Raw genomic sequence first — 72,089 nt, 5'->3', positions numbered from 1 at the left:
CTAATCAAGCCTTTATGGTCAAATAGCTGCTAGAAAACCACTACTAAGGGAGAGCAACAAGTAGAAAAGATTTGTTTGGATCAAGAAACACAAGGAATGGACATCAGACCAGCGGAAATCTGTGGTTTGATCTGATGAGTCCAAATTTGAGATCTTTGGTTCCAACCAATGTGTCTTTGTGCGACACGGAAAAGGTGAAGGGATGGTCTCTTCATACATGGTTCCAACCGTGAAGCTTGGAGGAGGAGGTATGATGGTGTGGGGGGACTTTGCTGGTGACACTGTTGAGGATCTACTCAAAACTGAAGGCACACTGAACCAGGACACAGGACAATGACCCCAAACACACCTCCGGGCTGTGTAAGGGCTATTTGACCAAGAAGGAGAGTGCACCAGATGACCTGGCCTCCACAGTCACCTGACCTAAACCCAATGGAGATGGTTTGGGATGAGATGGACCGCAGAGTGAAGGCAAAGGTGCCAACAAGTGCTCAGCATCCCCTTCAAGACTGTTGGAAAACCATTTCAGGTGACGACCTCATGAAGCTCATCCAGAGAATGTCAAGAGTGTGTAAAGCAGTAATCAAAGCAAAGGGTGGCTATTTTGAGGACTCTAAAATATGAATCATATTTAGAGTTATTTCACACTTTTTTGTTTACTACATAATTCCATATGTGTTCATTCATAGTTTTGACGTCTTCAGTGAGCATCTACAATGTAAATTGTCATGAAAATAAAGAAAAACCATTAAATTAGAGGGTGTGTCCAAACCTTTGACTGGTACTGTATATATACAGTGTTATTCTTGTGACACTGCTGTCAGTCCTCTTTAGCACCCGGCGTCTCTTCTCCAGTGGTCTCTCCCAACCACAAGTAGGGTGTTTCTCTGTGGGCTTTTTGTCAACAAAATGAAACGAGCACACGTACAATGTTTTCTGTGGTTTTTTTTTTTTCAAATTGAGTTGTTTCAGCCACATCCTTCTGAGTTCCTCATCCCTCGGTAGGCGATGGAAACTGTACCGACAGTACTGTCTCAGACAACACAGATTCAGCTTCGCCTGGTTATTAGTTCAACCGCAAACATGATGATGATGCTGTAACTAGATATAAATAATTAATTCCTTCTTTATTTACCTCAGTGCCATGTGCCAATGATGTGGACAACAGCAACCACAGTTTAACTCCTACACTAATAGATTATTTTGTCGATGGCACTGCAGCATCGCTCTAAACTTAGTTGCTCCTCTGAAAAAGATGGTCATGAATCGGAGGAGGCTAGCTCCCTGTTATAATTGACAGTTGCGCTGTTCAAAACAGGCAGTCCGAAAGCCAGAAAGAATTTGGCATTCCACTAATTCTGAAGAAGCTCGCATAGCCTTTAAAGATAGTTTAACAACTTATAAAAAAGCTCTCAGTAGTATTAGAACAGCATATTATTCATCATTAATAGAAGAAAACAAGAACAACCCCAGCTTTCTTTTCAGTACTGTAGCCAGGCTGACAAAGAGCCACAGCTCTGTTGAGCCATCTATTCCTTTAGCCCTCAATAGTAATGACTTCATAAGCTTTTTTACTAATAAAATTGTTGGCATTAGAGAAAATATTCAAGGCATCCTTCCGACAGCTGTCAAAGATGTAAGTACAGTGACATTAGAAATTTCTGTAAGACCTTATCAGTATCTGGAATCCTTCTCCCCAGTGCCTGGGGTTTTGGCACAAGGGATTGTTACATCTAATCCTGTGTATTAATGAATCTTGAGCTCTCTTCAACAATTACAGCATCTAAACCATCAACTTGTCTTCTAGATCCAATCCCAACTAAAATGCTCAAAGAAGTTTTCTCCATTAATTAACACCTCCTTATTGAACCAGATAAATTTATCTTTATTAACAGGATATGTGCCTCAGTCTTTTAAGATTGCTGTAATTAAGCCCTTACTCAAGAAAGCCACTCTAGATCCAGATGTATTAGCAAACTATAGACCAATCTCCAACCTTCCTTTTATTTCCAAAATTCTAGAAAAAGTTGTTGCTAATCAGTTGTGTGACCACTTAAACAGGAATGGTCTGTTTGAAGAGTTTCAGTCAGGTTTTAGAGTTCATCACAGTACAGAAACAGCTCTGGTTAAAATTACCAATGATCTCCTCATGGCTTCAGACAGTGGACTTGTCTCTATACTTGTTCTGCTAGATCTTAGTGCTGCATTTGACACTACTGATCATAATATTTTACTACAGAGACTTGAAAGTGAGATCAAGATTAAAGGAACTGCATTAGACTGGTTTGAATCCTATCTGTCTGACAGATTCCAGTTTGTTCATGTCAACAATGATTCTTTTACTTATACAAAAGTAAGTTACGGAGTTCCTCAGGGTTTTGTGCTCGGACCATACTCTTCACGTTATACATGTTGCCATTAGGCAAGATTATTAGAAAACATGGCATAAACTTCCATTGCTATGCAGACGACACCCAGCTATATTTATCCATGAAACCAGATGAAACTAATCAGCTGGTTAAACTCCAAGCATGCCTTAAAGACATAAAGGCTTGGATGACCTGTAATTTCCTACTCTTAAACTCAGACAAAACAGAAGTTATTGTATTTGGTCCTAAGCATCTCAGAGATTCATTATCTAATCACGTAGTTTCTTTGGATGGCATTACCTTGGCCTCCAGTACTACTGTGAAAAACCTTGGTGTTATATTTGATGAGGATATGTCCTTTAAATTGCACATAAAGCAAGTAACAAGGACTGCCTTCTTTCATCTGCGTAATATCGTCAAAATTAGGAACATCCTGTCTCAGAGAGATGCTGAAAAACTAGTTCATGCATTTGTGTCGTCCAGACTGGATTACTGTAATTCATTACTGTCTGGCTGTCCAAATAGCCTCCAATTGATTCAAAATGCCGCGGCAAGAGCATTGACAGGAATTAGCAAGAGAGATCATATTACTCCAGTTCTAGCTTCTCTTCACTGGCTCCCTTTAAAATCTAGAATAGAATTTAAAATCCTCCTCCTTACAAACAAGGCCCTTAAAGGCCTAGCTCCATCATATCTTAAAGACCTCATTGTACCATATCATCCCAACAGATCACTTCGGTCTGAAAGTGCAGGCCTACTTGTGGTTCCTAGAATTTCAAAAAGTAGAATGGGAGGTAGAGCTTTCAGCTATCAGGCTCCTCTCCTGTGGAACCAGCTCCCAGTTTGGGTTCAGGAGGCAGACACCCTCTCTATTTTTAAGGTCAGGCTTAAGACTTTCCTTTTTGATCAAGCTTATAGTTAGGGCTGGACTGAACCATCCCTTAATTATGCTGCTATAGGCCTAGGCTGCTGGGGGACGATGCACCAAACACATATCCTCCTTCTTTCTTCTCTCTCCTCTCTCGCATCCTCCACTTTCTTTTCTCTGGCACAGAGCTCTTGCCCTCTAATTTCCTATCTACTACTAGTCATGCAATTCTGTGCTATTACTGTATAGAATGTTTACTGCTGTGTGTCCCTCCCCTCCCCTCCCCTCTCCTCCCCTCCTCCTTCTTCTTGTGAGTATCTCTGGCCTGGAGTTGTGCGTTTCCTGTGGAGCTCTATACTACATCTGTTGTCGTGGTCTCATCAACCTGCCCAGTCTGAATGGAATCCTGCAGTTTTCCACTCCTACCTGAATGAACAATTCTCCAACCTGCCTATGATTCCTCTTACATTTTCAAACTGTCATGTAACATCATCAGTTTGTATCATAAGATTCCACATGTACGCTTTAGTCAGATATGTGTATCTATGACAGATGTATGTTTATCTTGCTGTTCTCTTCTCTCTTTCAGACAATGACTGGATATTGCAGCCGTATGCTTTAACAGTTCAACATACAGGAGAACGACACTTTGCTGAAACATGTGCCCAGCATTTCACAGAAGTTGCAGAGAAATGGGATATTGCAAAAAAGCTGACAACAATTGGCACAGATAGTGCATGGAATATGGTAGTAGCAGCAAGACTTATGCCATAAGAACACATGCCGTGCATTGCGTACAGTATACAGAGGTCGATTACCACGTCAATCCGTGACAGTGGTTTGGAGGCTGTTCTGGCAAAATGCCGAAAACTGGTTGGACATTTTAAACACAGTCCAGCTAACACTGAAGAACTGCAACGCAAACAAGTGGAGAAGGGGCAGAAGGAGGAACCTCTAATCCAAGACGTTTCCACCAGATGGAACTCCACTCTGAGCATGATCACTCGGCTTCACAGAAACAAAGATGCTCTCAGAGCTGCACTTTTCCTCCGTCAGCAGAGGAGCACTCCAGCCATGCGGACCGATGCCGAATTGGAGAAAATCTAAAAGTTTGAAATTCTCCTTGAACCTTCAGGTAAGCTACTGAAAAAATAAAAATACAGTAACATTTATGTTGAATTTATGTGGTAGAAAATGCACAGGTGATTCATTATTGTCTCTTTAATCACTGGCAAGTAATTGCATTATTGCAACAAAAGTATGATGCTGTTGTAGTTTAAGCAGTTGTGGTATTTGAAGGAGTAGATAAAGTTGTGGTTCCTGTGTGGGGCTGTAGTAGACTGGACAGGTGTGGTGGTAGGAGAAACTGTTGTATTTGATAGTTGTTCATCTATGAATTATTAGCTTTTAATAATTGCACTATATTTTTCATGGCAGGTATGTGACTGATCTTTTGGGTGGAGAACAGTACATATCATGTTCTGTGGTCCTGCCTGCACTGTGCCATTTGATGCGAGTGATAAAATCTTCTGATGATGATCCAGCCTATCTGATCCGGTTTAAACAGTCCTTCACGACTGACCTTTCAAAGTGGAAAGACCCCAGACCCCAGCGCTCGACCCCAGATTTAAGATTTAAGATTTTATCTGTTGTCGTGGTCTCATCAGCCTGCCCAGTCTTCATGGAATCCTGCAGTTTTCCACTCCTACCTGAATGAACAATTCTCCAACCTGCCTATGATTCCTCTTACATTTTCAAACTATCATGTAACATCATCAGTTTGTATCATATGATTCCACATGTACGCTTTAGTCAGATATGTGTATCTATGACAGATGTATGTTTATCTTGCTGTTCTCCTCTCTCTTTCTTCTGTCTGTACCCGGCTGGCCTTAGGCAGATGGGTCCCTCCATATGAGCTGGTTTCTGCTCAAGGTTTCTTCCTGTTAAAAGGGAGTTTTTCCTTGCCACCGTCGCCTTCAGTCTTGCTCTGGGGGTTTCAGGCCGGGCTTTTGTAAAGCGTCTTGAGACGATTTGTATTGTTATTGACGCTATATAAATAAAATTGAATTGAACAGCGTAACATGTTCCCGAGCTGCGCAAGGACATTTTTAAATGCTGGGGCTTACAAAAGCTTGACACCTCTCGCACAGAAGTACCGTGCGACTGTTCTCACTGTCCGGACACATTGTGCAAAAGAAAAGAGCAGCACTGTCCACTGAAAATGTTACCAGACTGATCTGCCGTAGCGATTGGCTTAAATAAATAGGAGAAAAGTTAGCACTAAGAGTTCTGAATCTGATGTGTCTAATGACTGTAGTTTTTCCTTCATTTAACTGTCATTAGGCCCTGTTCTGTTTGTCGTTTGTTGTCTACAACCTTATTCAGTTTAAGACCACATTGTTGTGGCATTTTATGTGCTGTGTTTTTGAAATGGACAAGTGGGTCTACAATGCACTTTTTTATTTGAAAGAAGAAATAAAAGATAAAAGACGTTTTTTCTTTGTTTTATTTGATTCTAACTATATTTTTAATATAGAGATTAATTGCGAGTTAACTATGGGGAAAATACGATTAATCGCGATTAAAAAAATTAATCGTTTGACAGCCCTAATAGCAATGCAACATTGTTTAGTACATCTCTTGATACAGTTGCTACCATGAAGAAGAAAGTAATGTTTCAGAGGATAGCTTCCTTGTGTACTGTAATTCACAATTGTGCAATTCAAAGCAGGAAGTCTGAAAGCTGGGAAGAATTTGGCATTCCACTTATTCTGAAGAAGCTCTCATAGCATGGAAAGATTGTTTAACATATTATTAAAAAGCTCTTTGTAATGTTAGAATGCCATCTAAACCATCAACTTGTCTTTTAAACCCCCTCCCAACTAAAATGCTCAAGGAGGATTTTTCACTAATTAATACCTTCATATTAAACCAGATAAATGTAGTCTTTTAAGATTGCTGTACCTTTACTAAATTCTAGAAAAGGTTGTTGCTAATCAATTATGTGACCATTTAAATAGGAACAGTTTGAAGAGTTTCAGTCAAGTTTTAAAGGTTATCAGAGAAACAGCTTTGGTTAAATTTTTTTTGGCTAATGATCTCATAGCTTCAGACAATGGAGTTGTCTCTACACATCCTGTTAGATCTCAGTGCTGTATTTGATACTACTGATCATAAAATGTTATAACATTTTGAGACTCGTTCTCAACACTTGAAAGTGTGATCAAGATTAAAGGAATCATTTTGGACTGGTTTGAATCCTATCTGTCAGATAAATTTGAGTTTGTCCATGTCAATAATAATTGTTCTACTTATACGAAAGTAAATTATGGGGTTCCTCAGGGTTCTGTGCTAGAACTAATTCTCTTCACATTATACATGTGTCCCTTAGGCAACATCATTAGGAAACACTGCATAAATGTCCATTGCCTGCAAATGACACCCATGGAACCAGATGAAACTAATCAGCTGGTTAAACTCCAAGCATGCATGAAAGACATAAAGGCTTGGATGACCTGTAACTTCCTACTTCCTTGTTTCCTTTTCAACCTGTGTAATATCATCAAAATTACTACATCTTATCTCAAAATGATGCTGAAAAACTAGTTCATGCATTTTTGTACTATAATTCATTACTATCCAGCTTTCCAAATAGCTCTTTAAAAAGCCTCCAATTGATTGAAAGAACTGCAGCGAGAGCAGGGGATTTACTGCTTTTTTACAACCTGGACCTTATTTCTGGCATAAAACTTTGGTGTCATTTGGAATCGTTAAGAAAGAAATTAGTTCCAGCAGAGCGACGTGTATATCCATATAGTGAGAGTGACTGGGGCACCGGAATGCAGCCTCTAAATAACGCATTATCTGCAACGAAACTGGTTCATTTCACCAATATTTTGTTATGATACGCTAGTGCTATTCCCTGTTGAGTCCAGAGTTACCTGTTATCTATTTGCGGATGTGCAGCGGTTTGTTGTTTTTTGGCCAGCTGTTCCTCTCTCTGCCTCTGCATCCTCCTTTCAACGTGTTCCTCATCAGTATACTCTGGCTCAAAACAGTAAGGACGTCCATCATAAACAAAGTCGTCGTCCACAACCTTAGAATTGGAAAAATATTCAGCCATGTTGCAAAAAACTAGCAGTAGCAAATTACAGGTAAACAAGCCAAGCGATTCGGGTGAGCGGGGCAATCAGAGATTACATGGCCAGAAGTTATTAGATCAATCTACAGCCCCCTGGATGATGATAACTGGTAACTTCGGACTCAACGGGGAATAGCACTAGCGTATCATAACAAAATATTGGTGAAATGAACGAGTTTCACGGCAAATAATACGTTATTAAGAGGCTGTGTCTCAGTGCCCCAGTCACTCCCACTATATGGATATATGCAGCACTCCGCATGGATCTATATCTTGTAGCATATACTACACTTTTTAAATGTCTTGTTAGGGCACCACCTCCTTTTATCGTAGGAAGAACACAATGTAAGTCAATTTATCAGTCTCAATTAAATCATTTAAATATCTGACGTGAATCCTTTTCCACAATTTGTACCATTCATTCTCTGCCATAAAACAACATCACAAACAACTTCTTAAGTGTGAATAAATATTTATTTAATGAAGTGACAGCTATGAATAATTGAGGGACTAGTAGAATATATGCATATATGATATGATAAGACCTGAAATAACTAATTTGCGGAGCGATGGTGAGAGATTTATGGAAAACTAACAGGAATGGATTTGATATCTAATCTAATCAATCTTCTCTAAAAGAGGTTAGTAGGGAGTTTCAAAACAGTGACACCAACTCTTTATCTTAAGCGGTAGGGACGATGCAGCGTGATGAGGTGGTGACGAAACGGCGTAGATGCAGGTCTCTCTTGGACCGGTAGACGGGTACTTGTTGCTTGGTCTGCAACTCCAACACCCAGCATCGCTTGAGAGCGTTGTAGGTGTTCAATTGAAGGCAGTAGATGACACTTTGCAATGTTCGAAGAAGGAAGCCGGATCGTCACGTCTTCTCGGCTCGTTGCTATGGCGACAGCCTCTCGGTATCTTGATCCGTAGAAGAGATTGGGTCTTGTTCTGATATCCCAGCTGACAACTCTGGCTAATTTATAAACTAAGTTGATTTTCTTGATTAGTACTTCGGTTCGTAGAGTAGAAAAATTAACAAAGCTAGAAAAATATTTAAGTCATTACAAAAATTGTACGATGGGAAAAAGGTCCGACGAGAAACAAACAGAGCTTGGAAATTGCCGTGGAGCAATATCCAAGTTGTTCTTGAAACAAAGTTACTAAGTAAACGTGGCTAAATATGTAAAGAAGAAGACTAAAAGAGACAGAAGCGTAAATAAGTCTGGAACGAAGAGAAGAGCGAGCCAGAAAGTTAAAAGTAAAAGGTAAAAGTTTTATGTGTTAATTACTCAGGGCGTGTTTTGGATCGGGTTTCCAAATTCTTCGCGCGGAAAGAGTAGGGAACGCTTATATTTGTCTACGGATATCTTATTACCTGATCTTCTTACCCTGCTTTAATTTAATCATTCCATCACTCATTATGGCTTGTTTGCAATGTTCTTGCCTATGCGGCAACACTCAACATTACAAGATGCCATATCAGAATGACCACATCAAAATAACTCATAAACATCAGTAATTAATAAAATCAGGTTCTTCAGGATATCTTGCTAATAATAAAAGGTTGGGGTTTCTAAAATAACAATTTCAGTTATAGCTACTACTCATATAAGAACATATACACACTTTAATTTTAACAATGGTTTAAAAAGAAAGAAAATGTTTTAAAGAATTGCCGCTTGAGGGCACTGTTGATCCATCCTTACTGTGACAAATTATGTGAATTTGGGCTAGCTTTATCGTACAAGGATCAAAATCATCTCATTGTGATCCGTAGCACTTTCTGAAAAACAATATATAACTTATCAGGTTATTACAATTTCAATAGTCATATTATCAAACTTAGGTTCTTTTTACAGAGGAATGCACATCAGAGTCTTGCTCTGGGAGAGGGGTGTTTACGACCTGCTTATCTGTTTTCACTCCCCTGGTCACTCTAGGAGAGGGGGAGGAACAAGGTGTCCGGCCTGTTGGCATGTATGTGTCTCTGAAAAGGAAGAATTGGTGAATCACAGACTTAAAACATAATGAATGTAACATTAAGGCTTCTTGATTTTGTTCATATGAAGTATAAGAGGCAACTCCTCTCCTTCTTTGTAGTTCCTGATATCATATCGATGTTCTTTCAATTCAGGACTAATTAGATCAGAAACAAGAGTGTGAAATTCCACAGAAGTGTAAATCTGTCTTTTTGGCTCAGTTGACGTCCTCAGAATTCAGAGAGGCATCTTTGGGCCCCTTAGCGTCGGTCTGTCCAGCATCTGGACATGGCATCTTTATGGCTAAAGTGTAAAGGTTTGCACGTTAGAAGGGTTCTTCCACAGGCCAGTCTCTTAAATTTAATTTCCAGAGAGCGGGGAGGATACCGAGGACGACAGGATCTCCTACATTCTTCCGAACGACTCCAAATGACACCAAAGTTATATGGGTGAGTAAACGATCATATTTTATGCCAGAAATAAGGTCCAGGTTGTAAAAAAACGGCAATTTCCCTTTAATTGGAATTAGCAAGAATTTTACTCATATTACTCCAGTTTCAGCTAATCTTAAATGGCTACCTGTAGAATCCAGAATAGAATTAAAATCCTCCTCCTTACATACAAACCCTCAAAGGCCTACCTCAGGTGACTCTAAACCATCCCTTAGTCATGCTGCTATAGGTCTAGGCTGCTGGGTGGCTTCCCATAATGTACTGAGCACCTGTCCTCTACTTTCTGCTGTCTCGTACTGAGTACCTCTAATTTCTTATTTATCACACATTTGTCTGCTAATACTGTATTGCTTGGTATTAGATGTATGTCCCTTTCCCCATCATCTTTTTCCTCCCCTCCCCTCCTCCCCCAGGCGGCCTAATATTGTGTAGGTCTCCCTTGTGCCTCCAAAAAAGTTCTGACTCATCAGAGAATGGACATGGGCCTTTTGAGGGTGTCCTGTGGTGTCTGGATCAAGCTTGTTCCAGTGCATCCCACAGATATTTGATCAGTTTGGGATCTAGGGAATTTGCCAGCCAGGCCTGGTCTAGGTGGGTGGTATATGTCTACGTAACATCCACACGAGTCCAAAAGCAGAACATTGCATTGTCACAAGATGGTTATTGTTATTTACTTTACCTGTCAGTGGTCATAATGTTATGTCTGATCAGTGTATGTATGTATGTATGTATGTATGTATGTATGTATGAATGAATGAATGAATGATCTTGCTCATCCTGCTGCCCTCTTCTCCTTTTCTCCTCTCTCTTTTGCTGTCTCTGCCTGGCTGGCCTCAAGCAAATAGGTCCCTCCATACAAGCTGGGTTCTGCTCAAAGCTTCTTCCTGTTAAAATTAAGTTTTTCCTTGCCATTGTTAACTTAATGCTGCTCTAGGGATTTCAGGTTCTGTTAAGTGTATTGACACTATTTGTTGTGTTTGTTGTTGTTTTTGTTTCAAAATTGAACTGAATGGATAGTAATAATAGAAAAATTTAAAATTTATGATAAAGTTAATCTGAGTTAACTGACATGCATAGCAATTATGGAACACTTGAATCAGCTGGGCAAGATGATCAAGGGAAAAACATTTATTTGTTGATATTGAATATAAAAGAATAGACAGCTAGCATTTAAAATAGTCACTGTAGAAATGTTTAGTGGCTATGCAGAGTGTACAGTTACTGTTATGGGAATAAACAGGAGGACAGGCATATAATTGTCAGTGACAACAGTAGTTCTATTACAGGTGAGTTAGCTGGTATAATATATGAACACAAAAGGTATCATAAGCAGGTTGGAAAATTACGAATTCAGGCAGGAATGGATAACCATAAGCCATGAACGCTGGGCATGTTGATGGGGCCAGGACCACAGATGAGTAGTATGCAGCTCCACAAATCAGAAACACATACTGTAGCTCCAGTGGGACTCAGTGATGGTGACACTTATGCCCAAGTCTGAATGGTCCGAGTTGAAGCTGTTACATGTAAGTTAAATGTGACTAGTCGGTGTCAGGTGTGACTGTTCAGAGGTTCTGAAAAACCCTCTGCTCCTCTTCCCTGAGAAGAGCTTGCCACGATTCTCCATCAACTATGGATCAACTTGCCAGACGGAATCTGAGCACTGTGCCTGGTCTTCTGTCTCTAGTTTAGCCATGTTGTACTCAAGGAGACCATTACTTAGAACCAATAAATAAATAACATACAGGATCCTATTTATTCATTTATATATTGATTATTTTATTCATTAACTTAATGTTATGTATTTATTGTTAACCATTCTATGAAAATTGGCATATGGGATCTTTAATAATATCATGTTCAATACATTCCAATAAATTCTAATAAATGATCAGCAATATACCCAATAATGGCATTAATTTGAATTTAATGATCAACTGACTTGCATATTAACCATAGAGCAGAAACTCACAGATATGTATATCTCCATTCCATTTGTTTCACTGGGTTCTCTTTGTCTACTGATGTTTTGGGCAATTTTTATGCAGAAATGTAGAAAATTCTGGGCAGCACAGAAACTTTTACGAGGCACTGTATATATTTAAAATATCTATGTAGTGTATATTTGAAAAAGCCATTTGACAAAAGGATAATGTGAACACAAAATAAGATAAGATACATAAAAGGATAGAAAAAATAACCAGTATCAAATATCATGTTCGATTTCGTGTAAAATTTCCTGGCGATTGCAAAGTAAGTATGTCAATGTTACTTTATGTAATATTGTATCTGACTGACTGAGAGTTGGCACTTCTCTATGAGAGGAATGCAATTTGTATTCAGAAATAAATATATATTTTCAAGTAATTTGTCTTTAAAGTAACTACTAATAACTACTAACAATGACTACAATACAACTACAAAGTAAATTTACAATCACATTAGGTTATTCATAAGAAGGATAGCTGTAAAAGAAATACACTTTGTGATCCATGTTATGTAATTATAGCAATGCTTTAAACAGGGTTTGATGTCAGAGCATAATCATATTAAGGTAACATTACATTCAAATGTGTATGTCACTGGTTAGAGTTAGTCAGAGGTTGTTGGGAAGTTGTCATGGAAACCTGGGTATTGATGGTGATTTGCTGCCTGGTTTGACATCTAATCATCCCCATGATGGCTCTTCTGAACCTACAAAAAGAAAATCAAATAAGTATGTCCTTTAAAACACCATCAATACTACCAACAGCAAAACATATTACAGCATTAGAATAACACATATATTTTCTTACAAGTATATTCAACAAATTCATGTACACACACATTTACTGTTATAAAAGTATAATGAAGAGAAAACACTCACTTTTTGTTGGCAATCACATAAATGCAAGGGTTGTAAAAGGTGGAGGACTTGGCAAAGAGTGGAGCAATAATAGCCATGGGGGCAGGTATCGTCTTGGGGTCTCCAAACGATGCCCAGAGACACACCATGGAATATGGAGACCAGGCAACCAGGAACATGGCAATCATTACAATGGACATCTGCCAGCAGCAAACATAACAAACAGCAATTGTTAAAATGAAGGAAGAATACTGTATAACATATACTCTTAAGGAGAGAAGGCTCAGTCGATTCTCTGTTTTAGTTTTGCTAATCACTTTCTAGTTGGAAATAAATATATAGAGCTCTGGACGTCACGTGACTTTTTTTGTTGACGCCGCCATATTGGCAGGAAAACTCTCTGTGTTAAAATGAATGCCGCTGGTGCTAATTTCAAGGCGTCAGATTATATATCACGGACCCTTGTCGTGCCCCAGATGTGCTCTGTTCGAGCACTGTAAAAGAAGATACGGCATATGTTCCTGTCCTGCAGTAACTACCTTTTTTCTTTCATTCTACTTCGGAGTGTGAGGGAAATTCTTAAATGTCCCTTATTATTTTCATATTATATATGAAACCTAACATATGTGGATGCAACATTAGATTGTATGTAGGGCGGAAGCTTGTGGTATGGTCAGAAGCTCTGTCTTATGATAATCATGTGGTTGCAAGGTATGAATGGATATGCTGTGGTATGCTCCATTGTATAATATGTTGTGAGAATTAACATAAGGAACTCACTTTAAGGAGTTCATCCTGAGGGGGTATTTGAAGTACCTCTTCTGTGTATATGTGTTCTGGAAAAAGGTCACTGTATATCACACAATGATGGTTAAAGGGAAGGAGAAGTGTTATGTGTGTCATGAGATGTATGCTGAATTGTTAGTACAATGAGTGGTGTCAAGTCATATGTGATCTTATGATGTGACTACAGATAAGAACATTGTTTAGGCTAGTATAAAAGCTGAGGAGAGACTGCCTCTCTTCAGTCATCATCTGTTGCTGATGAGGGGCTCTTGCTTGCAAGCAATAAAGGTTTTCTAGAAAATAAATATTGTGTCATAACTTGGTATTTTGACCAACTCTCATCTGCACTAGTCAAGCGACTGATTTTCAGTTGCCACGACAGGAGAACCACTGAATGCATACAAGAGCCTGGAGGAATACAAATGAACGCAGTCAGGCTTCGTGATGCACATCCAGCTTTGGAGTTTGTCGGCTAAGAACAGTGTCTCTTCGTAACAGATACCCTGTCATAACAGCAGCATAATGTAACTAGCTATCACAGAAAAGAAATCTGTTGGACAAAGTGTTAAAAACATGCTAAATAAACAGGACATTACACTTGGAAAACGCTGGATTCTGTACCTGATATGATCGCTACACAAACGAAATTCATTTCTTGAGGGATCCCACCTTTATGTTTTCTCGTGCCACGTTCTTGCAAGTTTTATTGCAGTATTCCACATTTGCCGTCTTGCGGATCTTTGGGAATCCTATAAAACGATTTCCCATTTACTTGTCCCCGACTATTCTGGGATCCTGGGGCACAACAGCTGTCAACCATTTTTGGATATAACTGGTACCAGGAGAAGTAAATCGCTCGCAATTGTCAATAAGCAGGATCCGGTTCATTTAACCGGCCATCAAAAACAACTCAGGAATCATAGATCTAGACGTCTATTTCACCGGCTAAGTTGTTGTTGTCGTTGATGGAGTTCATGATGTAATGTCCAGGAAAAAAAGAGTCCTTAGGCGATTCTTTCGTTTTGTTCTTTTATTGCTTATTATTTACAAACTAGACTTGGGGGGGAAGGGGAAACAGGAATCTAAACAATCTATGGAGCACGCATTTCCATAGCTTTAAACACTGGGAACACCCCTCACCCTGAGTGCAAATACGTCACACAACAGATGAAGGTGACTTCCCTCATCGAAGCTACCAACAAATGGTGACCTAAGATAGACAGCGATCGAGTAATGTTTTGCCTGTTTTGAGTAATGCAGCATACGACGCAGCATTTTTTAGAGCTTGGACTCTAAAAATGTTGTTTGTTCTTTGTTGCTGTTGGCATTGGTGCACCTAAATGTGCAGTTGCTTTTGTTAAAGAGGGTTTTATAATGTTAAAGTATGTGAACATGTGTTTTCTCAGTTGTTATAGATCCACAATTCTCAAACTGGGGTCTATTTATGAATCATGAAAAAACAAAAAAGTATTTGTTCTCTATAATACAAACGTAATAAATATTACTTTATTTTTTTATGCATATATTTCCCACTTGGAAACAATGAAGCTGTGGGTGACAAATTCAGCGTAGGGTGCACTAAATTGCGGCCATTGTCGCTTGTGCCACAGTCAGTCCTCAGTCTCATGGGAATGAGCGCACATGACATAGTAGTGAGCATAATAGTGAGCAATCACAAAAAACAAAACCGCATTATGCAGCTCATGTGTTTACCACAAAATGGGCAAAACATGCAATGCAATGCAATTGCTGTCTATCTTGGGTCACCACGAACTCCATCAACAACAACAACAACTCGTATTGGCCGCTCCCGTAATCACTTCCTGTTCATCCGGAGTTGGTACATTCCCTTTCCGGTTGATGGTTGACGTTTGTAAATTTGTTTTGTGACTTGTAAAAGTTTCTTCGCCAGTTGTAAATTTGTTTCAGCATTTGTAGAAGTTTCGCGACTTGTTAATTTGTTTTCTGACATGTAAATTTGTTTCGCCACTTGTAAAGTGTTATGTCACTTGTTTATTTGTTTTGGGAATTGTAAAAGTCTCCTCCTCGAACCGTCACCTTAACGTGGTGGAGGAGTTTGAGTGTCCCTAAGAGCTATGCTGTCTGGGGCAATTTGCCCCAGATAGGGTCTCCCAAGGCAGACTGGTCCTAGGCGAAGGGCCAGACAAAGAACGGTTCAGGTGACCCTTTATGAAGAAGATGATGAAGAGTCCGTGTACCCAGCCTGGAGGGTTACAGGGGCCCCACTCTGGAGCCAGGCCTAGGGCTGGGGCTTGTGGGCGAACGCCTGGTGGTTGGGCCTTCGCCCTCGGGGTCTGGCCGGGTCACACCCGAACTGGAGACATGGGCTTGCCTCTCTGTAGGCCCACGACCCGCAGGAGGAGCATGAAGGGTCCGGTGCAATGTGGATTGGGCAGCAGACCAAAGTGGGGGCCTTGGGGGTCTGATCCTCGGTTATGGAAGCTGGCTTTTGGGACATGGAATGTCACCTCTCTGGCAGGGAAGGAGCCGGAGCTTGTAGAAGAGGTTGAGCGCTATCGACTAGATATAGACGGCCTCACCTCGAGACATAGCGTCGGGTCTGGAACCCAAGTCCTTGAGAGGGGTTGGACCCTCTTCTTTGCTGGAGTTGTTCCGGGTGAGAGGCGAAAGGCTGGGGTGGGTTTTTTGCTTGCCCCTGGACTCTCTGCCTGTATGTTGGGGTTCTCCCGGGTGGACAAAAGGGTTGTTTCAGTGCACCTTCGGGTCGGGCAAGAGGTCCTGACTGTTGTCTGTGCATATGCGCCAAACAGCATTTCAGACTACCCACCCTTTTTGGAGTCCCTAGGACGGACACTGGATGGCGCCCCAACTGGGGACTCCATTGTCCTACTGGGAGACGCTCATGTAGGCAATGACAGCATGACCTGGAGGGGCGTGATTGGGACTGCCTGATCTGAACCCGAGCGGTGTTCAGTTATTGGACTTCTGTGCGAGTCGGACTTTGTTCATAACTAACATCATGTTCAACGGCAGCTGTTGCAACTTGCGGCCGCAAGGTTGCTGGTGCTGGTCGCGGTGGTAATCCCCGAACCCGCTGGTGGACACCGGAGGTGAAGGGAGCCATCAGGCTGAAGAAGGAGGCCTACAAGACATGGCTGGTCTGTGGGTCTCCTGAAGCAGCTGACCGGTACCGGATGGTTAGGCGGTCCGCAGCGAGGGCAGTCGCTGAGGCAAACACTCGGGCGTGGGAGGAGTTCGGTGAGGCTATGGAAGAAGACTATCGATCAGCTCAGAAGAGGTTCTGGCAAACCGTTCGGCGCCTCAGGGGGGTAGGCGGCAACTCGCTCACACTGTTTTCAGAAGGGGCGGGGAGCTGCTGACGTCAACTGGGGATATCGTCGGGTGGTGGAAGAAATACTTTGAGGAGCTCCTCAATCCCACCAACGTGTATTCCATAGAGGAAACAGAGCCGGAGGGCCTGGGTTTGGATCGTCCAATCTCTGGGGCAGAAGTCGCCGAGGGAGTGAAACAACTCTGCGGCTACGAAGCTCCGGGAGCGGAGATCCGCCCTAGGTATCTCAAGGCTCTGGATGTTGTAGGGCTGTCCTGGCTGACATGCCTCTGCAACATTGTGTGGACATCAGGGGTAGTACCTCTGGAGTGGCAGACCAGGGTGGTGGTCCCCATCTTTAAAAAAGGGGACCAGAGGATGTGTTCCAACAATAGGGGGATCACACTCCTCAGCCTCCCCGGCAAGGTCTATCGGAGGATCGGAGGATCTCGTCCCTGCTTTTTGCGGATGACGTGGTCCTCTTAGCTTCATCAAACCTCCAGCTCTTGCTGGGGCAGTTTGCAGCCTAGTGTGAAGCGGCTGGGATGAAGATCAGTACTCTGTGCAAGTCTGAGGGCAAGGTGTGATGGCCCTAGGGCCTTTGCTGGTTTTGTGTTGTGTTTGTCTCTTTTTTGTCTTTCAGGGTACTGGTAGCTAGTTGGCCATTATGGGATTGGAGGCAGCTGGAGCCTCATGTACGAAGGTTGCGTGCTTACAAAAACCTTCCGTACGTACTCGCTCACGGAAAAGTTCAGATGTATCAAGAGTGAAATGTCCGCAAACTTTGTACGTGCCTTCGCCACCGCCGTGGCTGGCGTACGCTGGCTTCTACAGATGTCGATCCTTTGGCGACACTTAGAGGTGATGCCGGGAAACTGTCATAAATGTGAAAACTATTACTCCGACCAATCAGGAATGTGCTGGTCGACCCTGAGCAGAGCCATGCAAGCCGTGTGGGACGAAATTATCCGCATGTCAGCCAGGTATATCAAATTCCCATACAATGCATCTGAACAGGTCAACATTAAAGAGCAATTTGCAGCGAAAGACGGTTTTCTGAATGTAAGCGGAGCTATCGACTGCACACACAATGCTAAAAAAGCGCCATCGCATGAATTTGTAAATGTCATTAGGAAACATTTTCATTCGATCAATGTACAGATCATACATGATGCGCAAATGCAAGTAACCAATATTGTGGCAGTGTGCCAAAGAGTACATTTTTGCGCTCCTCCACTCCAGTTAGTAGCGTCTCCAATTCGCTTCCTGTGAAGTTCTTATTTTTTCCCGTCTTATTCATTCTTATGTTTTCGTTTTCTGATTGCGCAGAGAGTGGAATCTCAGGTGCAGGGTCAATTTAAATATAATTTGCATATTTAAAAGGGGCGTGGACAGGGAGGGGTCGGGTACGCTAGATTGGAATGTACAAAGGAAAAATGCTTCTAAATCTAAGTGTGCGCCACGTTTTAGAAGGAAATCCATGCAAGTCTTCATATATGAGGCTCCCGGCTTTCCATAAAAGCCTTGATTTTACCCAGCAAGGAAAGAAAGCACTGCAATATATTACCCCGACTTAGACATCTGACTTCAGTGTGGAGGAGGAGATCCCCACACTCTACAGAGCATTCCTCCAGGAACAGCTTGAAGCTCCGGTGTTGCTTTACCTTTGCTCGGATGAAGTTGATGATCTCAACAACAGGCACCATGACATGGTCAAATTCCATAACTTTTGCGCATATAGTCTGTTGATGAATGATCCAATGATAGTTCAGAAACGTAGGAAATGCAGTGCGCAATAAATCCTGAGTGATGACCCATCAGAATCAGAAACGATTTTATTGCCAAGCATGTTTGCTTTGGTGTTGGTATGCATAGAATAAAATAAAATAAAATAAAATAAAGAAAGTATATATAAAATACAAAAATACAAAAAATACAAAAATATATACACAGTGTATCTATCTATATATATATCTATATATCTCACCAGAACATTTACTGTGGGATGGTAGTGGGTTTGATGTGTTCATGGGGGGGGCTTGGCATTGTTCAGCAGACGCACTGCGGATGGGAAAAAATTGTTCGCCACGCGAGTGGTTCTACACTCGATGGATCGCAGCCGTCTGCCAGAGGGGAGTCTGTTAAATAATGTGTCCAGGGTGAGAGGAATCAGCCACAATCTTAGCTGCACGCTTCAGAGTCCTGGAAGCGTACAGCTCATTGAGAGACATCAGACTGCAGCCAATCACCTTCTCTGCAGAGCAAATGACACGCTGCAGTCTGCTCTTGTCCTTAGCAGAGGCTGCAGCATACCAGGTGGTGATGGAGTTGTTGAGGATGGACTCAATGATGGCAGTGTACAAGTGAACCATCATTGTCTTTGGCAGATTGAATTTCTTCAGCTGCCGCAGGAAGTACATCCTCTGCTGTGCTTTTTTAATTAGGGCGCTGATGTTCAACTCCCATTTGAGGTCCTGGGAGATGATGGTGCCCAGGAAACGGAAGGAGTCCACAGTGTTGACTGTAGAATCAGACAGGATGATGGGGATGAGTGGGGCTGTGTTCTTCCTGTAGTCCACAGTCATCTCCACTGTCTTGGAGGCGTTCAGCTCCAGGTTGTGGCGGCTGCACCAAGTCACCAAGCGGTCAGTCTCCATTCTGTAGGCGCTCTCATCTCCACCTGAGATGAGCCCGATGAGGGTGGTGTCATCCGCAAACTTCAGGAGCTTGACAGACTCGTGACTGGAGGTGCAGCTGTTGGTATACAGGGAGAAGAGCAGAGGAGAAAGGACACAGCCTTGAGGGGAACCCGTGCTGATGGTACGGGAGTCTGAGATGTCTTTTTCCAGCCTCACATGCTGCCTCCTGTCAGACAGGAAGTCTGTGATCCACCTGCAGATGGAGTCAGGCACGGTCAGCTGGGAGAGTTTGTCCTGTAATAGAGACGGAACGACCGTGTTGAAGGCCGAGCTGAAGTCCACAAACAGGACCCTGGCATATGATCTGGGGGAGTCCAGGTGCTGGAGGATGAGGTGGAGGGACAGGTTGACAGCGTCATCCACAGATCTGTTTGATCTGTAGGCGAACTGCAGGGGGTCCAGGAATGGGTCTGTTAAATCATTAAGCTGAGAAAGCACAAGGCGCTCAAAAGTCTTCATCACAACCGATGTCAGGGCAACAGGGCGGTAGTCATGGAGTCCAGTAGTCCTTGGGTTTTTGGGGACTGGGATGATGGTGGAGGCCTTGAAGGCCTTGGCATGTGACATGACTTCAGTGAGATGTTAAATATATCCGTGAACACTGAAGACAGTTGATCAGCACAGTGCTTCAAGGTGGATGGAGACACAGCGTCTGGTCCGTCTGTGAGGGAGCCTTGGCCATTGTTGTTGTCGGGGAGGATTTGATGTCCTCACAGCAGGTTTTCAGAGTTTAAGTTTCTGTCTATATGCTGGAATCAGGTGGATCACGACATGGTCTGATTCTCCCAGTGGCGCACGGGGGACAGCATGAAAGGCATCTTTGACTGTGGTGTAGCAGTGGTCCAAAGTTCTGTCGTCCCTGGTGGGACAGCTGATAAACTGTTTATATTTAGGGAGATCGTGGGAGAGATTTCCCTTGCTAAAGTCACCGAGGACAATAACTAAGGAGTCCGGGTTAGTTTTCTCCACGTGTAGAATCTGGTCGGCCAGCATGCGCTGTGCGTCATGGACGTTGGCTGCCGGCGGAATGTAAACACCGACCAGAATGAATGAAGAAAACTCGCGGGGGGAGTAAAAGGGTTTGCAGTTTATGAAAAGTGATTCCAAGTCCAGGGAACAGTACTGCTGGATCACTGTCACGTCGGTACACCAGCTACAGTTAATGTAAAAACACAGACCTCCACCTTTCGTCTTGCCGGCGAGCTCTGTGTGGCGATCCGCTCTGAAGAGTTGGAATCCTTCCAGCTGCAGCGCGGAGTCCGGTATTAATCCACTCAGCCAGGTCTCGGTGAAGCAAAGGACTGAAGATGTAGAAAGGTCTCTGTTTTTCCCCATCCGTAGCTGGAGTTCTTCTATCTTGTTGCACAGTGAGCGCACATTAGAGAGGAAAATGCCCAGCAGCGGAGTGCGATGTCCGCGCTGACGAAGGCGCACCAGTGCGCCAGCACGCTTTCCTCGCTCTCCGGCGTATTGCGTTGGCAAAGGTGAGCGCACCTTTGACCAATATGTCCAAAATATCACCAGATGGAGCAATAAAATCCGGGAATAAGTCCGATGGTGTTGCAGTTCTGATGTTTAGCAGGTCATCCCTTGTGTATGTGTTCCTCACACAACAAAAAACAGGATTAACAAGCAAAAAAGCAAAACAAAGTAGAGCGCACCAAAACACCGTGGCTACCCTTGTCGGCGCCATACTTGTCAGTACCATCATAGCATGTGCTCCATCAGTTGTCACAGACACCAGCTTTTCAACAGGGATATTTCTTTCTACAAAGTAGTCTTTCACTGCATTGTAAATATCAACTCCCCTGGTTGTAGTTTTCTCTTCTTTGGCGGAAAAGTCATCAAACACCATCTGAATGAAAACAGCTAGCAGCGCTGAATCACTGGAGTCAACAGACTGAATTGAAAACTATTTGCATCTGTTCATGTCCAATTCCAGCTGTTTTACCGCATCCGCAGACAGCGCAGACACTCTCCTTGCCACAGTTGTACATCGGCAATAGCAGACAAAATTTCTGTCTTACTTTTGTGGTCTCTGAATAACGTTTCATTGTCTCCTTTACAATCCCGCCATCAGTGAAGTGCTTTTTGCGTTTTGTTAAGATATGCGCCACTTTAAACGAGGCCTCTGCTGCTGCATTGGCCTTCTTTGTAGGTTTGGTGAACAGAGACTGTTGTCTTTGAAGTGTTGATTTCAGCTCCTTTATCTTCTCCTTTCTTAGACTGCTACCCTCAGGAAAGTCCTGTGAAAAGTTGCTGTGGACCTTGGTGAAATGGCTCTCCACATTACATCTTTTACCTACGGACATGCTTGCCCCGCAGATCGGACAAACCTGTACCTGCCGTGGCCATGGTTGATGTGCATCTCCCATCACCACTGACTGTCAAGCTTGACAGCAGCGCAACTGTGATTGACAACTGATTGGCAAATAATTTATGTAGAATTATGTAGATTCGCTAACCCTTTGGCGAGCTTCTGGTAGTTTGTGAGCGACGATCCAAACCAAAAGTAACCGACTACTAACTGTCACTGTAACTCATAACTCATAATCGGATTCCTGCTTGGGGGCAGCTCATGGCTTCACTCGTGCATCCCTGCTTTCTTGTGGTCTTGCGCACAGGCATGAGTTCTTCCTGTTGTTGACTATAATAATAATAATAATACATTTTATTTATAAGCACCTTTCAAGACTCACAAGGACACTGTACAAAAACATAAAGACACATAACAAGACAGAATATAAAAATGGAACAGTGCAATCACGGTGGATAAGCTCTCTGGAACAGGTGGGTTTTGGGTCTGGATTTAAAGAGAGGGAAAGAGTCAATGAGGAGGAGGATCTGAGGGAGCGGGGGGGGGGGGGGGGGGCAATATGGAGGAGATCCGAGAGATAAGGAGGGGCGAGGTTATGAACGGCCTTGAAGGTATGGAGAAGAATCTTGAAGTCGATGCGGAATTTGACTGGGAGCCAGTGGAGATGCTGAAGCACGGGGGTAATGCGGTGAAATGAAGGGGTTTTGGTGATGATGTGAGCGGCTACATTCTGGACCATTTGAAGCTTATGGAGGGATCTGTGGGGGAGGCCGAAAAGGAGAGAGTTGCAGTAGTCAAGGCGGGAGGTGACAAGGCTGTGAACAAGGCTGTAAGTGGTATGGGGGATGAGAGAGGGGCAGAGACAATTTATATTGCGTAGGTGGAAATATGCAGACCGGGTAATGTTATTGATGTGAGATTGAAATGATAGGGAGCTGTTGAGGATGACACCCAGACTCTTAACCTGGAGGGAGGGGGAAATTAAGGAATCGTCGATTGTGAGAGAAAAACTGTCAGCTTTGGAAAGTGTGGATTTGGTTCCCATGAGGAGGAGTTCTGTTTTATCACTGTTTAGTTTTAGAAAGTTTGAGGTGAACCAGGATTTTATTTCAGGACAGAGCCCTGGGGCACACCTGAAGTAACGGGAGAGGGCTGGGATCTGAAGGACTTGAGTTGGATGAACTGGGTACGGCATGAGAGATAGGAGTGAAACCAGTCGAGGGGGGTGTGGGAGATGCCAATGGAGGATAATCTGCTGAGGAGTATAGTGTGAGAGATGGTATCAAAGGCTGCAGTCAGATCAAGGAGGATGAGAATGGTGAGTAAACCGGAATCAGCTGCCATGAGGAGGTCATTTGTGATCTTTAGGAGAGCGGTTTCTGTGCTGTGGTGGGGGCGGAAACCAGACTGGAATTGTTCATACAGGCGGTTGTGAGATAGGTGGGAGTGAAGTTGAGTGGCGACAGTTTTTTCAAGGATTTTGGAAATAAAAGGTAGGTTGGAGATGGGGCGGAGGTTATTGTAGTCATTAGGATCTGAACCAGGTTTTTTCAGTATAGGGGTGACAGCAGCAACTTTGGAGAGTGGAGGAACAATTTCAGTGGTGAGTGAGGAGTGGATGATGGCAGTAATGAGGGGGAGCAGAGAGGAGAGGCAGGATTTGACCAGAGTTGTGGGGAGGGGATCTAGTTGACACGTGGATGGCTTGGATTTCCGGATGAGGTCTGTGATTTCGGAAGCGGACGGGAGTTTGAAACCGGGGAATAGCTGACAATGGGGGAAAAGTTCAGGGGAGGAGAGAAGTGAAGAGTTGGAGTTTAAATGACGGTGGATTTTGCGAATTTTCTCGTTGAAAAACAGCAACAGGGAGTTGCAGGTATTGGCTGAGTACATGTGGGTGGGTAGAGAGTCAGGGGGTTGGAGAATTTTGTTTAGCAGGGAGAATAGTGTCTTGGAGTTTCCTTCATTAGAGCAGATTAGACCAGAGTAGTAAACAGATTTGGTTTGAGAAATTGAGTCCTTGTAATGTAATATGTTATCTTTGTGCATTTCTTTATGAATAGTAAGACCAGTTTTTCTGTAGAGTTGCTCAAGTTGTCGACCTTTGGCTTTCATGGACCGGAGTTCAGGGGTAAACCAGGGAGCAGTTTGTGAGAAGGTAACAGACCGGGTTTTCACTGGGGCAAGACAGTTTAGAATGTTGTTTAGGCTATTGTTGTAATGAGTAACAAGATCATCAGCGGTGGAGAGACAGACTGGAGTTGAGACGCTGTCGATAGACGAGGAGAGGGCTTCCATATCGATGTCCTTGATATTTCGAAATGAGATGAGGCGTGGTGTCTTGGGGATGGAGAGACAGAGTGTAGCACTGAAGGAAATGAAGAAATGGTCGGTGATGTGGAGATCATCAGCTGTGCAATTGCAGGGGGTGAGACCAGAACAGCAGATTAAGTCCAGAGTATGACCTTTGGTATGGGTGGGAAAGTCAGCGAATTGATGAAAACCAAAGCCCTCGAGGCACGAAGAGAAGTCTCTGGTGAGAGGCAAATTACTGTCCATATGTATATTGAAGTCCCCCAACAGTATTACATTAGGAGAGAGAGAGAGGATAGATGGGTGAGAAGAGCAGCAAAATCATTTAAAAAGTCATTGTGTGGCTTAGGGGGATGGTAGACTGTGACGATGATGATGGGAATGGGTCCAGACAGTTTACACGCTAAGCTTTTAAATGAGCTGAAGGCAGGTATGGGCACAGGCTGGACTTTCCACGTCTTGCGGTGAATTATCGCGAGACCTCCTCCGGGACCTGAGCCACGGGGTTGACAGATGTAAACAAACCCAGGTGGAGTAGAGTCGTTCAGATGAGAAAAGTCGTTGGGTTGTTTCGGTCAAGCAGAGAAAGTATAACTTACGGTCAGTGAGGACATCCTGGATAAGATGTCCCTTGCTGTCCGGGTGGAGGTGAAGAGTTGCCGGCAGAGGCTCAAACAGGTGACAGCGGAGGCGAAGAAGCTCAGCGGCCGTGTATTGTAGCAAGCCAGACACGGGTTGATGGAGAAAGGACAGGAGAGCCCAGGCTAATGCAGACCAGATGCAGATCTTGGTAGGCCACATTATGCTCCACAACGGCCAGAAGAAGTCGTGAAGCCGGGTGGTGTGTCGGACAGGTGGTGGCGTGTCAAACAGGTAGCTACAGGCTAATGTTAGCCCGCTCACACACAAACACACAGGAGTAACAATCCGATCATAGTTAATCCAAAGGTAGTGGAAAGTTTAGCTTACACTTGAGTGAGATTGCACAGTCCATAGGGCCATAGAAACACATTAAAAGTTACCGGTGAGTAGCGGCACTCAGACCGGAAGTCCTATACTGCCGTATAGGCTTGGAGCCTATGTTGTGAGTAAATTAATAGCCTACTCTGCATTCACTCCACCATGAGACCATGAGAAAATAAAATAGTCTTTGTAGTGGTGACCCTGTCCTCATTTTTTGCACAGCCTAATTTTGAGCTTTAGGTTTAGGCTCATTTAAGCTACTTGATATGATTTTCGGGGGCCACGTTTACATGATCACAATGAACTGATAAATGGCAATAACAGGTAACTGTAATAATCTGTTCTTAGGTGTTTGCTATGCTTTATGTCTCTAGTGAATGTACTGGAAACACTTTCTTTTGCAAAAGGGCCATTTTGGGTCAAGTGACTCTAGTGACTCAAGTGACTCGCACAACCCGGCTCATATCAGTGAGTGACTTAGAATGATCCGGATCCCTCGAAAGATCCGGGGTTTTACACTACTATTGTCAACCGAATAGTCATTAGCAAAGCGCGCTTTCCTGCCAATATGGCGGCGTTGTGATTGCTGGTGCATGGTGACGTCAGCTACTGGAGCTCTATAGTATGTGTCAGTATATAAAATGGTACTAAACCTAAAATATTTACATTGGATCTGTTCAGCCACACTACATTTTGGAGGGTTTTTAAGGGTTACAAAAGACATACAAGTGTGAATAGCATATACAATCAAAATCAGATGCAACTGAAACACTGTATTGCATCTGCTGGATGTATCAGCCTTGCATTCTGGCTGAAAAAAAAACAAATGGAAAACTGGAAGCATTTTACAATCAGTTCATTTTGGAGCAAAAATACTGATCACTGGACTTAAAGCAAAAAGGCACTGTACAAAAGTCTAACTATTAAAAGATGGCTTACTTTTTACCTTAGTGACGTCCATCTGATCTGACCAGTCAATGTTCATGCTGTCCAGGCAGTTGCTGACTTTGTATCTCCTGACAGTAACTGATACATTGTAGTAGCAGTAAAACATGACAGATAGCGGAACCACAAAGTTCACAGCAATCACTGCCAAAGTGTAGGAAATGAAGGAGCTGTGGAGGAAAATAAGTTGTAATTATAGTGTCTCCTCAGACAAGAATATACTAATATACTAATATATGTTTTAGGCCTGGCTGCGTGTACTAGTCATCATCATGAATATATTTAGACATACAGGTCAGTGTTCTCAAATCAATAAACAAAAAATTGGATATTTTGGGCACACCACACAAGAAATGAAAGACCTAAGATCCAGTCTCGAGTCACTCACCACCAAATAGGCGAACTCCAAAGAGACAACACACAACTCCAAACCTCCGTAGAAGTGACTGTTGGCGATCTAAAAACCCCTTACAAAGAGAATATTCATACTATTCACTCCCACACAGAAGTTACTCGCGCATTGGCCACTTCTTAGTTAGTGATTCCATTATATCTCAAATGAATAACCCGGAAATCCAGATCGGGCCCCAGTCAGCTTTGAATTAATGCACAAAACTACCCCACCACCCACAAGTAGGTGGCGGTTCAACACATCACTCCTAGCAGACGAAGTCTTCAATAGTGCTCTTTCTAGAGAGTGGACATCCTTCATGGAATTGAATGACTCCCCAGAAACTTGTCCCTCACTGCTCTGGGAAACAGCAAAAGCTGTACTCAGGGGGTATAGTATCTCACATTCCACACAAAAGAAAAAAAGAGAACAAGAAAAATACCAAGAACTAGAACATAAACTTAAACTTCTCCAATCCCAACACTCCCATTCACCAAACGAGCAAAACCTGAAAGAAATACAGAACATCAAAAAGCATTTGATAAAGTCAACTGGACTTTCTTCCTTACCGCCATTAAAAAATTTGGTTTTGGGGAGTCGTTCACCCAATGGATTAAAACTCTCCACAACTCACCTTCAGCATCAGTAATAACAAATAATTATACATCACAACAAGACAACGATGTCCACTCTCTCTGCTACTATTCGCTATTTTCATTGAACCTCTTGCAGCTGCCATTCGTCAGGCCACAGACATTACAGGAATACAAACAAACCCTTCCCACTGCAAAATCAGTTTATACGCAGATGACATCCTATTATATCTAACAGACCCCTTAACTTCCCTTCCCAATGTTATAAATATTATATCCTCATTCTCCAGAATCTCTGATTATTCTATAAACTCGGCAAAATCTAAAATCCTTCCAATCTGTCAGGAAGGCTAGAATGCTGCGACTAGAAAGCTCCCCTTGACAGTAACCGGTAACATCAGGTATCTTGGCATCAACTTTTCCACCAAGCTGTCAGAGTTGTTCTCCCTGAATATCACACCACTACTAAAAAGTATAGAAGAAGACCACACTTGCTGGAACAATCTACCCATCTCACTAACTGGAAGAATAGCAGCAGTAAAAATGTCCATTTTGCCTCAAATAAACTACCTTTTTGCAATGACCCCAGTCCAACCAACATCTCAATGGTTTAATGCAACAGACTCTGTCATAAATAAATTCTACAAAAAAACATGAATCAAACCTTCCACGCTGCAGAAACCAAGAGACTATGGAGGACTGGCTGCCCCAATTTTTAAACTATATCACCTATCAAATCACCTACAGTATATATCCAAATGGTTACAATATCCACAACTATCACAGCAACCCTAGTTGGACATAGAACAATACGACTGTCAAGAAATATCAATATCAGATCTCCCCTTTCTTACACAATCAGTCAAAAAAGCACAACTGTTTCAAAAACCCATATATAGCAGTGACTCTGACAGCTTTGTGGAAATCCAACCAAATCTTAGGACATCCCATATCCCCCAATAAACTCACTCCACTGTGGCACAATCCGGATTTCCAAATTACAAACAAGCCCTTATGTTTTCAGTCATGGATAACAGCAGGAATAACACATTTGGAACATATATTTGATTACAACTCACTCATACCCCATGACATACTAAAACAACATTATAACATTGGCAGTAACAGTTTTTTTTTACAATATTCACAACTAAAATGCTCTCTAAAAGAAAATATTAATATAATAAACAACATTCTGCAAATACCCCCATTGCTAAATCAAATAAAACTACTATCCATCCTGCAAAAAAACATTTTCAAAAATATATGAACACCTAATACACACAGACAATAACCTCCCGGCAACCATAAAAGACTGGGAAAAGGATCTCCAAACTACCAACGATATTACAACCTGGATACGCATTTACAATAACACCTTCTAAATGTCACAAAACTCCAAATTACAACTTATTCAATATAAAATTTTGCACAGAGTACACTTTACCCAAAACATATACAAAATGGGAATGGTAGAAAATAACATCTGTTTACACTGTACAACAAACACTACAGACAATTACTTTCACACCATCTGGCTCTGCCCACCGACTCAGAAACTTTGGACAAATGTTATCAGTACACTTTCACTAGCCATAGGTCGCAGTATTCCAGCCTCCCCATCTATATGTCTGCTAGGAGACCTGTAGATGAACTGTCACTGAAATATGAACAACCAATATTGATCGCTTTAACAGTCACTAAAAAGACAATCCTCCTAAACTGGAAAGACAGAACAAAAATCAAAATATCTCAGTGACTCCTATTATCCAACCACATCTCAACAGAAAAACAAATAGCATTAAAAATCAATCGGATCGCCTCGTTTCATACATACTGGTCACAACTCAAAAATATATACTTAGGTGTCTCTAGTGCCCCGGTTCTTCCCAAAACCCCCGCCAGCACCCCTCATATGAATGACTGAGCCGTTTGTTGTTATTTTTGTTACTTTTTGTTTTGTTATTTATTTATTTTTTTTTTTTCATATTCTCTTCCCTGTTTAAACAAAATCTGTGTCAATAGATAAAGGTTCTGTTACTTATGTTTTATTTCTTAAAAACAAACACTATTCCACTACTATACTAAACTGTATAAAATTCTTATCATTGAAAATATTTTTTATGTTACTGTAAGTAAGCAAAATACAATGTAATATATATTTCTAATAATCTAATAATATTACTATACGGTTATGCCTATATCATTACATAACATCTAGGTAGCAATGATTTCTTGTCATCCCCTCCCCTCTTTGTTGGTATTGCAATTTTTTATTTATTTTTTTTATTTTCCACTCACCCACACAACACAACACACAACTGGCACAGTTTATGTTGTTCAGTGTTCTGCACTAACTGCTTTATCCTTGTCCTGTAAGTGTTTTGGTTGTTTATCTTTAACAAAAGTAAATAAATAAATAAAAGAATATATTTAGACAAGGTTTTTCAATCCGAATAGTCCAAAACATTTACCACAGCTCCAGCTTTTTGATGTTCTACATATGTATATTTTGTAGGGCAGGGATGGGCAACTGGCGGCCTGGGGGCTGCACATGGCCCGTGACCTCACTCGAAGTGGCCCTTCGATAAATTTTTGAAAATTATAAAAATGTGTCTTCTGTGGCACTGAATCAGTTGTAATGACACAGTTGACCACTAGATAGCGCCTCTAATGCAGACTCCGCCTCGTAAACGCTTCCACCGGCTCTTCTCTACCAGTGAAGAAGAGACGTTGCACCATGGCTAAGAGCGGAGGAGTAGAGAAAACTTGATCGAGAAATTGTGTGTGTGGTTCAGGTGAAATGAGAAAAATATTATCTGTTCACAGAATTTAAAAGCAAACCTATGTGTTAGTCTGCTTAGAGACGTTATCTGCCATGAAAGATTTCAATTTAAGTTGCCGCTACAACACTTGCACAAAGCTAAATACGAGAAGTATACTGAAGCTGCAAGGACTGCTATCGTAGTGGACCTTAAATCAAAAGTACGCAAACAACAGTGACTTTTTACCAGTGGCCACTGACTGCTGGTAGTGGTGAAGTAGAGTGAGTATACAGGGAAAATGTTAAACTCTTTCTTAGCGTAAAAATGCACAAATTAGTTCTTGCAATTAATGTTTGTCTCCTGTTTTGCAGCTTTCTGCCATTGAGATGAATGGTGATTTGTATGTTTTATTTTCATAAGCCCTGTGCGCTGAAAAAAAAAATAAGAAAATAAAAAAATAGATAACAGTAAGTGGTTATTTATTGTTTGCTTCAATAAACACACACATATATATAAAATGACAGTTTTCTCATATCTGGTTAAATGTGTGGTCCTATGTGGCCTTCTGGTAGTGTCTATGAAAAATTGTGGCCCCCTCCATCATTTAAGTTGCCCATCCCTGGTGTCGGGGAACTACTGAATTGCCTTACTCTAATTGCCTCAATATTTGTTCAGTCCGTCTCAAACATCAGTTGTCATGATGTTGCTATGACTTGCATAATAGACTGCTCTGTGACTCAAAACTTTTATTAATCACATTAACTGATAAAGAGCTTAAGCTAGGACATTCTTCACATTTGACCACAATCTGATGTAGTACATTAATTAAAACAGAGAAAGTAGCAAGAATGGACATTGCCCAAGATATTTTTGTTGCTGATGTTTACTTGTCTAATAATATTTTGTGGGGGAATTTGATGCACAAGTCAGGTCTGACATTATCCAAATCTGCATCCAAGCATAAATAAATTGCATATATTTCCACTGCTATGCAGATGACAGCTGTATTCATCCATGAAACCAGGTTAAACTAATCAGCTGGTTAAACTCATTAAATCATTGTATTTGACCCTGAAAACCTCAAGGATCTAATCACATAGTGGCATTACCTTGGCCTCCAGTTCTACTGTGAAAAACATGGTATATTTGACCAGGACATGTCCTTTAATTCCCACGTAAAGCAAGTAACCAGAACTGCCTTATTTCACATGGGTAATTTCGTCAAAATTAGGAACATCCTGTCTCAGAGTGATGCTAAAAAAATTAGTTCATGCATTTGTGTCTTCTAAACCAGATTACTGTCATTAGTGTCAGGTTGACCAAACAGCTCTCTAGAATGCCTCCAACTGATTCGAAATGCTGCAGCGGGAGCATTGAGGGGACCTAGCCAGAGACGTCATATTACTCAATTTTGCCTTCTCTTCTTTGGTTCCCTTTAAAATCTAAAATAGAATTTAAAATCCTACTCCTTACATACAAGATAAGCATAGCTCTATCGTATCTCAAAGACCTCAAAGTACCATATCATCCTAATACATAGTTTCAGAAAGTAGGATGGGAGGTAGAGCCTTCAGCTACCAGGCCCCTTTCTTGAGGAACCACTTCCCACTTGGGTTTAGAAGGCAGACATACATATGGTGGCCAAGAGGTGCAAACCAAGATTACAAAATGTGAAACACTTTTACAAAGCTTGAGACAAATTTACATTTTACAATACATTTTTACATATCATAAAACAAAATTACTTTGCCATTACAGATTTACAAGTCTCGAAATAAATTTACATTTCAGAAAACAAATCAACAAGACGCGAAACACTTTTACAAACGCTGAAACAAATTTACAAGTGGTGAAACACTTTTACAGTTCCCAAAACAAATTTACAAGTGGCGAAACACTTTTACAGTTCCCGAAACAAATTTACAAGTGGCGAAACACTTTTACAATTCCAGAAACAAATTTACAAACATCAACCATCAATGAAAGGGAATGTACCAACTCTGGGGTTGAACAGGAAGTGATAACGGGAGCAGCCAGTACGAATTGTTGTTGTCATTGATGGAGTTCGTGGTGACCCAGGATGGACAGCGATCGAGTGATGTTTTGCCCATTGGCAAAGTTGGTACATACCCTTTCCGGTTGATATTTGTAAATTTGTTTCAGCATTTGTAAAAGTGTTTCGCATCTTGTTAATTTTTTTTCTGAAATGTAAATTTGTTTCGGGGCTTGCAAATGTGTTATCGCAATGTAATTTTGTGTTATGATATGTAAAAATGTTTTCTAAAATGTTCTAAAATTTGTCTCAAAGTATTTCGCATTTTTTAATATTGGTTTGCACCTCTCGGCCACTGTGGACTACTACACGGGAGGTCGGGGTTTGAATCCTGGTCGGGGCATATATAATATATAATTGCTGCCTGTGAAGAGCAACTACAACTGCATCCAGTGAGGATCCTTTGGCAAGGTCCTTAATGTATCAGGCCTACCTCAGGAACATGACAGTACAGACAAGTGTCATACCGGCTCAGACGTCGCCCAGATCAACAAGGTCTGCGCCAAATGCTAGGGAACCAGGGCAACCTGATGAGAAATGGGCTACTGGAAAAAGACATAGATGGACAAGGGCGAAAAACATGGAACTGTTGGAATGCTATTATATGAGCAGCCCCAGAGAGAACTCTGGTCTGCTATTAGTGGACCTAAGAGCAGAGAGCAGAGGACCTTAGGACCTAAGAGGACCTAAGAGCAGACCACAGCAACTCAGAACAAGAACCAGTAAACATCTCAATGGCAGACATCCAAGAAAGAGTGTCAAAGATGAAGAGCTGGACAGCACCAGGCCCCGATATGATCCATGCCTGCTGGCTGAAGAAGCTAACGGCAATCCATGAACGCCTAGCAGCACAGATGACCTGGCTGCTAAGGGATGGGTCCCATCCAGAGTGGCTAACCCAGGGCAGGACGGTCCTAATCCTGAAGGACCCTCAGAAGGGACCCATTCCATCGAACTACTGCCAATAACTTGTCTCTCCACAACAGGGAAGGCCCTGTCAGGCATCATCGTGGCTAAGAAGAGTAAGCACGTAGTTTAATACATGAGCGGGGCCCAGAAGGGAATTGATATCAACACCAGAGGAGCCAAGCACCAGCACCCAAGACTGTAAGAGCAGACAAACCAACCTGGATCGGCTACAAGAAAGCTTACGACTCAATGCCCCACACGTGGATACTGGAATGTCTGGAACTGTATAAGATCAACAGGAACCTAAGGGCCTTCATCCAGAACTCGATGGGAATGTGGAAGACAATCCTAGAGGCCAACTCAAAGCCAATTGCACAAGTCAACATCAAATGCGGCATATACCAAGAAGATGCGCTATCACCACTGCTGTTCTGCATAGGCCTGAACCCCCTCAGTCAGATCATCACAAAGAGTGGATACGGGTACCAATTCCGAAGTGGAGCAACAATTAGCCACCTGCTCAACATGGATGACATCAAGCTGTACGCCAGGCATGAGCAAGAAATCGACTCACTGATCCACACCAACAGGATCTACAGCAATGACATAGGGATGTCATTTGGATTGGACAAGTGTGGCTGGATGGTCTCAAAGAGAGGCAAGATGATCAGAACTGAAGGGACTGACCTACCAGAAGGCAACATATGTAATATCCAAGACAGCTACAAGTACCTTGGTATCCCACAGGCTAATGGAAACCATGAGGAAGCTGCAAAAGAGTCAACTGAATGGCAGGAACAAGATCCAAGCCATTAACATGTACGCAATACCAGTCATCAGACACCCTGCTGCAGTGATTCCCAATCTGGGGTACGCGTACCCCTGGTGGTATGCAAAGTGACGCAGTGGGTACGCAAAAGAGTTGAACTCAGCCTGATTACATTTTGAAACTGAAAAAACGGATAACGGGTTGTTTTCTCATTTTCTGATTCTCCATCCAAAGGAAAAATCAAAAGACTGTTTTTCATGTGAGTCAATTATGTTAATAGCTAGATCAGGAGTGTCCATTACGTCGATTGCGATCGACAGTAGATTGCGAAGGTAGTGCGGGAAGATCGCGTGCCATTGAAAAAAATGTTCTAGATGTTGGTCTAAAACATTTATCTGTTGCACCTCCAAATCAAACAGCAAGACAAACATTCATCTTTATTTATTTTTACTCTATATTTGCAACATGCCCTCAGTTCAGCGGCACACATCCACAGCCACGCACAACTTCAACAACAACTCAAGACTAATGTCTTTCTTAAAGAGACAGTGCTATTTTTCTAAAAGTGCAGTGTACCAATTTTTCTTGATAAAAAATAAATACAAAGATGGATAGAGCTTTAAACACTGTAGCAACAAGTAATATGACACCAATTTTTTTGATTAAAAAATAAATTATGTCGTCAACAATTCTAATAACTTTCTGTCATTTGAGCTGTCAAGTCATCAGTCTGAGGTAAACTAGGTAGCCTGGCTAACCACCAAAAATGGATAAATGGCTAAAACGGATAGATTGCCCTTCCAGAGAGACCTCAACTGCTACCACCAGTCAGCCCACAAATGTAGAAATGTTTGGTAGATTTCTTTTTTCAAAAGTGAACTGCTGCTGCTCACTCAAAATGCTGGTAAATAAATCTATTTTGTGAGAAATAATTTACTTTAAGAGATTTTATTTGTATGTTATGCATGCTAAATGTGGGTGGTGGGGGGTTTTCTAGCTGCTACAAGTGCGTGAGAGTAGGGGGTACATGGCTGGAGGTCAAATGTCTGAAGGGGTACGGGCTGTGAAAGGTTTGGGAACCACTGCCCTGCTGGAATCATAAGCCAGCCAAAGGAGGAGGTAGAAGCCACAGATCAAAACAAGAAAGCTCCTCACCATGCACGGAGAGTTTCACCCCAAATCCAACACCCTGAGACTACGCTAAGCGGAAAGAGGGAGGCTGAGGACTAGTGAGCATCAAGGCCATTATCCAGGATGAAACATCATAAATCCAAGAATACATCAGAAAAATGTCCACAAAAGATGAACTGCTAAGTGAATGTCTCAGGCAACAGAAACCCGATAAGAGTGCAGAGGAAGAAGAGCAGACAACCTGGAGGGACAAGCCCCTACATGGCACGTACCACCGCCAAATTGAAGTGGCTGATATCGAGAAGATAAATAAATAATAAATTATACTATATTGATCCCACAAGGGGAAATTATCTCTCTGCATTTTGACCCATCCAGTCGTTCACATTAGTGAACAGTCAGAGCAGTGGGCTGCAGCCTCTCAGGACCGCGCCCGGGGAGCAATTTGGGGTTAGATGCTTGCTCAGGGCACCTCAGTCATGGACATGGTGGGAGTTGAACCTGGGACCCCCCGGTCCCAAGCTGCGCCTCTAACCTCTACTCCACAACTCCCCCAATGGATACCAATGGCTGCAAAAGGCTGGACTCAGGGACAGCACAGAGGCACTGATCATGGCAGCACAAGAACAGGCCCTAGGTACACGAGCCATAGAGACCAAGATCTACAAGAGTAGATCAGACCCAAGGTGCAGACTATGCAAAGATGCCCCTGAGACAGTCCAGCACATAGTAGCAGGGTGTAAGATGCTAGCCGGGTCAGCGTACATGGAATGACACAACCAAGTGGCTGGAATAGTGTACAGGAACATCTGTACCCAGTACGGAATAGAAGTACCCAAATCCCAATGGGCTGCACCACGGAAGGTGGCTGAGAACAACAGGGCCAAGGTGCTGTGGGACTTCAGCTTCCAGACTGACAAACAGGTCCTGGCTAACCAACCGGAGATAGTGGTGGTAGACAAAGAGCAGAAGAAGGCGGTGGTGATAGATGTGGTGATACCAGTAGACGCCAACATCTTAAAGAAAAAACATGAAAAGGTACCAAGAGTTGAAAGAACAGCTGAAGTAGATGTGGAAGGTCAAGGTGAGCATGGACCTGCGATCAGGTGAACGGTGTAGGAATTACAACAGTTTGTATATGTCCCCCCCACTTTTTAAGGGACCAAAAGTAATGGGACAATTGACTGCTCAGCTGTTCCATGGCCAGGTGTGTGTTATTCCCTCATTATCCCATTTACAAGGAGCAGATAAAAGGTCTAGAGTTCATTTCAAGTGTGCTATTTGCATTTGGAATCTGTTGATGTCAACTCTCAAAATGAGATCCAAAGAGCTGTCACTATCAGTGAAGCAAGCCATCATTAGGCTGAAAAATCAAAACAAACCCATCAGAGAGATAGCAAAAACATTAGGTGTGGCCAAATCAAATGTTTGGAACATTCTCAAAAAGAAAGAACGCACTGGTGAGCTCAGCAACACCAAAAGACCTGGTAGACCACGGAAAACAACTGTGCTGGAAGACCGAAGAATTCTTTCCCTGGTGAAGAAAACACCCTTCACAACAGTTGGCCAGATCAAGAACACTCTCCAGGAGGTAGGTGTATGTGTGTCAAACACAGGTTGCGCTAGACTTTTTCGTTGTCGGTCATTTTGACTGACAGGGTCATAAAAATCATGTCATAATCCATTTTTACTTGTCACTTTAATTTTTTAAAATGATAATAAAGTACCTAAAGTACCTTTTTCAAAACAGTAGTGACTTTAAATGGTTAAAAAAAAAAATAAGTTTTGGCTGCCGACGCGTCTTGTCCGTACTAGGAACGGGACTGCTAGCGTAAACAGCTCTTAGACGGTACCGTAGGGTTGAAGTGCTTCGGTGGTATGCAAATTCCATTTTGGCAGCCATTAGCTGCATAGACATAGACATATATACATATATACATATCTACTGTATATGTCTATGGTCAGAGGTGGACAGAGTACACACCTTCACTACTTGACTAAAAGTGCAGATACTCCTTACAATATTACTCCAATACAAGTAAAAGTAGCTTAGTCAAAATATTACTTCAGTAAAGTACTAAAGTATTTGTTTAAAAAAATACTTAAGTAAAAGTATTTAAAAAGTATCTCAGGAAATACAGGAAAGAAAAGTAGCTTTATCGTCATTATACAATCCACTGATGCACACCCACCCAGTCTCGCTCTCTCTCTCTCTCTCTCTCTCTCTCTCTCTCTCGCTAGCTACATACCGCGACGTGCTTTTTCAGGTTGGAAGACAAGTTCTTGTAGGCCATGATATAATTTGTTTGCGGTAAGCACAACAAACATTTAAACTGAAACGAATCAGTTTTTGTGGCAAAAATCTCAAACATGGGTTTGAGATAAGGCCACGGGTGCTCGGTGGGAGTTTCTCCAGGTGTTTCTCCAGTTTCTTCCTGCATTGTATGGATTGTATGGCATGACGTATACGACTAAGACAAACCACATGCGATACAGCAGAAACAGTTTATTTTCTCAGAATTTTGAAAAAAAAAAAAAATAATAATAATCAGCTGCCGTAAGCTCAAAAGTAGCGAGTAACGAGAGCATCAACAGAAATGTAGTGCAGTAAAAAGTACAATATTTGTCCTTCAAATGTAGTGGAGTGAAAGTAAAAGTATCCCCCAAAAATAATACTCAAGTAAAGTACAGATACTCAAAAACTTAACTTAATTACAGTACTCAAGTAAATTTACTTCGTTACTGTCCACCACTGTCTATGGTCAGCAATTAGCCGAGCTCAGACGTGTGCATCAGTGTAATCGGTGTACCAGGAAATCGTACACCGACAAAAGTTCCGTGATGTTTGGAATGCAAACTGCGATGCGAGACAAAAGCCAATTAATAAGGTCACTCGCCACCAAGTGGTCAGGGGTGTGAATTGCAATCCATCAAAATGACGGATGGCCTTCAACAATCAAGAGAAGAATTCACCAGAGTGAATACAGAGGGTTCACCACAAGATGAAAACCATTGTTGAACCTCAAAAACAGGAAGGCCAGATTAGAGTTTGCCAAACAACATCTAAAAAAGCCTTCACAGTTCTTGAACAACATCCTATGTACAGATGAGACAAAGATCAACTTGTACCAGAGTGATGAGAAGAGAAGAGTATGGAGAAGGAAAGGAACCATGAGCCAAAGCATACCACCTCATCAGTGAAGCATGGTGGTGGTAGTGTCATGGCGTGGGCATGTATGGCTGCCAATGGAACTGGTTCCCTTGTATTTATTGATGATGTGACTGTTGACAAAAGCAGCAGGATGAATTCTGAAGTGTTTTGGGCAATATTATCTTCTCATATTCAGTCAAATGCTTCAGAACTCATTGGATGGCACTTCACAGTGCAGCTGGACAATGACCCGAAGCATACTGCGAAAGCAACCAAAGAATTTTTTAAGGCAAAGAAGTGGAATGTTATGCAATGATTCAATCACCTGACCTGAATCCGATTGAGCATGCATTTCACTTGCTGAAGACAAAGCTGAAGGGAAAATGCCCCAAGTCAATAAAGCAATAAAGTGGCAATAAAGTCTTTTCTGATTCTGATTCTGATTCTGAAGAACAAGCAGGAACTGAAGACAGTTGCAGTAGAGGCCTGGCAGAGCATCACCAGGGATGAAACCCAGCGTCTGGTGATGTCTATGTATTCCCGACTTCAGGCTGTAATTGACTGCAAAAGATTTGCAACCAAGTATTAAAAAGTGAAAGTTTGATTTATGATTGTTAATTTGTCCCATTACTTTTGGTCCCTTAAAAAGTGGGAGGCACATATACAAACTGTTGTAATTCCTACACCATTCACCTGATTTGGATGTAAATACCCTCAAATTAAAACTGAAAGTCTGCAGTTAAAGCACATCTTGTTCGTTTCATTTCAAATTCATTGTGGTGGTGTATAGAGCCAAAAAATTAGAATTGTGTCGATGTCCCAATATTTATGGACGAAAGTATTGGCACCCCTGGAACTTTTCCAGAAAATGCACCATTTCTCCCAGAAAAAGTGTTGAAATTACAAATGTTTTGGTATACACGTTTATTTCCTTTAAGTGCATTGGGACAACACAAAAAAGCAGAAGAAAAAAGCCAAATTTGACATAATTTTACACAAAACTCAAAAATTGACTGGACAAAATCATTGGCACCCTATTAAAACTGTGGGTGAATAATTTCATTTCAAGCATGTGATCCTCATTTAAACTTACCTGTGGCAAGTAACAGGTGCTGGCAATATAGAAATCAAAACTGAAGCCAGTTGGAATTTATAAAAGTTGACTCAACCATTGTGTTGTTTGCCTGTGTATGCCACACCAAGCATGGAGAAGAGAAAGAAGAGGCGAGAATTGTCTGAGGACTTAAGAAGCAAAATTGTGGAAAAATATTAACAATCTCAAGGTTACAAGTCAATCTCCAGAGATCTTAAAGTTCCTTTGTCAACTGTGCGCAATATAATCAAGAAGTTTTTAACCCATGGAACTGTGGCAAATCTCCCTGGACGTGGACGAAAGAGAAAAATTGATGCAAGAATGCAACGCAGGATTGTTCGAATGGTGGATAAACAACCTCAGTCAACTTCCACACAAATTCAGGCTGTCTTGCAGACTCAGGGTGCAACGGTGTCAGCTCGAACAATACGTCGTCGTCTGAATGAGATGAAGCGCTATGGCAGGAGACCGAGGAGAACCCCACTTCTGACACAGAGGCATAAAAAAGCAAGACTGCAGTTTGCAAGAACATACCTGAGTAAGCTTCAATCCTTCTGGGACAATGTTTTGTGGACAGATGAGACTAAGGTAGAGCTTTTTAGCAAAGCACGTCATTCTACTGTTTACAGAAAACCGAATGAGGCCTACAAAGAAAAGAACACGGTACCTACAGTCAAATACGGTGGGGGTTCAAAGATGTTTTGGGGTTGTTTTGCTGCCTCTGGGACTGGGTGCATTGATTGTGTGCAAGGAATCATGAAATCTGGAGACTATCAAAACATTCTGGCCCGTAATGTAGGGCCTAGTGTCAGAAAGCTGGGTCTGCATCAGAGGTCATGGGTGTTCCAGCAGGGCAATGATCCAAAACACACCTCACAAAGCACCCAGAAATGGTTGGAGACAAAGCGCTGGAGAATTCTGAAGTGGCCAGCAATGAGTCCGGATCTAAATCCCATAGAACACCTATGGAAAGATCTAAAAATTGCTGTTGCGAGAAGGCACCCTTCAAATCTGAGAGACCTGGAACAGTTTGCAAAAGAAGAGTGGTCCAAAATTCCAGTTGAGAGGTGTAAGAAACTTGTTGATGGTTATAGGAAGCGATTGGTTTCAGTTATTTTGTCCAAAGGGTGTGCAACCAAATATTAAGTTGAGGGTGCCAATGATTTTGTCCAGTCAATTTTTGAGTTTTGTGTAAAATTATGTCAAATTTGGCTTTTTTCTTCTGCTTTTTTGTGTTGTCCCAATGCACTTAAAGGAAATAAACGTGTATACCAAAACATTTGTAATTTCAACACTTTTTCTGGGAGAAATGGTGCATTTTCTGGAAAAGTTCCAGGGGTGCCAATACTTTCGTCAATGACGATATATATATATACATATATATATACATATGGTTATACTTAAAACTCTCCTTTTAGATAAAACTCAGTCTCTCATGTTACATGTATCAGCTATATGTGGTGGGAAACTTTGTCACATGGTGCAAGGACCACTTCCTGCAGCTGAATGTGGCAAAGACAAAGGAACTTGTTGTGGACATGAGGAGGAAAAAGGCTCCGGTGTCTGCTGTTACCATCCGGGGGGCCCATGTGGACATTGTCGAGGATAACAAATATCTGGAAGTGCACATTGACAATAAACTAGACTGACCAAAGAACACTGAGGCACTCTAGAAGAAGGGCTAGAGTCGACTCTACTTTTTGAGGAGACTGAGGTACTTCAACATCTGCTGGACAATGTTGAGGATGTTGCATGCTGGGGCAGCAGGCTGAGAGTGGCAGACGGTAATAGACTCAACAAACTGATCTGCAAGGCCAGTGATGTTGTAGGGGTGGAGCTGGACTCTGAACACCGTGTCAGAGAGACGGATGTTGGCAAGAGTGAACAACTGGACAACTCATCCCAACCACTCCACAACACACTGGCTATTCGGAGCAGTGTTGTTTTTGGCAGCCATTTTAGATTTAGTCTTAGTCTTTTGGACGAAAGTGCTTATTAGTTTTAGTCACATTTTTGTCATTTCTATATGTGATGGTTTTAGTCTAGTTTTAGTCGACGAAAACTCAAAAAGGTTTTAGTCTAGTTTTAGTTGAAGAAAACTCAAAAAGGTTTTAGTCTAGTTTTAGTCGATGAAAACTCAAAAAGGTTTTAGTCTAGTTTTAGTCAATTTTAGTTAAAAGAAAAAAAAGAAAGTATTTTCACCAATAATTACAATAACAAAGGAATGGTTTTAGACAGACAAGTTTTCCACCCAACAGCAAATACTTTCTGATCTACTATAAGGATTATGCATTACACACAGATAAAATGGTAACAGTGTATATATAGTCATATTAATTGGTGCTACAGTGTTAAAAGCTCTATCCATCTTTGTTTTTATTTTTATCAAGAAAAACTGGTGCACTGCACCTTTACAAAAATAGCGCTGTCTCTTTAAGAAAGACGGTAGTCTTGAGTTGTTGTTGAAGTTGTGCGTGGATGTGTGCCGCTGAACTGAGGGCATGTTGCAAATATAAAGTAAATAAATAAAGATGTCCGTTTGTCTTGCTGTTTGTTTTGGAGTTGCAATGGATAAATGTTTTAGACTAACATCTAAAAAAACTTATTCAATGCAACGCGATCTACCGGTCAATCGTGATCGACGTAACCCACATAGCAAAACTGGTGGCCCACCTCTGGGCCACACCTCCCACTTGCACTTGGCCCACATGCCTGAAAGAATTCCGGCCCTTATGTGGCCCACATCCGGCATCCAACATGTGTGCCACATAAGGCCCACATCTCAGCCAAACTGCAACCAGAGCTGGCCCTAAGGTGGGCCAAACCATTTTCAGAAGTGGTTCCTGATGTCAGCCTTAACTCAGCCACTATATTTATGTGCCATATTTATTCATATATATATATATATAAACAAGTACAGTATTATAAGCAAATGTTTATTTTCTTTTAGTCATGTCAACACAGTACACACACCTGCACATTTAACAAACATTTAACAAATTTAAAAACTGTACATTTATGATTCTAGACATGTCCATAAAGGTTTAAGATTGTATTTGTCACATACACAGTTATATATAGTACAATGCACAGTGAAATGTATTCTTGTACCTGCAGCCAGTAGTAAAAAAAATGAGTACTACAGTAAAACAGTAGTAATTGCAAATTCCTTAACACACAAGGTAAACAATATAAGTGTAAATGTACACCGATAAAAATAGAATAAAATATAGACTGTAATATAGAATATAGACTGTAATATAGAATAAAATATAGACTGTAATATAGAATAAAATATAAATGGTAAAACTCAAGTGTAAACTTAGGGGAGGGGGTAGTTTGTGTATATATACACACACATTTACAGTATTGAGCAGCTATGTGAGTAAAGTGCAGTGGTATAAGTCTGGTTAAGGCTCAGAGTTGAGCAGGCGGATGGCATGTGGGTAGAAACTGTTCTTCAGCCTTTCAGTCTTTGTCCTCAGGCATCGGAAACACCGACCTGATGGCAGTAGAGAGAAAACTGGATTCTCCCCACTCTCAGCACGAGTTTAAGATATGGTGCTGTCCATTTCCTGCTTTCTCTTCATCCTCTTCAGTCTGCCACCATCTCTACCTGGAGAGAGATGTAAACATATTTTGATGGTCCAGTCTATTTCCTGGGGGGTATTCCAGGAAGCAGGTTTAACAAACACTGAGATAAAACTTAACCTCTGGGTTGTCTGAACCTGAGGCGACTAAACCCGAGCTGTCGGTTCCAAAACACCGGTTAGCAATCAGTTCAATCAACCCCGGATTGTTTAACCCAGAGTTGTGCGCGATCACGGCGAAGTTATAAAGGCATCATCAATTGAGAGTCAAAACCATGAGTAAAAATGGCAAAGCGCAGAGCAGCCTATTTTTCTGAAGCGGAGCAGCAAGTTCTGCTCGAGGCGTACGAGGAGGAAAGAGCGATAATCACGAAAAAAGCAATACTTGCGCGTCTGCCAAGGAACGAGATCTTGCTTGGCAGAGAATTGCCGACCGCGTAAATGCGTAAGTTTAGTAGGATATAGCACACTAATGTGTCAGAAGCACAATAATTCAGTAGATATTAGGCTACATATTAACTGCTTTGTATGAGACTTTCTTATACTATAGAATACCTTGTCATATATTGTATTATTTTTAATTAGATGTAACCCGACTGCCCTCAAGAGAACGTGGCCGCAGGTCAAAACAAAATATAAAAACATTGTCCAAGTTGGTAAGATATATCTGGGTGCATCATCTTAGACATCACTTATCCAGTATTATATTCTTGAATTGCCATATTGCAACAAGTTACGTTCATTTCAAAGCCAATAGGAAGAAAGCAGAGGAGAGGAAGACCGGTTCTGGGCCAGCGGTGCCCCCCCCCCGTGGAGGAGTTGGCGATCAGTATCAATCGAGGGCGTCCGATGATGGAGGGGATTCCTGGGGGCACGTCATCGGAGCCCTCAACCTCCCAGGAGGAGCAAAATGAACAAGTGCAATGTATTTACCCTAATAGGCCCACGCCGAAATCACTTATGTCTAATTTGTGTAGCCTTGCATGTTCGAAAATGACCAATTTATAGCCAATATTACCGTTCATATAAATAATGGGAGGATGAAGAGACATTATCAGCAGTCACGGAGGAATCAAATTAAAGATCGAGGTAAAGAAATGGGATGTGCAGAGACTAGAGCATAGTTGCTTCATGTTTTCTGTCAGTGCATGAGAACATTGGATCAGAACATTTGCTCTATAATGAAGTGTTTTCTCTTTTCAGGCCATGAAACACGCAATGGGCAAATAAATGTGTGAAACAGTCTTACGTGCATTTATTTTATTTTTTTTTGGTTGAAGTGATTGTGACAGATTTCATCACGCATTCTTTGACCATCTCTGATGTCAAGTTGCTGAATGTGTTCCTATCTGCTCCTCAATAGCAGGAACTAATTCATTGCGCAACGTTGCAATGTTGTGCAATAGGCTATCGCACGCGCAACAATTACGATGAGCGAATCCACGATGCGTAACGTTCGAAATGTGGGGATGGAGAATGTTGTTTAAATATATTAAAGATTCCTCAGAAAAACAGTAGCGCTCTGGCAAAAACTCATTAGGAAAAGAAAGGATATTAAGTCGTGGTCTTATCACCCTCTCACGGTGAATAGCCCCAATGATTTGTGCTTCAATGTCAATTGGATCTTCCTCAAAAGGAAACGTCATTCTGTGACAAGTGTGGAAACAGCGGTCTGGCTGAACGTGCACTTAAATACCCGAACATAACCTGAACAAAACCTACCCCTACCAGGTTAAGTTCAGAGCCTATGTTACTATAGTTACTTACATAGCCTGATCATTTTTGAGCGTTCTGGAACCGAAATCCCAGGTTTACCGCTAACTCAGGGTTTACATACCCAGTTAAGTTCAGAGCCTATGTTACCATAGTTACTTACATAGCCTGATCATATTTGAGCGTTCTGGAACCGAAATCCCAGGTTTACCGCTAACTCTGGGTTTACATACCCAGAGTTAGCGGTAAACCTGCTTTCTGGAATACCCCCCTGGTCTGTGGCCCCAGATGTTAGTCAGTTACGCCAACAGCAGCTGAAACATACATACACAAATGATTGGAAATTAACATTTTTGTATCATTAGGTAATATGGCTACAGTAATTCTGTTAAAACTGATAGTGATGACAATATTCTGATGACAGATAAGTGTTCTCCCTACATCTGCTTGGTTTAATTTATGTACAAAACAAGGACTTACAGTGTTACACAAACTGTGAGTAGTCAGTATCAGTATGTAATCAATAAAAATAACTCTAAGATTCTTGAAAATAGAGTCTGTAGGTTTGTAAACACAACATTCAAACTGACCCGTTTTATGGTTGTTTACAAACAATAGTTTCAGTATAAGTTCCTAAACCTCAGACTTCACACCAGTCCCCTAGAACTGAAGAAGCTACTCAGATGAGTTGTGAAGCGTCTTCTCAAAAAAATAAAATAAAAACACATAACACATACATAAATAAAACTCTACAAGTCCACAGTTGCCTTTTTAAACGCTATTTAGGACTGAAGCGCGATATATCTGCAATTGCCAGGCCAGCGGGAAAAAAACGCCGACGGTCAGCTAGCAGAAGCTATGGCAGTAGCTCTAATGTTTAACTAGCTGGAAAAAACGTGGAAAAAGAAAACGACCCCTTCGGCAAAACATCCGCTGTGTTAAGTTCGTCTATATCATTTATTCAAAACGAATAGGGAAGTTTAACAGCAAAACAGTGCAGTCCATCCTTTCCTGAGCTGCATTTTAGGCTAACGGTAATCGTTAGCTAACGCTAACCATGCGTTAGCCACATAGCTAAACGTTAGCGTCCCTTGTTAACATTCAGGCTAGACTCTAGACAGAAATTGTCTTTGTATACCAACTGCTAACGCATTGTCTCAAAAACAAACGTTATCGTAAACATAAAACTGATGCATTTCACTCACCACGTCTTTGTTGTCCGTCTCACCGGAGTGCACGAGCAGCCATCAGCTCTGGCCACAGTGACGTCGGTGGCGTCAGTCACCTGGACGGTTACGTTACTTCCGTTGAGTGGCTGATGAATTTACAAAGTGGATAGCTGGCTGACCGTTGAAAGTCCGCTGTTGCAAGATTTAACTTTAAAATTTCAGATCAACTGTGATATCTGTCCTGTTTCGACAAGAACGCTATTGTTAAGGGTGATAGTTGATTTTGATTGACATCGATAATATATCATAATAATATTTTATTTATTTATTTTATTAAATCTGTGATGTTAAACAACAACTCACTCAAAAATATAGAAAAATAACTTTAAGGGTGGGATGAGTCCGGCCTCACATACACTATATTACCAAAAGTATTCGCTCACCTGCCTTTACTCATTCTATGAACTGAAGTGCCATCCCATTCCTAACTCATAGAATTCAATATGATGTCGGTCCACCTTTTGCAGCTATTACAGCTTCAACTCTTCTGGGAAGACTGTCCACAAGGTTGAGGAGAGTGTTTATAGGAATTTTTGACCATTCTTCCAAAAGCGCATTGGTGAGGTCACACACTGATGTTGGTCGAGAAGGCCTGGCTCTCAGTCTCCGCTCTAATTCATCCCAAAGGTGTTCTATCGGGTTCAGGTCAGGACTCTGTGCAGGCCAGTCAAGTTCATCCACACCAGACTCTGTCATCCACGTCTTTATGGACCTTGCTTTGTGCACTGGTGCACAGTCATGTTGGAAGAGGAAGGGGCCCGCTCCAAACTGTTCCCACAAGGTTGGGAGCATGGAATTGTCCAAAATGTTTTGGTATCCTGAAACATTCAATGTTCCTTTCACTGGAACTAAGGGGCCAAGCCCAGCTCCTGAAAAACAACCCCATACCATAATTCCTCCTCCACCAAATTTCACAGTTGGCACAATGCAATCTGAAATGTACCGTTCTCCTGGCAACCTCCAAACCCAGACTCGTCCATCAGATTGCCAGATGGAAAAGCGTGATTCATCACTCCAGAGAACGCGTCTCCACTGCTCTAGAGGCCAGTGGCGGCGTGCTTTACACCATTGCATCCGACGCCTTGCATTGCACTTGGTGATGTGTGGCTTGGCTGCAGCTGCTCGGCCATGGAAACCCATTCCATGAAGCTCTCTGCGTACTGTACTTGGGCTAATCTGAAGGTCACATGAAGTTTGTAGCTCTGTAGCAATTGACTGTGCAGAAAGTCGGCGACCTCTTTGCACTATGCGCTTCAGCATCCGCTGACCCCTCTCCGTCACTTTACGTGGCCTACCACTTCGTGGCTGAGTTGCTGTTTTTCCCAAACGCTTCCATTTTGTTATAATAGAGCTGACAGTTGACTGTGGAATATTTAGGAGCGAGGAAATTTCACGACTGGATTTGTTGCACAAGTGGCATCCTATGACAGTTCCACGCTGGAATTCACTGAGCTCCTGAGAGCGGCCCATTCTTTCACAAATGTCTTGTTTCACAGTCTGCATGCCTGAGTGCTTGAATTTATACACCTGGGGCCAGGCCAAGTGATTAGAACACCTGATTCTGATCATTTGAATGGGTGAGCGAATACTTTTGGTAATATAGTGTATGTGGCCCAGAGGTCTAAGCTGATATGTGGGCCGAATTCGGCACTCCACAAGTGGCCCACATCTGTCTGCCGGAGTAAAGACAGTGCTGCCATTGCCGCATCTGGGCCATGTCCGGCTCACATGCCGTATGCCAGTGCCGAGTGAACGCCACCTGTGCCGGCTTCAAGCCAGGTCTGGCCCACATGTCTCTGCTATGTGGGAATGAGTAGTGATGGCCCTCTGACACCCGAGGCTCCGACACATGCGCCGTAGCTCATGAAGCAATTGTATCGAACCACTGTGCCGAGGCGTGGTTCGGTCACGTGACTAGTGACGTTTGAAGCACTTGAGTGACGTTCGAAGCAGTTCAAGTGCTTCGAATGCTTCAGCGGCAAACGAATCACCTGAGGGGTTCGGTTTGTCATGTGAATCACCTGGTGGGATCGAGTGTGTTCAGGGATATCTCGGATATCCTATCCCTATTTAGTGGTGCTCATTTGAATGTTTCTTTGCATAGTAGGTTGGTTTGTTGCTGTAGTTGGAGTTAGTTGCGTATTTTGTGGAGATAGATCGTAAGATTCAGAGAGAAATAGATAAATTAGTTACATAGTTAGACAACACTAGATTGTTACATAGATAGTTCTAAATAGCGTTAGATTAGATAGAGAGAGGGAGATACAGATAAGATATAGACATATAGTCAGAAGTGCGTGTTTTGGTTAGGACAAATCACGTGTTTTGTGACGTATGAACCATTTCACTGCTTCATTCAGAAACCCTGTCACTGGTTTGGTTGTCTCGGCTCTTCGGGAGAGATGAGATGAGTCTTCGAAGCAAATAATGACTGAGTCAAGAGAGATTTGGTTTGACACTGTTGCATTCAGTACAGATATTCTCTAACACTACTAAACCATGATACCAAGAGCAAATGAAAATAGCTGATGTAAGGGCTAAACATAATCATTAGTGTAAATTAGCAAAGGTTCATAGAGTGTAGCAGTGACGTAATCAAAATGTTCCACCGACAACAGCACATCACTGATGAGGTTCGTGGTACACTGTGAAATCACCGGTCTTTCGTTAGCGAAACAAGGGTTCGATTCCCATTTGTTCTTTATTATTTATTTTATTGTTATATGTATATAAGTTTCTTATAATAAACTTTAAACCACATATCCATGTAATGTAGTCGAATAGGAATGTGCATGGCAAATCAAGTCCCATACAAGCATGAACCAGTGTGACACGTCTCCATTGCACTACATTTTATTGTCCACTAGATGTCCTAATAGACCACTGTGTCACTGAAGCTTTGAGTAATGAACCTTTTTTTGAATCACGTGTCGAAGCTTCAACAAAGCCTCGATTGCCCATCACTAGGAATGAGCACCCCTGGTGTAGACCCCCATCAAGTTGCGTGACATTACGTCTACAAGGGGCACTACAGGTGACACGGAAACATTTCATATGACTTTAAAGGGGAACTACTGTTTTTTACAACCTGTACCTTATTTCTAGCATAAAATGCCATTGTTTACTCACCAATATCACTTTTGTTTAATTTGCACTCGTTCAGGAGATAATTAGATCAGCGTTTATCCATTTAGCGAGAGTGATCAAGGCACCGCAACACAGATGACATTATCCAGATCATCTGTAGGTCAATCTACAGACCCCGGATGATGATAACAGGTAACTCCACACTCAGCGGGGAATAGCATCAGTGTATCAACAAAAAATTGGCGAAATGAACGACTTTCGTGGCAGATAATGCGTTATTTAGAGGCTGCGTTGCGGTACCCTGATCACTCTCGCTAAATGGATATACGCTGATCTAATTTTCTCCTGAACGAGTGCAAATGAAACAAAAGTGATATTGGTGAGTAAACGATGGTATTTTATGCTAGAAATAAGGTCCAGGTTGTAAAAAACAGTAGTTCCCCTTTAAGGCCTATTACTTTTGAAGTATTCACCCAATCCTTATGAAACTTAGCAACCATCATTATAATATGCTTGCGTACAATCTCGCCAAGATTCATGAAATTCGAGCAGTACAACCACTACATGTTCATATCTCACAAACCACCACAGTAAACTTCTTGAAATTTGACATTAATAATCTGTGGCTGACTCCTTACAAGCCCATCAAGTTTCATGCAATATGGTCTATAGGAGGCGTTGCTGGTGACTTATGCCTCTGCGTCCCGCTCAGGGACGACTTCGCCATGGGATGGAACCCTTTATAATCGCTTGCGATCATCTAATCTAGTTATTATTATTCTTTGCCTTCGCCTTCGTTTTCCCTAAAAGTGTCTGCTCAGGACAAACTGCAAAGGCCAAAGGCATCAAAGTTGGTAACTTGGTAGAAGTCCTAGCTTGTCACTGTGCCAAGGTGTCAATACACATGCCAGCAGCTCGGTGGCGCTATAATAAGCCAATTTACGTTTTGGCTTATATCTCAAGAACTGTGTGCCCTAGAAACAATCTCCCTCTGATTTCTTATAGAGCACTGGTTGTAATGGACTATGGCACGGCCATTTCCACCCGTCATTTTGAAAAAAATACACCTCAACTCAAAATCAACTCCTCTTAGCCCGTTCATCCAATTCTCACAAAACTTGGCATGTATCATTTATGGACAAAGATAATGAGTTCTCAAAATAACTTTAGCAGGGTTATTGATTACAAAGTTAATGGCTAATTAATTTTTACGGTGTGGCGCAGTATATCTCCAAAGCTAGTATTTTGTGAAGTATATACCCAAACTTCATATCATTGATAATCATATGATTCTGTACAAGCACCCCAAAGTTTGTGACCCCTTGTCTCTAGGGGGCGCTACACAAGCAACATTTCAATATCTCAAAAACTGCAATAGTTAAGTTAATGAAATTTGGCATACACAATCTGTAAAATATTGTCTAGACGCTCATCAAGTTGTGTGACATTAAGTCTACAGGGGGTGCTACAGGTGACACGCAAACATTTCATATGACTTTAAGGCCTATAACTTTTGAAGTATTCACCCAATCCTTATGAAAATTAGCAACTGTCATTATAATATGCTTGCATACAATCATGACAAGTTTCGTGAAATTCGGGCAGTAGGGGGCGCTACCACGACTACATGTTGATATCTCACAAACCACCACAGTAAACTGCTTGAAATCTGACAGTGATAATCTGTGGATGACTCCTTACAAGCCCACCAAGTTTTATGCAATACGGCCTACAGGGGGCGCTACTGTTGACTTATGCCTCTGTGTCCCGCTCAGAAACGACTTCGCCACGGCATGGACCCCTTTATAATCGCTTGCGATCAACTAGTTCTATTTGTATTTCCTTTGTCACCTTGCAACTGTCACTTTATGGGAGCAATGGCAACAAAACAATTTATTTGAAGGATTAATAAAGTATTCTGATTTATCATGTACTCTTGTTTGTATCTTATTTAGATGTTGCCTGTATTTTTTAGTCAGAAGTATGTGTTAGAGGTTATCTTTCTCCTCTCTCTTTGTCTGCCTCTACCTGGCAGGCCTCAAGCAGATGGGTCCCTCCATATGAGCTGGCTTCTGCTCAAAGTTTTTTCCTGTTATTTCCAGTATTTCCATGCCACTACCACCTTAGTGTTTGCTCTAACATTCACTTTTCTGGTAACTCACACATCATTCTGTCTCCAGTTGACGGTGCATGTAGCTCCAGTGGGGTCGGGGGCATAACTGGCCCAGCCTGCTATTGGCATGGAAGACCAGAACACAGCATTCAACCACGCTGCCAGAATTAGAAGTTTGTATGACTGAATTGTCATTTTCTGCCCTGAAGAGAGAAATTACATGTACAAAAACAACAAAGGTAAGGAAAGTCAGTATCTTTAAGAGTAAATACAATGTGGAGTTGTTTGAATAAAGTAGGCATTAAAAACTAAACATTACATAAGTGTACCTTTATCCTACTGAAATTCAGCTCTTTAAACTTGTATTTTAGCAAACTGTCAAAAGGTGAAAAATGGTTCTTTATATACCTACAAAGACCCAACACTGGATGTTTTTGTATAAATCTGTTAAAGATCCACATAAAAATGGCTGGAGTCAGGTGGGGGTAAAAGTAAATACATGATGGTAAATGAAAGAACATGAGATGACTGCAATCAAAAATGACAGATGTGTTCAAATGAAATAAGACTTTCTCCATTAAAAGGGATACTTGATAGTAAATTTACGCAGATTTTTTGATAATGCATTAGATGTCAAGGAGATGTCCAATCACCACCCTGGTGACTTTGATAACATAATAAAATCTGTTTCTGCTAAAAAGAAGTACATACTGTACATAGCAGTCAATAAAATTCTAAACATCAAGAGCAGAGGATCTATAAATAGATACCTATGTCTGGTCTGCAGATCGTGAGGTAGCGATCAATGGCCACCACAGTCAACAGGCCGATACTGGCCATGCCAAAAAAGATGTTGAGCGCTGCATATATCTGAAGACACAAACATAGAAAGACCATGATACATCACCCTGTAATTTCTATGCTCGCCTGTACTGACTTTGCCTTGAGACCCACTGCTAGAAATTACTTTCATACTTGTGACACATGGAGTTCAAGTTTAAATTTCCTGTTTCTGCAGTTAAATGTATATCTTTGTTTTCCGTGCATACTGTATGTTTTCCTTTGTGGACAAATTTTCTCAGCATTATATGGTCACATCTGCAGGATGAAGACACAAAACCTTGGTTGTGTCTAGCTGATATTAACATGAAAGCGGAGTGTGTGTGTGGGTCTAGAATGCATTTGCATCATGGTTGGTGTGATCCCATAGCAAGATGGTCTATAGTAAGATATGTTTATCTACTGTATGTCTATTTGTGCAGGTGTAACTTTGGAAAATGTTTGTTTTTGTTTTCTTTTGTGGAAAACTGACACTGAGCTATGCTATCTAACCTAGTGGAGGACATGATTTTGACTGACACCTCTGATATACAGTATACTATACTCCAATCAGGTATAACATTATGACCACTGACAGGAGAAGTGAATAACACTGACCATCTTGTGACAATGCAATGATCTGCTGGAAACTTTTGGACCTGGCATTCATGTGCATCTTACTTAGAAATGTACCACCCACCTAGACCAGACCCCAGGCACCCCCATCCCATAGCAATGACACTCCTTGATGGCAGCAGCCATCCCCATCATGATGTAGTCTGACACAGGCACACACACAAAAACGATTTAAGAAACAACTAAAAAAAAACATGAAAAACAGTACAAGGTGTTGACCTGGCCTCCAAATTCCCTAGATCCCAAACTGATCAAGTGTGTGTGGGATGCACAAGCCTGATTCACAGAGGCCCCCAAAGGCCCCCACTAACAAAATTCTGTTGTCAGGCACTACAGGACACCCTCAGAAGGCCCATGTTCATTCTCTGATGAGTCACAACTGTTCTGAAGGCACAAGGGAGACCTACACAATATTAAGCAGATGGTCAGAATGTTATGCCTGATTGGTGTATATAAAATACAAAAAGAGAGTGTGCTGTGAGAATTCACAGCCCTTTTTCACTGTGGATAAGTATCATTATTGCTCAATATCACTGTACAATAACAATGCCAAAGAGAGCAAAAACAAGAATAAGAACAATCAACATGATGCAATGCAGCAATGAACCATCTGATCACAGTTTTTCTCTTTAGAGAAGTTCAGGAAACATGATGGCACCGAAAACTACACTGTTTAGGGAATTTCTGACTTTGAATATTGAATCTGTTTATATTTGATAGGAATGTGAGGATATATACTTAAACAAAAATAATGAGCACAGAAAGGAAAAAAAAAAACATCACAACACATCAGAAAATCCAACCTTAGGTGTGGTTATGTGTATAGTTAATCTTAAATACAAAAAAAGGTAGGTTGTTCTATCAATGCATAATGTACGTCTATGTGAAGGTGTTCACATTCAACCCACTTGGCAACCAGTGTAGCCAAATTTCCAGCTCCCATGGATGTCTGACGCAGCTGACATGGGATAGCCAATACCAGCCACTCCGATGTCAGTAAAAGCCAGGTTGATTATTATGAAGTTGGTGGCAGTGCGGAGCTCCTTAAACTTGACAAACATTAACAGTACCACAATGTTGCTTGCTAAACTGATGATACCTGAGAAGAAAAAAAGAAATAGTGAAGGATAAAAAGGCAAACATTGAACACTTATTTATTCTAAACAGAAATTACAATAGCTGAGGAGGCGGAAAGAAACAAGAAACAACAAGGGCAAATGTAATGGTAAATGGCCTTGTTTTCACATAGCACCTTTCTACCTATTGGTACTCAAAGCGCTTTACAAATAAAAATAAAATAAAAATAGTATAATCAAAACATTTACAGAATTAGCATATGAACAAATGTACAAGAAACTGAGATGGAAAAATATATTTATATACAAAGGAATGATAGTATGGTGCAATAGTGTGCATTAACATGATTAGCATGTGAATGACTGAATAGCAAACTTAGAATGTTGTACTGTATATTAAATGGACTGCACATATAGTTGGGGGGAAATGGGAAATTTACTGGACCTTTTTTTTACAGCTGTACCTTACTAATAATTTCTGAGTGAGAAACATCACTAATGCACGCTGTTTCCCTGTGTTATTCCTGATTTGACAAATCAAACATCTGCTTTTAAACCTGCTCGCTTAGAATTACAAACAAACAATATTGATCTGATTGGAACAAGGCTATAATAGTCAGGTTCAAGAGGTTGTGATAAATAGTAAATGGTCTTGTTTTTATATAGCGCTTTTCTACCTATTGTTACTCAAACCTCTTTACAGTCACAGTGGCATATGTTCCCATTCACTCATACAAGCACACGCATTCACAAACCAGTGCCATGCACTGGGAGCAACTGGGGTTCAGTGTCATGCACGAGGACACTTTGGCATGTGACATGTTCTGGGGATTAAACTGCTAGCTCTCCGGGTTGGTGGACAACCCACTTTACCTACTCTTCCACAGATTTAGATCAGACTAACAAAGCTGAACAAACCAAACATAAACAAAGGTTAAAATCTTTATTGCTGTAGCTTTATGTTTCACTGTCTTAATGATGATGCTAGGTAGAACAAATATTAAACACCCATGTTCTGGTAATGTACAATGCCAGTGTAATTAAGCATCTAATGTGGAATTCATTGCCAAGGCCAAGCTATATTGCATAACGCAGAACAGCTTTTGAAAGGATAATTATAGATTAATTTGTTTCACAATGGATGGTCTTAAAAACTCTAAGCTTAAAGTGTAATACCAGTGTAATACAATATAAAAAGTGATATTGGTGAGTAAACAATGGTATTTTATGCTAGAAATAAGGTCCAGGTTGTAAAAAACAGTAGTTCCCCTTTAAGTATTTACTTTACGGTCGTGTTCTTTTTACCCTGAACAGTATCATGCTTTCATAAATGAAGAAGGAGAATAAACATACAATAAAACAGCAGCAGCAGCTTCTGATTGACAAGTAACTACAACAATGACTTTTTAAACTTTATGATTCAAGATGAACTTCCTGATTTTATTTCCGCAACAGTATTCCAAATTCTAAAACAAGGTCATAATGAGTGGTTTGAAATTCATGTCAGAGCCGTGTAGTGCGTTGACAGAGGTTCTTATGATATACACGATATCTCTGACAAATATAAATCAGTATTTAAACAATAGCCAACAATGTTATAAAAACACAGAGCAGAACAATAACACTGACACATAATGACGTTTTTGTATTTGTTACCTGCAGTAATAAGATACCCAGCTACTATGTTGTGCTCAAGTTGGGTGAAAGCACTTTTTCCCCCGTAAGGTGCTGAAATATTAATGCTAGAGTCACTTCCCATTTCCTGTGTTAGGTCTCAGAAAAAAAAAGCAAAAACAGATTACACTTAACTGAAGTGAGCAGCAAGTATCAAAAATTATGGAGAATCCCAGAAAAAATAAAAATCTAAAGAAATTCAGAGAGGCAGTATTGCTGCCGCTAAACAAAATCTGCTGGAGTTGAAGAGGGGTGAGGTTAAATGTAGAGGGATGGGATGTAGAGGATTATTACATACCACAGCGCCTCGCAGCTTTCTGGACGTAACACTGAAAGCAAGGCTCCACAAGAGGATTACCATTCACGTGGAGTTGCTTGCAAGTTGGGCTCTAGCCAGTAAGCCTCTCTAGCCACTCTAGCCAGTGGTATTACATGCTTTAATATGAGATAGAAACATCTCTTTCTCTGTTCAATTCGTAGAAGACAAATACACACACACACACAATATGCACAATCCAAAACCAACTCAGTCAGACACTGGTGATAGGAGCTAGACTATTTGTGTCACTTAGATATTTGGCCATTGTGAGGTCATGGTAATTGCCTCTGTGGGATTTATGTATAAGCAAAAAATCATTATAGTGATATCTGTCATTGTTGTAACCAAATTTAAGGACGCTAATAGTTATTTTCATGCCAGGAGCCAATGCAATAAGGGGCAGTTGCCCAAACTTAAGTACCTTGGTCAACAGCTGGTTTCACAAACTGGACAAGGTCAGCTAACATAGACTCAGTATACAAAAAAGGTCAGCGCCGTCTCTATTTCCTTAGGAGACTAAGATCGTTTAATATCTGCCGGAAGCTGCTGGACATTTTTTACATGGCCTTATATATTCATATTATTATATAACTTAAATATCTTTTAGATCTGTTTCTATGCGATGAAGCTACTGGATGCCGAATTTCCCACGGGATAAATAAAATATCTTTCTATCTATGTATCCACTGACTTTCTTCCAATGACATTCAATGTTGCCCCTTCAAAAAAATATGTTGTAAAGTCCTCGGTACACTATAATTCAAAACGGAACAATTTAATACAGAAATGTTAATACTGAACTAATTCAAAAGAAGGTTTAACCTATTCAAGTCAAGTTATATTAACCATTAATACAGGAATCCAAGAACACCAGATTTCTTGATGACGCCAAGTCCAGGCTGACAAAGATTCATTGTTCTCTCGAGCCGTATAATCCTTGAGACAGAGAGAGTAATAACTTTTTTATTTACCAATGAAGCCACTGGTGAGAAAACATCACCTTAAAGATGAATCGTCAAGTACAATGGCATTAGAAATGTCTGACCAAACCTGTATTTGGATTTCATCGCTCTTACTTACAGTATTTCTCAATATGCTGTTCAGGCTATTCTGCTTCTGAATTATTGTAGGGGAAGTAATTTGTATAAAGCATAAAAACAAAGGACTCCCAGGACATGTTCTGACTATTTCCTAATGTTTGAATTTACAATAATTGAATATACAACAATTGGAATGATATTTTATCACAGCAGAAGCCTATCTGGTCGCTAAATTTAAGGAAATTATTCCTTTATTGTTTACTTCAATGCCATGAACTGATATAATGAAGTGTAGCTACCAAAATGTGACTATTGCACAAATTATCTTGTTGATATCATTGCAGCAGGGGATCCAAAACATCTTTTTCACAACTGTCAAAAAGATGTCAAAGACACTTGCCATCGCTGCTCTTCCTCATTCCTCTAAAACCCAACCTTTATACATATCCACTTTTCCACCTACCACGTTATGGACTCTGTAGCTCTGTGACAGCAAAGCATCGGAGTGCTCCGGTGTGACGAGGTGGTGACGAAACGGCGCAGCTGATGCAGGTCCCTCTGGGACCGGTAGACAGGTGTTGCGTGGTCTGCACTCCAATACCCAGCTTTGCTTGAGAGCGTTGTAAGTGTACAGCCGAAGGCAGTAGATTGCAACTTCACAATGTCTTTGTGAACACGCCGTGTAGGTGTCAATCCGTGTATCATTCGTTCTTTCCATTTTCAAATGGCATCAAAAATAAAAAATAAAATGAAAAAGTGACTGGTTATTTTGTTATTGGTTTTTTAATCTAACAGAAAAAAAACTAAATAATGCCTGGTTTTTCATATTTCAATTTTAGGCTCAGATCAAAAATACGAAGTGGAAAAAACGGGCCATGGGACTGAATTTGATTTTAATATTTAATTGGTCGGGTTTACGTGACCCGGAAGTTTTATAATGAGAGTTAACAAACACGTTAGCTTGCTAGCCGCCCTAGTATGTCAATTTAGCCGCCACATCGATCGATCTAATGTGCCGCAATTTTGCTGCTGTAGCCGTCAACAACCGCAGTGAAGTTAGTTTTAAGTTGGATATTCGACAGACATTCGCTCTGGGTAAACCTCTTTTTCGCTATGGGTACAGTGTATGGAAGTATTTCTGTGCCATCTGAGTTTGAACATAAATTTATTTGATACAGATCATCAGCCATGGCCGCCAGCTCAAGTGGTGGTGCTACGGTGAGTGTGTTTACTCTGCTTGCCATTTGTGTTCGTAAAATAATACTCGACATGTTGCACATTAACCGGATTTATTGAACAATATCTACACAGAATTTCTAATGAGGTGGCGTTTGTGAAAACTGCGTTAGTAACTAACTAACTAACTAACTAACGGTTTTAGCTTTCGGTTCTGGGCAGCAAGTATGAGGTTTGACAGTACATTAAACCGTGACAGTGTTTTTATGTTTATTCTATGTTCGTACCATTCAGACTTGAGTGTTGAAGAGAGATTATTTTAGGCACAATCAATCATGTTGAATAAGCCTATATCTGAATTTGTGTCTTTTGTATAATCCACGAGGAGGCATACAGTAAGAAATCAAAATATGGTCACATTAGCTGTTTAAAACACAATCTTTGTGCTGCTGGTTTGTAATACCCTTCTTATTATTTCTGTGTTGTTTGTGATGACAGGGCAGTCATGATGATAATATTTTGCAATCAGCCCAGCGCTTATTACATTTACTCAGTTCCAGTGGCGGTTCTACATTGAATTACGCCCCGGGCGAGACCCCCTCCGAGTGGATTACCCCCCCTCCGTTTAATTTGGGAGATACCCAGAGGTGAACTGTCCCCCGCGCCCCTCTCCCCTTTCCCTTTCTCACATGCAGCTTCTGTGCACGGCACCTTCTCAGCAAGCAGGGGCGCCTGCAGCTGCAGGGGGCGCCAATTTGCCAATTCCCCACACAGATATGACAGATAATAGAAAACCATGTAGAGGCGCAGATGTATTTGTTTATTTTTGCTCGTGCTGCCCCCCTTGTGTCATGAAAATACTGCTCTCTGGTAAGTTGTAAGTACTTGCATGAGTCTTGTTTGACTACTACTAATATTTACTTTCACATTTTTCTTTATGTAGCAGGATGAGATGCCCCATCCTGGCTCTCATACAGGTGAATGTGCTGCTTGGCTCCCCTCTCGCCTCCATTAACCAATTAACGCATGGGGTTACCCTGTGGGTGCATTGACTGTAGGGGGGCAGTGTTCATCTTTTCGGCCTCTTGCTCTTTGGCTCTGATGTCCGCCCACTTCCGTTTTGCCTCACTTCCTCCGGCTCACCGTCGCCTGTGCAGGTAATGTGGCGGTAGCTGCCTCGCTTAGTCTCTTTGCATGTAGTTTTAGATTTGTGCATGTCACCCCAATTACTGTTTGTCTGCGTGTAGACGTCTGACACAGCCAATACCTGACTGGCTCACGGGGAATCGCCGATCAAATATGGATGGCCCGTCGTCGGCTGCAGTTTGTTAATGCGGCTAGCAGAGCATGAAGCCTTCCGCTCCTCTCCCGTGTGCGATCTGACGCTGCCTGTTCGGTATGTAAGGTTTATGTTAGCCTGTCTCTCAGCCTCTGCATTAATAGTTTTTTTTTTGTATTAATTTAGTGCATTTTATTTTTTATAGCAGAGACTACTGGTGAGCAGTGGGATGCTGCTATAGAAGAACCACTGCTACTTTTCCTGCTTTGTTCTACCTTGCTTTGCGGAACTGTCCTCAATTGCGCGGCTTCGCACCGCTCAGCTTCTCTTTACTGTGCAGTGATTCAGCCTCTGGCCATCCTGCCGAATTGCTCGCTTCGGCGTTGGCTTAACTCTTTTATTTTGATTATTTGTTTATTTGACATTTGGTTAATCAGGCTCTTGTTTTGCATTTAGTAGTTTTGTTAATCTTGTTTGATCAAATTGAAGTTTGTTTTCTTTTCTTTAAGTTGGAAATAGTTTATATTTGTTCAGCTGTTTGCGGGCATGTAACTTTACTGCTGCTGTTTCCATAATTTTTGACTATTATATATGCAATTCTGGTCTATTTCTTTTGTTTGTTGATTATTTATTAGTTTTGGGCAGCTAAGTTTGGTTCTGTATATTTGGTTGCTGCCATCCCTAAGTAGTTGTTACTGATTATATTGTTTATTGGTTTATTCTTTTTTTTTGGGGGGGGGGGGGGGGGGGGGGATTTTTGGTTGATTTGAGTTTACTTCTTTTTAATATTTTCCCCTTTCCTTGCAGGTGCTGGTAGTTTACGATGGTGGCCCCGGTGTCCTGGTGGTGGCGTCCCCTTCCTATGTGCTATGTGACCCTTGGGTTTTCATTTTGTCTTTTCCTGGGATCCTTCACCCCTCGTTACCCTAGCCCCCCCACTGGTAAACTCCAGCCCTGCCGTTGCGCACCCTTCCCTTAAATCTGTGTTTTAAAAATCGATACTCTTAAAATTTGTAATAAAGTGTATTTTAAATGACAAAATGGCGGCGCGCAATAGTGCAGCGGCTTCTCTTGCTCCCGGGGTCATGCCCCCTTTTAGTACTTTTTCAGTTGGTCCTGAGACCGACTATACCCGTTGTGCTTGTGTAAACAAACGTGTAAGGTACAACCGAACTGAACTTATTAATTTAAGGGATGGTTTGGCCACGAGCACAACAATAACAACGAACAACAACAACAGTGGAATAACAGCAGCGCTAGGACTCAGAGCCTTGCTGGGCAGACTGCAGCTCCTGAGGACACCGGGCTGGCGTAGCAGATCACGCCGGACAGAGGGCAAGAGGAAGCGGTGTGCGCGTAAGCAGAAGAGGGGCAAACGGGGCGGACTGCTAGCTAGGCTAAAGGCTAACACTGAGAGACCACTGATCCCGTCCCTGTTCCTGTCCAATGTCGGCTCCCTGGACAACAAGATGGACCTACTTCGACTGAGGCTGGGGGTTTCCCAAGAGATGAGGAACTGTGCGGTGCTTTGTCTGACGGAAACCTGGCTGAATGACAACATGCCGGACCAAGCCTTCCAGATCGACGGCCAGCTTCTCTTCCGTGCGGACCGCAACCAGCTGTCGGGGAAAGCCCGCGGGGGCGGATTATGCGTCTATGAAAAATAAAGGTTGGTGCACAAACTGTACTGTGGTGAACAGCCATTGCTCCGAGGCGGTAGAGCATATGACTGTGAAATGACGGCCACACTATCTGCCTCGTGAGTTTACGGCGGTGTTTATTATGGCTGTTTCCCGCCGGGTGCTAATGCTAACAATGCGCTAAAGGAGCTCCAGAACATCAGCTCGCTCCAGAACAAGCACCCGGAGGCTTTTTAGATGATTGCGGGGGATTTCAACCACGTAAACCTGACAGACACACTGCCTAAGTTCCATCAGCATGTCACCATAACGACACGGGGAAATAACACACTGGACCGTGTTTACATCAACAAAAAAGACGCATACAGAGCCGTCCCCCACCCCCACCTCGGCTTCTCCGACCACATCTCCATCATGCTGGTCCCTGCCTACCGTCCCCTACTCAGACGCCACACACCAACACTGAGGAGCATCACCGTGTGGCCCAGTGATGCTGTCCCTGCACTGCAGGACTGTTTCCAGTGCACAGACTGGCAGATCTTCAGAGAGGCAGCTGTCTGTGAGGGAGAGGTGGATCTAGAGGACTATACATCTGCTGTCCTCAGCTACATTAACAAGTGTGCAGAGGATATCACCACCACCAGGACAATAACATGCTACCCGAACCAGAAACCCTGGCTGGATACAGAGGTTCGCTCTCTGCTGAAAACCAGGGATGCTGCGTTCAGGTCTGGTGACAGTCTGGCACTCAGGGCGGCTAGAACACAGCTGACTGCAGGAGAGAAGAGGGCTAAGGCTGCATACGCCCAGAGGATCGAGGGACACTTCATGTCCAGGGATCCACGGAGTATGTGGAGGGGCATAAAGTGCATCACAGACTATAACACCAGAGATGCACAATGCCCCAGGGACCCCTCTCTACCCGACACTCTCAACAGATTGTACACCCGCTTTGAGGACCCAGACCCCCCCCCCCCCCCCCAGCACCAGACTCACCCCCCCACCAGGAGAAGAGCGTGACCCCAGCAGAAGTGAGGGGTAATGCCTGAAGACCGCCACGATCATCCCCGTTCCTAAAACGCCCACAGTGACAAGCCTGAATGACTATCGGCCAGTAGCCCTCACCCCGATAGTCATGAAGACTGGTCATGGCCCACACCAAGGACTACATCGACATCACTGTGGACCCACACCAGTATGCATACAGGAAGAAGCGATCCACAGAGGATGCCATTTCTTCTGTTGTCCACACAGCACTCATCCACTTAGAGAACAAGAACTCTTATGTCCGCATGCTCTTCGTGGATTTCACTTCAGCATTCAACACCATCATACCACAGACCCTGGTACATAAACTGACAACACTTGGACTGAGCTCCACCCTCTGCAACTGGGTCCAGGACTTCCTAACCGACAGGCCGCAGTCTGTGAGGATCCACGATATCTCCTCCTCCTCCTCCATCACCCTCAGCACCGGCTCCCCCCAGGGCTGTGTGCTGAGCCCCCTCCTCTTCACCCTGCTCACATACGACTGCTCAGCGATATGCCTGAACTGTCTGATTGTGAAGTTTGTGGACGACACAGCTGTGGTTGGACGCATCGCTAACAACGACGAGTCCGACTACAGGAAGGAGGTAGAACACCTGGAGGGTTGGTGCAGAAAAAACAACCTCTGCATCAACGTGAAGAAGACCAAGGAGATGATTGTGGACTTCAGGAGGGGCAGACACCTCCCCCCTCCCCTGCACATCAGAGGGTCTGCGGTGGAAGTGGTCTCCTGCTATAGGTACCTGGGCGTCCACATCAGACGACCTCACCTGGAACACCACACTTCCTGCCTGATTAGGAAGGCACACCAGCGCCTTTATTTGCTCAGGAGGTTGAGGCGCGCCGGACTGGGGAGCTCAGTCCTGACATCATTTTACAGACATGTGGAGAGCGCACAGATAAATTCAGAGGCACAAACATTTATTGATACCCCTATAACGTGTCAAGAAATTGCACAAGCCATCAGCTCCTTGCAAAGCGGTAAAGCAGCAGGCCACGATGGGATGTCAACTGAATTCTATAAAGCTTTTTCCAACAAACTGGCACCTATACTAGGTTCTCTATATGCAGACATTCTATCCACAAAGAGAATGCCAGAAACAATGAATCAGGCTATAATAACAGTCCTACTAAAGAAGGACAAAGACTCCTTAGAATGCAGTGGGTATCGTCCAATTAGTCTTCTTTGTTACGATTACAAAATTCTTACAAAAATTTTAGCACACCGACTAGAAACTGTTATCTCAGATCTCATCTCCCCTGATCAAACAGGTTTTATACCTGGTAGGCAATCCTTTTTTAATATGCGGCGTCTTCTGAGCATACTTCATTTCAATCATTCTTCAGACACACCAGAAGTTCTACTCTCCCTAGACGCGGAAAAGGCTTTCGACCGCATCGAGTGGTCATACCTTTTTGAAGTGCTTGGTAGATTTGGTTTTGGCCCAACATTTCTCACATGGATTAATCTAATTTACAGCACCCCACAGGCAGCTGTGCGCACTAATTTTATAAATTCAAATTTCTTTTCTCTCCAATGTGGGGTGAGGCAGGGCTGCTGTTTGTCACCTTTTCTTTTTAATTTAGCAATAGAACCTTTGGCCATAGCTCTCAGAGCTGACAACAGAGTGCCTGGAATTGTTAGGGGGAGTTCTGCCCACAAGGTTTCACTTTACGTTGATGACCTTTTGTATCTTTCTAATCCAACAGATTCCTTACCTTATATCATCCATCTGCTGGACGATGTTAAAAGGATATCTGGCTATAAGCTGAATCTCTCCAAAAGTGTTCTTTTTCCTATTAACAGTTTAGCACAGAATCTTAATTATAGTGCTTACCCATTCAGACTGGACAGAGAATCCTTTACGTACCTTGGTATTGTGGTCACGCGTTCTTACAAGAATTTATATGAGGCCAACTTTAAAAAGCTCCTTGAAAATATGAAACTCAATCTGAAGTGGTGGTCTACCCTGCCCATCTCCTTAGCAGGCCGTGTCAATACTGTGAAAATGACAATCTTACCTCAATTTTTGTATGCATTTCAAATGCTACCACTGTTTCTCCCCATCTCCTTTTTTAAGGATCTGCACTCACATATTTCATCATTTATTTGGAACAAATCTGTCCCAAGAGCAAGAAGGGCTATTTTAGAGATGCCCAAATCAGCTGGTGGACTTGCACTTCCCAACTTCATGTTATACTACTGGGCAGCCAATCTCTCCAAATTGCCCTACTGGATTACATCATTCAGAACAGGGCAAAGCCCTACTTGGGTCGCCATGGAAACTGAAATTTGCCCCTCTTTTTCACCATTACCTAGCCTTTGTACTTCCTTCTCTAAGAAATCTAACTTTTCTTCTTCCAATCCTGTGACAAGACACTTTCTCAGAATATGGCGTCAATTTCGGAAACGCTTTAACCTCACGCATACAAGTGGCTTTATGCCCCTGATTCATAATGATATTTTTCCTGCTGCACAATCTGACCCAGCTTTTCGTTCTTGGTACGATAATGGCATAGTGTTTTTTAAAGATTTATTTGTAGGCGGCACCTTCATTTCATTTGAGACTTTGCGTAAGGATTTTACATTATCTCAGGTTCACTTCTTCAGGTACCTACAGGCCCGTAGTTTTGCTAGAGAACACTACCCATTCCCACACCTACCTGACAATGATTTGCTTGACAGAATATTGGGGCATGATCCAATTCTTAAGGGCAACATTTCTTTTATATACAACATTATTCTCAATTTCAGTATGCCTTCATCAGAGAAGATCAGATGCGCTTGGGAACAGGACCTTGGCGTCCAACTCTCAGCGCAGACCTGGGAAGATAGCTTAGATTTCATCCATACTTCCTCTTTGTGCCTTAGACACAATCTGATACAATTTAAGATCGTACATAGGCTTCACTTCTCTAGGGATCGGTTGGCTGCCATCTATCCAAACACTGACCCTCATTGTTTTCGTTGTCTTCAAGGCATAGGTACTATTGGGCACATGTTCTGGTCTTGCCCAGCATTGACAAATTTCTGGATCCAGATTTTTGAGGCTTTTACACATATATGTGGCAGGCCCATCTCACCTGACCCTATCACCGCTGTCTTTGGTGTTATAGCTGGGGAGGTTCAGATCTCTATATCTCAAGCACGTGCCATTGCGTTTGCTTCACGTTTAGCTAGGAGACTTATTCTACGGCAATGGAAGTCTGCTAATCCCCCATCTTTCCTTTGCTGGGTAAAGGAAGTCCTTGCTTTTCTACCCCTAGAAAAACTTAGATACTCTAGGGCAGGGGTCGGCAACCCGCGGCTCCAGAGCCGCATGCGGCTCTTTAGCACTCCCCTAGTGGCTCCCTGGAGCTTTTTCAAAAATGTGTGAAAATGGAAAAAGAATGAATTTTTTGGGCTTTTTTTTGACGTTTTTTAAAATACACAATCTTTCTAACAAAAAAAATACTACGCTTATGAATAATAATTTAACTCATAATTTTTTTAATAAATGTTAGTTTGTTTCCATTTCTCTTTTCCATGTAAAGTGCCAATGGAAGATAAATTTTATTTTTGGTATGCCATCTTTTTGGAATAAATTGTTTAGGGGGAAAACCTGACACAAACATTCTTATGCTGTAAAAATTTATGTAATAAATACCGAATTTCAGAATTGCCAAATAGCAGAATTGCGTCATAGCCTGCGACACACAGTGCAGCACGGTGACAGGCGGGTGGCTGTTGTAAACAAACGGGGGTGTGTGATAGGCCATGGATCCCAAAGGCAAAAAGAGAAAGACTGCTGATGAGAACAGAGGATTTAAGGAAGAATGGACAGAAACGTTTGCTTTCATTGCCAATGCTGAAGGATTGCCTGCATGTTTGATTTGCAATGAGAAGTTGTCAAATAACAAAAACAGCAATTTGGAGCGACATTTCCAGCTAAAACATGCTAAATTTGCAGCCGAGCACCCAGTTGGGACTGAGAGAAAAAGTGCAATTGCAGTGCTTGTGGAGAAATTAGAGGACCGCAAAAACAGTTTGAAGAAGTGGATTGCATCTCCAAACTCTACTACTGCTGCAAGTTTTGTTGCAGCCCGGGAGATAATAAAGCGCGGGAAACCATTCACCGATGGCGAGTACATGAAGGATTCATTCATTCAAATATCAGAGTGCCTATTTTCGGACTTCAAAAACAAAACCGAGATAATCCAGAAAATTAAAGACATGCCTCTCTCCGCAAAGACAGTGAAGGAAAGGGCCATTAAAATGGCAAACAACATCACCGAATCGGCAAATCAAGGATATCAATTCAGCTCCAGCTTACTCAATTGCCTGTGATGAGTCGTGTGACGTGACCGATGTCGAACAGACAGCTCTGTTATGCAGGTATGTGAACTCTGATGGGCCGCAAGAAGAAATTATCGAATTAATATCACTGAAAGGCCAAACACGGGGGGAGGACATCTGTGAGGCTGTGCTGCAGTGTTTAAATGACAAAGGAATAAACACTAACCACCTGATTTCAGTGGCTACAGACGGTGCACCGAGTATGAGAGGGTCGCAAAAGGGGTTTGTGACTTTACTACAGAAAGCATTGGATCGCAATCTGCTTGCATTTCATTGCATCTTGCACCAAGAAGCACTGTGTGCACAAACATTCCCACTGGAGTGTATGGAGGTGATGAACCTTGTCATCCAGACTGTGAACAAAATAATTGCAAAAGCATTAAACCACCGTCAGTTCCGTGAATTGCTAGATGAAGTTGACAGCGAATATTCGGATCTCCTGCTACACAACAAAGTCCGCTGGCTATCCAGGGGTGACGTTTTGCGTCGCTTTGTTGCTTGTTTAGAACACGTGAAAACATTCCTGAAAAGCAAAGACCTGAACTACCCACAACTGGAAGACACCAAGTGGCTGGAAAAACTGCACTTCGTGGTAGATATGACACGTCACCTAAACATGCTCAATAAAAGTCTCCAGGAGCGGGGAAACACTGCACTGCAAATGCTGGAAGCCGTTTTGTCATTCGAGCGCAAACTGGCAATATTCGCCAGAGATGTACAGCGAGGCACGCTTTCTCACTTCTCCTCCCTGAGAGAGTTCAAAGACGCCCATCACGATCACACACTCAACGGTGATTATTTGCAAGGTGCAATCGTTGATATGCAAGCTGCATTTGGAAACAGATTTAGTGAGTTCCGAAAGGAAAAAATGACACTGTCTTTCCCTGTCACACCCCTGGAAATTGACCCTTCCTTGTTGAATACATTCCCAGGAGTAAATCAAGCTGACCTCGAAATGGAAATGGTCGATATAGCTGACAAAGATTTGTGGGTGTCCAAATTCAAAAGTCTGACAGCAGAGCTTGAAGACGTCAGCCGCCAGAAAGCCCATGCTGCCCAAAGCCACAAATGGAGCAAAATTGAAAGCCTCCCAACACCAGAGAAACTTGTGTTTGAAACATGGAATGCTCTTCCCGACACTTATAGGAGCATGAAGAAATACGCATTTGGAGTATTACCCATCTTTGGATCAACATACCTGTGCAAGCAGATATTCTCAAACATGAACTACATCAAATCCAAATACCGCACCCGCCTCACAGATGAGAGCTTGCAGTCCTGCGTGAAGATTAAAGTTACATCCTACATGCCCGATGTTGAGAAGCTGTCCAGTGATGTCCGAAAACAGAAGTCACATTGAACAGGTGAGAACACAATCCCGTCATAGGCGCATATTTAGTAACAAAGTGGCTGTTTTTATGAATGGATTTCTGATTTTTGTCAGTATATATTTGGAATGACACAATTATTGTGTTTTATCACTCAGGTCCGAGGATGTATTGTGCGTGTCTGTTGCTGAGATAAGAGGGGGAAAAGAGAAGAGGATTTCGCTGCGTTTGACCCTTGCACTGACTTAGGCTACTTGGCATTTGCAGAAAACTAAAGAGAAGAGGATAATGCACAGAAATCGAACTTTAACTGTCTTATTTTAATTTTATAAATTTCGGCTGTTCTACTGTGTTGTATTTTTTTAGCAAGCTGCCTTTTAATTGCAGGCTATTTTATTACTCGTTTGCGATTGTAGCCTATTTATTTGTGTCTGACGCTGCGTAAGGGGGAGAATTAAAAAGGATTGCTTTATTTTACTCATTTGCACTGACTTAGGCTACTTAACTTGGCATTTGCGGAAAACTAAAGAAAATAGGAGAATGCACAGAAATTGAAATTAAACTGGCTTATTTTCATTTTATATAGCCAACTTACCTTTTCAAAAGGCTGCTGTTTTATTTTTATAATTGCAGGCTGCGTTTTAACTGCAGGCTGCGTGTTATTGCACTCTGTTGCCCAGATAAGGGGGAAAGAGAAGAGTTGTATTGTTATTGAGGTTCGAAGAGGACTGCATTTCATTTCCATACTAAGGTCTGAAATTACAGGAGGCCTATTATGCACATCCCATTGTGTTTTTTTTCTCGAATCCTCAAAATAAAAAAATGACACCAAAAATCTGTATTTCTATTTCTTGTATTTCTATAATTTAATCAATGCAACAACACATAAAACATCAATATTGTAATGGAAGTTAAACTTGAAGCACCAAATATCGTACAGCAGCATAGTCACGTGGTGCGTCATTCTCTCCAGGATGCGCTCCAGGGAAAATAAACATTTAATCATTAATGCTCATTTTGTATTTGTACCCTACTTAGTCATTTTAATAGTAGGCTTATATAGCTAATATACTGACAGCCTATGTTGCCTTCATATTAGGCTTATATAAGGCTTTTAATTTTTTGCGGCTCCAGACAGGTATGGTTTCTGTTTTTTGGGCCAATATGGCTCTTTGAACATTTTGGGTTGCCGACCCCTGCTCTAGGGGCAAATCCGGGATCGGGGCTGTTGTTTGTAAAATTGTATTGTGAAAACTTTGAAAAATAAAGTTTAAAAAAAAAAAAAAAAAGAAAGATGTGGAGAGCGTCCTGTGCTCCTGCATCACTGTGTGGCATGGCAGCTGCTCTGCAGTATAACATAATGGCCTAATGCAGTATACCATAATGGCCGAAGCGCTCTTCGTCACAGGCCATTATGTTATACTGCATTAGTTTTAGCTAGGCATATCTAATAATCTGACTTGTAGGGGGCGGCTGTGGCTCAGTAGGTAGAGCGGGTTGTCCACGAACCAGAGGGTTAGCGGTTCGATCCCCGGAATGTGCCACATGCCGAAGTGTCCTTGAGCAAGACACTGAACCCCCAGTTGCTCCCAGTGCGTGGCACTGGTGTGTGAATGTGTGTGTGCTTGTGTGAGCGAATGGGTAGATGTGTCTATGACTGTAAAGCGCTTTGAGTACCAATAGGTAGAAAAGCGCTATATAAAAGCAAGGCCATTTACCATTAGTTTGTGTTAATAAATGCTATTTTACTTTGAACAATTTCACATGAAATGCAGGCGTATGTCAATGGTTCAGCCTGTAGCTGATCGCTACAGGTTGTCGATTTCTAGAGTATACCAAAGAATATCAATGCAAATATTCAATTCTGGTTCCCTTCACTGTCGATTTCAAAAGTCCAGTTTAGCATGTAACTGAAAGCAACTGCTAATGTTATGTGTAAAGCCATGCTGTGGTGTGACATTAATATTTTATCGTAATTGTACGCGGTTCAAATCTATGGTGGCAGGTAGGCTGTTGCTTGGGTGTTGCTGTCGGCTGCACGTTGCTCACCGCTCCATATGTTGCTCGCTGTTCCCTGTAGGTAGGTGCACTGTTTTCCATGTGTCCTCCTCTCCACTCCGTGTTGTTCGGGACGGCCTGACCGGTGTGAATACAGTGGCCTTAACTTCCTCCTCCAGCCATTTGTAAGTTGCTTATGTGTGTGTTTTATTGCAGGGATAAAGGTGGTCGTGTAGCGGTGCAGCGCCGGCTAATCTGCCCTAAAATCCACTGCTGCTTTGCTTGGCTTTGCTTTGGTTTTTGCTTTGCCCCGTTTTGAAGTGCCTTGCTTCACCTTCAATTGTTTTGCCTCACCTGGAACGGCTTTGCTTCCAGACATCAACTGCTTTGGGCGAAGTTGTGGCTCAGCAACGCAGTTTCTTTTGTTTTTAGCCAGCCCCTTCTGAAAGTGTGCGTGTGTGTGTGAGAGAGAGAACAGCGTGAGGACTTAATTGTTGTTTTTTGTGGCTGTTTGTCCCTTATGGTGTATTCTTTTCTTTTACAGTAATTATATACTGTAATAACATAACTAGAATTATCCTGTTAGCTTTGTGTTTATTTTTGGTTATTGTGGGTTGCATTTCATTTGTGATTATGTAGATTTTTGTTTAATTTGTATTGTTTCATTATTAGATTATAAATTTAATTCTTTGATTTATTTTGTGCTTAAGAACAAGTTTGTTTAATTTCATTCCTAACCTGTTGCTCTCTGGTGTTCCCCATTCAGGTGCTGAGCCTACGGTGGTGGATTGGTGTCTCAGTGGCGGTGTCCCCTTTATATTGTGCTTGCTTTGTTGCACTTTTGTTTATTTACTTCACGTGTGATGTCCCTGGGATCCCCTTTCCTTTGGACCCTTCTGTCACAATAGGTCTCAGCCCTTGTTGGCGCCCTTTTAAATTCCATGAGTGATTTTAGTGCCAGAGTTTTAATCTAATGTGTAACTAATAAAAAAGAATTTCTTGTACCACCGAACTGCCATCTCTGCCTCGTTGCTAACGGACCCGAGTGCCTTCCCATTTTGGGTTAGCTGATTTCCGGCAACAATAACCGATTATCAGTATTGTCTTGAAAGCATCCCATGCTCGCGCCGCCACAATGTGGCGTTGTCGGCAGGATAGGCAATTTGAGAGCAGAGACGCGTGTTCGGTGTTGGTTTGTTTTATTTTTTTAAAAGAGAAATCATGGCTGTGCTATTACTGTGTTTGTGTCTGACTTTTGTGGACCTGCAACGAGCCCATTTCCTCTTTCCCTGGTCACATTTTCACGGTAGGAAAAGTTGTACAGGTATAGTGATGGAGGCAGATTTGCAGAAACTGAGGGATTTACTCGCTCAACTAAGGGCAGATAATGAGAGGCTGAGACCGGAACAGGTTGCCGCCGTACCTGGCCCTAGTACAGCACCCTCAGTTTTGCTTCCATCCGCTGCTACTCCCACTGCCAGTGCTTCTTTAATGGAGAGACTGATTTTTGTGGCCCGTGACAGAAAATGTCCCACATTTAGGGGAAAATCGGGTATATGGTTAGCCGAGTGGTTGGAGGAGGTGCAAGCCTGTATGAGAGCTCGCCACTCGTCTGCATCTGATCAGGTCTTCTTCCTGTTTGACCACCTGGAGGGGGAGGCCCGTGAGGAAATTAAGTACCGCCCCAGTGAAGAGCGTTCAGACCCAGTCAAGATCATTGAAGTGTTACAGGTGGTCTCTTGCCAACCATCTGGTGGTGTCAACCATCACGGAGTCTCTTTTCCGCCCCCCCCCATACACTTCCGGTCGAGTGAACGCTGGCGTGACTGCTCGCCGGTAACTTAACTTTTTTATTTGAACATCATTATGGTCTTTTGACCTAATAGACTTTGGTTTATGCTGGTGCAGTGGTTTTGAAACAGTCTGACCTGCCCGTTTTGGTAAAAGGACAGACTGAGTATTGACTACACTACCCGTGGCTGCACCCTGCTAGCTATCACCTCCACTCGTCCATGTGGAATAACGGATTGGCAGTATGGTTTATCCTAGTCTGGATTGTCCTAACCAGTATACTAGGTCCATCGACAGCCCTTCACCAGTACACAGCTGCCGAGCTCCTCCAGCTGCAGATCCACCTGTGAGATCCTCCACCGGCACTACATCTTTACCCGGACATTGCTCGCTTCCCCTGTCGGAAATACATCCACTGTGGGTCCCGCCTGAGCCTCCACGTCAACCACTCATCTGCCATGAACTCCATTTGGTCCACAACTCACCGTCCTCGCAGAAAACCCGACAGACAAGCGAACTGCAATGTGTTAGCCAACCTAGCCAAGTTGGCTAACCATGTCTTCACCTCCGTTTGTAGTGATGTCAACTTCGGACTATTCAACATACGCTCCCTCACACGCAAAGAACTTCTTCTCCAGGACCTCCTCCTCGATTGCAAACTGGATTTTCTATGCTTGACAGAGACATGGCAGCAACCGAACGACTTTTCCCAGCTGAATGAATCCACACCACCTGGGTTTTTGTCAGCCCCGCCTCACCAGTCAAGGAGGAGGTCTCGCGATAATTCACCACCCATTCCAAGGGTCATATCCTTGATCTGGTGTGCTGCTCTGGTGTCACCCCTTTTAACTGCTCTTCTACTCATCTCCCCATCTCTGACCATATGTTCATATTATTCAATCTGAATTTGTCCATTTCCAAAACTAAACCATCACGTATAATCTCTTTTCGTAACATCAAGGACATTAATCTGACAACCCTCACTACGGCCATAGAATCACTTCTCTGCATCACCTCCCCTTCCACATCTGATGAACTCGTTCTCCACTACAACAACAGTCTCCTGTTGACTTCACTTGCTCCCATAAAAACCCGGACTGTATAATTCACCCGCTCTGCTCCCTGGTTTACACCTCAACTCTGCCTCCTCAAAACTAAAGGACGACAACTGGAACGTCTCTATAATAAAACCCGTCTCACCGTTCATAAGGAAATGTATCACCTCCACATCCTCTATTATAAAAACTCAATCAACACAGCCAAATCACAACGCTATGAAGGTCTCATCAAAGCCGGTGATGGGAACACTGTTTTCTCTACTTAACAACTCCCTACACCCTCCGGACA

At 42.2% G+C, this 72,089-nt stretch overlaps 1 protein-coding gene across 1 annotated transcript; it reads right to left on the bottom strand.

Moving 5' to 3' along the window:
• Positions 1-12,394: 12,394 nt before the first annotated feature.
• rrh (retinal pigment epithelium-derived rhodopsin homolog) lies at positions 12,395-54,873 on the bottom strand (the record flags this gene model as incomplete). The annotated part of the gene is made up of 7 exons (XM_084569275.1): positions 12,395-12,509; positions 12,682-12,860; positions 25,998-26,166; positions 50,633-50,786; positions 51,354-51,453; positions 52,947-53,137; positions 54,771-54,873. 7 exons carry the CDS (start codon positions 54,871-54,873, stop codon positions 12,395-12,397), a joined length of 1,011 nt encoding a protein of 336 aa, XP_084425401.1.
• Between the last annotated feature and the right edge of the window lie 17,216 nt (positions 54,874-72,089).

Source organism: Chelon labrosus (genome assembly GCF_963514085.1).
Source record: "Chelon labrosus genome assembly, chromosome: 20".
Classification (NCBI taxonomy): Eukaryota; Metazoa; Chordata; class Actinopteri; order Mugiliformes; family Mugilidae; genus Chelon; species Chelon labrosus.
Note: the sequence above shows the minus strand (reverse complement) of the source record. Positions and strands in the feature narration are given on the sequence as shown.